Below are 72089 nucleotides of genomic sequence, written 5' to 3'. Positions count from 1 at the left end.
CCAGATACCCTTACAACTAAGAACTTGACTGAATCACACAATTATTTTAGAATCAGGGATAGAACCCAAGACTCCCATCAACTATTTTTTTTCCAACTGCCTTGAAACCAAACCTGATAATTTCAGCCTCTTAAATCCTAGTTCCAGCTGGCATTTGATTTGATAGGAAGAAAAACACTCTGAATTAGAAGGGTAAGAAAACTGTCTCCAAAATTAAACTACTTAGTGCTAACCTTGAAGCTAAGTGGTGAGGTAAAATACAATCATGGTTTCAGGGGTTCTACAAGCAGATCAGACCAATGAATGAGATGAAGACAATGTATTAAAATAGATATAATAACCCCATCTCTCCCACTTTCTAAGGAAACATTCTTTGCAGCTCTAGCTACTGGGATGGTTCAGTTTTGATTGAGATAATTGGCAGAGATGCAGAACTGAAGAAACAGGGAGAGGGGGAGAAATTTATTTACCTAATGAAGAAACAAGACACAGATTCCATCTCCTCTTCAACCCATTGCAATTAGGCACCAATCTTATCACACCACCCAAAGCACTCTACCCCAAGTCACCAGTGACCTGTGTGGCTAAAGCAAATGGTCAATTTTCGGTCTTCATCTCATGATAAATGAGATATCCTTAACTGCATTGAGGACAATTGCTATTTTCTCCACTTGGCATCTAGGACACCCCACTTTCTTGGTTTTCCCCTCCTTTGTTGGTTGGTCCTTCTCAGTTTCATTTGGTTCCTCTTTTTCTCCTTGATACTTACATATTAAAGTGTCTACAGATATGGTCCTTGTTCTTCTTTTCTATTTGTTATAGTAGAAGTGAAAAAACAAATGAGTGAGTTTCAAGCACAGTGAACTAAAGAAAACGGGAAAAAATGTGGAACTGACATAGATTTCTGGCTTGTTTGTGGAAAGTTTGAAAAAGCATGAGAGGGAAAATGAAGATTTGGAATCCAGGAAGTGTGTGAAGTTTCAATTAACAGCATTGTCTGAAACATGGTGTTTCTAATATAGAAAACATGGTCAAGTAACAACACTTCAAGTGGGAAGATGAAGCCTAAAAGAAGCATGAGGATTCTAGAAAACAAAAACTGAGCAAACAGGCAAACTGGATGAGGGTCAGTGTAGTATTATGTGAGTAAATATTCTATAGCAGAATGAAGTAAAACTTTTCCATTGGTCAAAATAGCTCAGTGAAAGAAATCTGAAGAAGTGGCTCTTTCACAGAAGATTAGACTTTAAAGTTACCAACAATTAAGTTTAGAGAGAGGGATATCTTTCAAAAAGAATCATCAGTGTACAACTGGCAAATTGTGCTAACCAGAGTTAGATACAAAACTGTTTTGAGAGAATTGTACTATGACCTACCTGAAGAAAAAGAGATTGTGGTCATTTGTTACTTAATATGTCCTTTGGACTCCTAACATTCAGATGCAGAAAGCGGGCGCTAAGAAAGCTATTCAGGGCTGGGTGCGGTGGCTCACGCCTGTAATCCCAGCACTTTGGGAGGCCGAGGCAGGCGGATCACCTGAGATCAGGAGTTTGAGACCAGCCTGGCCAACATGTGAAACCCTGTCTCTACTTAAAATACAAAAAATTAGCTGGGCATGGTGGTAAGCACCTGTAATCCCAGCTACTCAGGAGGTTGAGGCAGGAGAATCACTTGAACCCGGGAGGTGGAGGTTGCAGTGAGCCGAGATCGCGCCATTGCACTCCAGACTGTGGGACAAGAGCAAGACTTTGTCTCAAAAAAAAAAAAAAAAAAGAAAGAAAGCTACTCAGTACTCCATCTCTGATGCCCTCTTCAAGTGTGGTCATGAAGCCTGATGCAGAAGAAAACCAGAGCTAAAGATCACAGAAAACAGAAGGGAAGGGAGCTACTTTCAGGGAATAGAACTGGAGCCTAATCAAAGGACATTTCTGCATTCCTAGGCTAGGGAACTATGTAAGACGAGGTCTGAAAGAAGCAGATTCCAGGACAGAAACAAACATGAAATGATTTTATTAGGGAAAATTCCTATGTGGAAGGGAATTGAAAGGGAGCCGGATAAGGCTCTGAGAGTCTGTCAGACAATGATACAAGTCTGTCCCTGACTGAAGAAGAGAAAAGAAGTTTAGGTGGAATCATTCTAGACTGCCATTCACTAGCAAACCCACTGAGGAGTTGTCCTTGGGCCAAAGTGGGAGTCCACACTGTTGCTCCCATAAATAGCCTCTGTCTCTCCCTCTGTGGCTGCTTCATTCATGTGCCCACCATGTCAGTTCTAGGATGGCCGTCATTGGCTCATATTACTTGGTCAAGTTATTATTATTATTTTTTTTTTTGAGTCAGAGTCTCCCTCTGTAGCCCAGGCTGGAGTGCAGTGGCACGATCTCGGCTCACTGCAACCACCACCTTCCAGGTTCAAGCGATTCTCCTGCCTCAGCCTCCCAAGTAGCTGGGATTATAGGTGCTTGCCACCACTCCCGGTTAATTTTTCTATTTTTAGTAGAGACGGGGTTTCACCATGTTGGCCAGGCTGATCTCAAACTCCTGACCTCAGGTGATCCATCCACCTCAGCCTCCCAAAGTGCTGGGACTACAGACGTGAGCCGCGGTGCCCAGCCCTGGTCAAGTTATTTTCTGTGCTTGGTTTCTTAGTGCCTCTTCCATGATTGGTACCTTCTGGTGGTCATTAAAGATAAAGAACAATTTGCACTTTGTTCACACTCCCATACATTTATCCACATGCCTCTCCTGCAGGTCTCCTTATCTCCAACCTTTCAGTCATTTTCCTTCCAGAGCCCTGAAGATCACCTGGCCGCTGGCCACTCTGCTGGCTGGGAATCTATGAATATTCTCACCTCAGGCTATGTCTCCTTCCACACAAAGCAGACTACCAAATACATTATTTTGTTTTTGTTTGTTGTTTGTTTGTTTTTCCATTGGGAAGCTTTGCTGCCTCTACTGTCTGTAGAGAGACAGTAATATATTCTACTTCTGGCTGGCACTCACTACCTACCCAATACGCTGATAATTCAAACTTGAACTTTTTCTTCCTTCTTCTACAAATGAATATTGTCACCTGACCCATACAAATGCGAACTGTTTCTGATTTCCTTTTATCATTAGAATGAAAAATAAAAGATTTGCCAAATCATTGGCTACATCCATGTACCTGAGGTCTTGTTAATCTGTTTTAGCAACAGTGCCAAATCTGGCGCAGCGGCTGCAATCATGGCTACTACTTGTTTAGCCTGCATTAGTCTACAGCCGTTTTCCTGGCTCAATCTTGTTGCTGCAGGGGCCAGAGTGGCATTAAATTGATATGTGACAGAGACCTTTACCCCTGTATCATCTAGCTCTTTAATAGTGCCACTTATCTCCACCATGTCCACTGGGATAAAATATTGTTTTGATTTACTATCTTGGCTGGGGGTTAGGGAGAGGGAATTTCAAAGTTTTCTCTTTAGCCTCCCCTATTATAATAGGTTTTTCTCCACAGAACCAATGTGAGAATTCAATTGCCTGGTATATCAATTCTGACTACACACTTGGGACTGGAAAAATTACCACTGAGTGGGTCATTGGGACAAGTGGACTCACTGTGACATGGATTTTAGTTAGATCTTCATTTATTACCTGTCCTCCATAACCCCACCTCAACAGGAGGCCATGATGACACTTTGGGTCTCTGGCTATCAATGTCAATTCAGACCTTGAGTCCAATAGTCCTCAAATATTCTGCTATTCCACTTTATCCAGTGTACTATTTCCCAAGTACATGGAATTCCTTTTGGGGAAAGATGAGGGGATTTTCAAGGTATATAAATGTCATAGAGTTCAAGAGGGCCTACTCTTAGGGACCAAGTCACCTCTTCAGCCAGTGGGTTCCAGACTTGAAAATTGACTGATGGGCCGGGCACAGTGGCTCACGCCTGTAATCCCAGCACTTTGGGAGGCCGAGGTGGGCAGATCACCTGAGGTCAGGAGTTTGAGGCCAGCTGGTCAACATGGTAAAACCCTGTCTCTACTAAAAATACAAAAATTAGCCAGGTGTGGTGGTGCACGCCTGTAATCCCAGCTTCTTGGGAGGCTGAGGCAGGAGAATAGCCTGAACCTGAGAGGCGGAGGTTGCAGCAAGCTGAGATCGCACCATTGCACTCCAGTCCAGCCTGGGTGACAGAGTGAGAATCCATCTCAAAAAAAAAAAAAAAAGAAGAAAAGAAAATTGACTTATGTCTGGGGACAGAGAAAGGGATCTTTTTTTTTTTTTTTTAATTGGGCAGGACAACTTTTCAGCCTCTTTCTCCTCCATCATCTGTTTTCTCTCTCTCTCTCTGGATCTGTCTCTTGCTCTCGCTTTCTCTCTGCCCCCACCATCAATGTTAAGCAGCAGGCTTATTTGCCCCTGGGACACCATATGTAATTCATCATCTCCACAATTCCCTTTGAGCTCACCAGTTTTACAGTAATTGTGGCCTCCTGGCTTCTGCTGGTTTTCCACCACCACCAGCCTCCACTATTGATGGGCCCCATAAGGCATCAATTCATGAAATAAGCCCAGTTCTGTCTGTGCCCACCGCTCCTACTTCATCCCTGAAGTACCTCTCTCACCAGCACATTCCTAATGGCTTTAGTGAATGTATGCCCTCTGAGCCTCTCATGGGACATAATCCTTTCATGGCTTTTCTGGCTTTACTTTATATATCCAATCCAATATGCCCACTTTACTCAAGCTTTGTTTTTTTTCCTTCTTTTAATATCTGCCAAGTTAACCAAGCATATCTAATTTACTGACAATTGGCCGTTATTTTTTCCCGGTTTCTTTTTTTTTTCTTTATTTTACTTTAAGTTCCAGGATACATGTGCAGAACGTGCAGGTTTTACATAGATATAAGTGTGTCATGGTGGTTTGCTGCACCTTGTGCCAGGGGCTATTCATCTCCTACCTGCCTATCAGGGCAGTGTCCAATTTTCCATTGAGTGGTTGGTAGGCCAGTGCCAAATCTTCATCTTACTCCTATTTTCTTAAACCAAACTTACTCCCACTTCTTTTAGTTTAGATCCTCCAACAAGCAAATGCCTAGGCAAAATTAAGCATATAAGGATTTTAGTAGAGCAAACACTTGCAGGCAAAGAAATAGGGAGAGAGTTAGACAAGGGTGGGAAAGCCATTAGACTGTGAATGAAGGAAAGCAAGAGAGAGAGTGTGTTGAGGAAAGGTGCTTAAACTGCTTTACAGAGGAAGGCAGGCTCAGCAAAGCTGCTAAGGTTGGTCTAAAAAGGGGTACCAGGTCTCCCAGGAACAATTCTGTTTTAGGATTCCAACTCTCCCTCATGCAGTCTTTGGTGAAGAGCAGACCATGGCAGACATGGCCTCTACTCCAAGGCAATGAAGGATGTATCACTGGAGCTCCTCTAGGTGAAGTGTGCTCCCCTGTATTAAAACCTGCAGACACATTCTCATGGCCTTCACAGCCCCTCACATTGTTTATCTAGTAGGACTTTACAACCAGTTGCAGAAATCTATCCAAGCTTTAAGGTCTGTGTCAGTTAGCATTTGCTGCACCACAAACAACCACAAAATGTAGCCAGTGTGTAATAGATATTTATTTAGCTCAAATGTCTGCAGGTCAGTGAGGTTCAGCTGATTTGGGATGGGCTCAGCTGCACAGCTCTGCTCCAAGCCTTAGTCCAGCTGGACATGGCTATTCATTGAAGTTTGGGCTCAGGTTTGTCCACATGTGTTCATTTGGGGCCCAGCCAACAGGGAGCTCTTCTCATGATGAAGAAAGAGATATAAGACAACGTGCCCAGCTACTAACCATATGTCAATTCCCTGCTTGTGGTCACTCTTCTAGTGGTCTGTTGGCCAAGGCAAATTAACAAAGCTAAGGCCAAAGTCAAGGAGAGAGGCATGGCAGGAGGGGTGGGAGAGGGGACCTTTAAACAGTAATCTATCACAATGCTCTTTCCAGCAAAGACAGACTATCCATATGCGTTGGTAGGAAAGCCAACTTGGATACCTCCCCTGACACACAGTGTCCATCAGCATGGGCCTTACACAATTCTTTGGCATACAAGAGAGGATGATGCTCCAAAGTGTGGAGGGCACATGAGAACCAACCAGGGGGATATTCTGAAGTGTTTCCTTTCTTTATTATTATTATTATTATACTTTAAGTTCTAGGGTACATGTGCACAATGTGCAGGTTTGCTACATATGTATACATGTTTCCTTTCTTATCTCTTGCTATGTGAGAAACACTTTGTAGTGAGCCACTATTATCAATTCACTCAGCAGATACAGACTAAACAACTACATATGACAGACTCAAGGTGGGGCCCTGAGGAGACAGGGAAGATCCAGCCTCTGCCCTTATGTGGTATAGTAAAAGAGACAGACATTAGGAAAAAATAATAATAATTAAGCAAATATTTAATTATAATTGAGGTAAGTGAAATAAGAAAATAGTAACAGGGAAAACTGAGTTCACCTGGGCATTGAGGAAAGATTACTTAAGAAAGAGACACATGAACTGTGATCTGAAAAATGAGCAGAAGATGCCTCAGTGGAATGGGGTAGAAGTTGAGGTAGAAGATTCCAGAAGGGGATTTCCAAGAAGAAGGAATAGCAGGAGTGATGGTCCTAGGACAGAAAGTAGTGGGGCATTTAAAAGAAGCCCTCATAGCACCTTCTCTACAGCAGGGCTTTTTCCAAGCTACTTTGGAGGACCTCACTGTATTTCCTTCAACAACCTAAAATTATCTTTTCTTTTTACTTATCTATTTTCTATAATTAAAATAAAAGTTCCACAAAAGTGAAGAAGTTTTCCGTCTTATTCACCCAGGTTCTGTATACATGTCTATTGAATTAATTGATTAATAAACATAAAAAGGCTTACTGCCTGAAGTACAAAGAGCTAAGGTAAAATGGCTGAAATAGGAAGAGGAAGAGGCCACAGCTGATCTAACAATACCTGCGAGTCATATTCAGGATTTGGGTGTTAAATCTAAGAACAATATTGTGCCATTAAAGGTATTAGAATAGAGAAATGGCATGCTTCAAATTACCTCTCTAAAGTATCATTCTAGCTGAATTGTGTAAAATGGATAGTAGGGATGAGTTAAGAGGTCATTGTGGTACTCCAGGGGACGAAAATTGGCTTAAACTAGGAAGAGGTATAAGAGATGGAGAAAATTGTTGTATTGTAGTCCTCAAGGATTTTGGGAAATAATAGACTTGAAAGCCATATGCTTGAGTGCTCATAAGTCTCATAATAGTAGCTGACTGCTGTGTGTCAGCAGTGGTAGGAAGTTTGGATAATCAGGGGATACTGAAACTTCTAGTTGTAAAATGAATTTTTCTGGATGGATGACAGTGAGATCATGAGCAGATTCTCCAGTGATTGTATGTACCATTTTGGTAGGAATATAAGTACATACTCTTCTAGCATCTGGTCAATATCTGAGTAATGGTGAATAAACAGATGGATACTGACAAGTATGGCTAGTTTGAATCTTGCCTTCCCAACCTGGTTTGAGACTGGGAAGCTTGGAGATGGAGACGAGGGACTGTAGCTGTATGTTTTTTTAGCATCTCTTTAGCACCTAGCAGTATTTGAATAAATGGCCAACAGATCAACTGAAAGAAATTGGGAGTTGTTAGTAGTGTGGGGGAGAGGAGGAGTGTTTCAGGTAAGCACACTTCCCACCTGATGAAGTATACTAACACTAAAATGGATTGTACCAGGATTCGGAGAAACAATGATGGCAAGGTTAGGCCTGAAGTGAAATTCATCCTGATGGTATGGGAATGAAGGGGTCAGTAACATTGAATAGGAGTTCCCAGAGTTGGCATAAGGGCTGCTGTAACCTCGTCTTAGAGATGAACAGGGTTAATTAGGCCTCTTCGCAGGGTAAGAACAGTCAGGTCAATCAAGTAGGCTTTAGATTCCTGTAACATGTGACCCCAGAAGGAAAGCATCTTGACCACTTTTAGCTTCTTTGAATGCAAATGAAATCTGAGAAAATGAAGGATGATGTTTTTCCACAGAGTTGAAAAGATAATGAGATTAGCATTTTGGGAGTGTCTGATGTCCTTGCCTTGTTAATCTTCTAAGAGACAGACAGGCATATCTAGATCCAAAAGACCTCTTGCTGGCTTCCTAAAACATGAGTGCCAACCTAGCACCACCTGGAGATGTGCTGTATAAAGTCTGTTCCCCTGGCTATTGACTTGAACAAGGCGGGCGGAAGGGTCCTGAGGGCCAGGCAGATTAGCTGATCTTGAGTGACAGGCCCCAGATGCCAAAAGTGCCTGGTTAAGAGCCTGCTCTTGAGAAGTTCCTAGACTCTCAGGCTCTGATCCTGGTAATTTAGTGAGTGAATGTGTAGAGGGAGTGCATCACCATGTATGTTCTCCAGTTGCATGTCCAACATAAAAGCCACTAGACACATGTGGCTACTTGAATTTAATTCAAATTAAATCAGTTTAAACTTCAGCTTTTCAGTGGCACTAGCCATGTGTGGCTAGTGATGATTATATTAGACAGCACAGGTAAAGGACACCTCCATCTTTGCATAAAGTTCTGTTAGACAGTCCTACTCTAGACTTCCTAAGCTTTCTCAGCTGTAAAATGGAAAAAAATTCCTGCCTTTCTCATAGAGATGTGAGCATGAATAAACTAATGAGAATGAAGATACTTCAAAAAATGTTGCATGCAGTATGACGCAGGGTTGCAGTGTGATTATTGTTTGCTTTCTGGCCGCTAGATTTATCATCTACCATCAAACCAGCACAGCAATTTACTGCGGGAGTGAACCATCTCACAAGAACCCAGGCAATTCTGAGAAGGTCCCTCAGCCTGTGGAGGGTGTTTACTGAGCATGGTGTCGAGCAACTAACTGGCTTCTCCAGACTATTTTCCAAGCTACGTGGCAAGAATCCTTTGGAAGTCAATCTCACCTTGGCTTGATCACCTGTGATCACACCTAACCTTCCCAGGCCAATTCTTTCTATCTTTAGTACCATGTTTGGGGTTGACTGGAAAAATGGTGTGAGGCCAATCCAGCTTTCGATTCATCTAATGGCCCCGACTGAGCAGGTCCCACTTCAGAGATGTAGGACTTGTGTAGTCATACAGTGCCTTGCACTCAAAAGGACTCTGCTATTGCCATGTTGAAATTCCCAGTAATTTCATATTTAAACATATTCATAAGTGAAGTCCAGTGTTTCAGGGGAATATACACTGGAACAGAGGAGATACAAAGCAAAATCCAGGTATCTTGGCCTGTTCTACTCCTTAGCTCCCAATTCACACAGTATTCATGATGTCCAGGAGCACAGGATTCTGGTGGACCCATGCTAAGTGGAAGTTCATGGTTACTCAAATCAAGTATTCAAGGTCGGTGTCTTATGTCCACTACTGAGGAAGCAAAGGCACTGATGGCCCCAAAAGGCTATAATTTTTATTCAAACCAGAGCTTGCTTCAAACACAGAAAGAAAACAATAGTGTTCTAAGAAACATGAACAACCAAGGAAACTTATCATACTTTCTTTTGCATATTAGTTTCCTGTGTTAATGACCTACTTACATTGAAAATGATGACAAAGGAGGAAAGAAAAAAACAGGACAACCCATATTTCATTTTCTTTCTGTCTTTCATTACTCATCAGTAAGCTGAAGGTAGAAAATGCTGGTGGAATGTATGCATGTCAAGAAGTAAAATAAAAGCAGTTGAGTTAGTTTATGCAGTTTCCACTGTTCTGGTAAGGAAAAAAAAGATATTCATGTGCAAACTACAAAAAAATAAAATAAAATAAAGTAAAATAAAATAAAATAAAATAAAACCATGGTGGAATTTTGGTGATTCCACATGCAAATTAAATACTCCAATATTTGCATTTAAAAATAGGTATTGCACAATACAAAGATGAATGGTAAAATGTATGCTAATCATTTTAAATTTTAATTTTCCTTTTCTTAAGATGACACTAAATGGCAAACAAAAACTATCATGACAGGAGAAAGATCGTAAACTAAAGGAAAAGCTTTATATTTTAGTATGTTTAATTATACTTTTTTTCCTAATTTTTGAACAAGCAGTTTCATTATGGACTTGGCCCTGCAAATAACGTTGCCAGCTCTGACTATAAGCTAGTTATTTGACTTCTTTCCATTTCATTCATTCAATATTGAGTGATTAACTGAAAAACAGATTTTGACTGCAGGTGCTCAAGTTTAGAATGTGGCTCCAGGTCTAAATGAAGGGAGCTGAAGTGCAGACTGTATTGAGAGGATGAATAGTATAGTAATTAAAGCACTGATGCCAGGAGCAGGGTGCCTGACATTTCATTCTGGCCCTGTCAACTTTTTGATCTGGGGTAATCTATTTAATTTCTCTGTGTCTCAGTTTCTTCATCTGTAAAATGGAAATGTGGTAATAACAATGCCTACTACATGGGGTTGTTGCAAATGTAAAGTGCATTAATATTAATAAATGTAAAACACTTAGAATAGTGTGTGGCATATATTTGGTACTATTAACCATTACTATTATTTTATAGAGGGAAACAGCCTAACTTTAATCATAAATCTGAGTCACCTATAGTACATTATTATAAATTAGCATTATTTTGAAAATTATATATGACAATACTTAGAAATATTTAGCTTCGAGCCAGCTGGCGTGTGAGGGGTTTGCTAGTTCTAGGGAGATTCTTCAAGCAATCACTATGTCAACAGACACAGATGCTTCCCTTTCTTCATATGATGAAGATCAGGGATCCAAACTTATTAGAAAAGCTAAAAACGCACCATTCATCCCCACTGGAATAGCAGGTTTTGCAGCAATTGTTGCATAGGGATTATACAAATTGAAGAGCAGGGGAAATACTAAAATGTCCCTTCATCTGATCCACATGTGTGTGGCAGCCCAAGGCTTTGTTGTAGAAGCAATGACTCTTGGTATGGGCTATTCCATGTATTAGGAATTCTGGGCAATCCTAAGCCTTAGAAGAAATGAAGCTATCTTGGTCTTGTTGCAGGAGCTTGCTTTAGTTAGACATCTCATTACTGAAGTTACATATTAATGTTAAAAATAAAGTATTTGAGTGGGTTCAGATGGTAACATGGCATTTTGAATATTGGCTTCCTTTCCTACAGGCTTGATTTGCCTGGTGATTGAATTATTTGTGACTAGTTTACCAACTAGGTCATTCAGAGGAGTCAAGTTAACACAAAAGAAACATGTCACCTAAATGCACTTGATAGCGTTAAAATGTCCACCTTCTTAAACTATTGAGGTGAAATTAGTTCTAAAGAAGACAGCAGGCCAACCCTGAAGTACTCCCAGTTTGCTGCAGAATCTCGCATGTTTTGGATGTTATATAAGAGTCCTATTTGCCCCAGTTAATTTAACTTTTTTTCTACCTGTCTTGTGGACTGGCTGGCTCTTTTAGAGCTCTGTCTAGAAAGTGCATGTAATAGAACTTGTAAAGCCTCCCACAGCTGAAAGTATATATGTGTGTGTGTGTTTAAACCAAATCTAGAAAGCTTACAATAGAGCTGCATACTAGTAGTATTTATTAAAGAATCGCGGCAGGGCGCGGTGGCTCACGCCTGTAATCCCAGCACTTTGGGAGGCTGAGGCGGGCGGATCACGAGGTCAGGAGATCGAAACCAACCTGGCTGACACGATGAAACCCCGTCTCTACTAAAAATACAAAAAAATTAGCGGGGTGTGGTGGCGGGCGCCTGTAGTCCCAGCTACTCGGAAGGCTGAGGCAGGAGAATGGCGTGAACCCGGGAGGCGGAGCTTGCAGTGAGCCGAGATCATGCCACTGCACTCCAGCCTGGGCAACAGAGCAACACTCCGACTCAAAAAAAAAAAAAGTAATTATAAACATGATAATAACTTATGGATTCTAGTTTAGTTATCTTGTAATTGCAGAATTATATTTTTGCTCCTGTTGTATTAGAATAATTTTAAAATATCATCTTGAAATAGAAATGTGTATTTTAACCACTCATAGAAAGGTAAATAAACACTTTCTAAATGTGTGCGTTGCTGGCTGTGCACGGTGGCTTATGCCTGTAATCCCAGCACTTTGGGACGCCGAGGTGGGCAGATTGCTTGAGTTTAGGAGGTCGAGACCAGCCTGGGCAACATAATTAAACCCTGTCTCTACTAAGAATACAAAAATTAGCCAGGCGTGGCGGCGCACACTGGTAGTCCCAGCTACTCAGGTGGCTGAGGCAGGAGAATTGCTTGAGCCTGGGAGGCAGAGGCTGCAGTGAGCCGAGATCACACCACTGCACTCCAGCCCAGGCAACAGAATGAGACCCTGTCTCTAAATAAATAAATAAATAAATGTGTGCTTTTCTTATTTTCTCCATAAGAATTGTAAACATTAAACTAAACCAATTACCTATAATGGAATTGATTAATGTTTTATGAGCAAGCTGGTTTGGTCAGACAGTGTATACACCTTTATATACTACAGAATGCTATTACACTTGTGAAATTCTCTTGTCTAACCTGAATTTACATTCCATAGTGACAACATGGTGTATGTATTGTTATTAAATCAAGTGACCATGTCTAAAAAAAAAAAAAGAAATATTTACCTTCACTAAACAAACACTACTTAAGCACACATGTAGTTTGAGGTTCTGATAGGTGAGCAGAAATCATCATCCTCCCAAAATGAACATTTTCTGGTTGTCTTAAGCTTATGACTAAACATGCTCAGACACTGCTTCAGGTAATCTGCCCATAGACAGCTAGACTACATTAGTATTGCTTTGTGTTTGAGCTACAATAACTTGTGAAAGAGAAAGAAATTATCAAAATTTATTTTCCAAATTATATATTTAATTGGTAAGTTACTAACCACTTAGAAAAAAGCAAATCATAACAAAGCTAGCTGAAACAAACTTGCCTTCATCTATCCTAGAAACTTACAAATGTTTGGATGTTCAGGCACAGATCATACATTATATTGATGTATCACAACTTGGAAGATTCAATACCGTGGAGAATAGAGCCTGAACTTAGAACTGGAAAATAACGTTTGCAATTATAAAGACCTAAGTTCTCATTTCTCTAAATAGCTATGAAATTCTTCCATGTTCCAAATCCCCTTGGAAGTGTGTGAGTGTAAGAAGGAAATAAGTGGCCAGCCTTAATAATTAAAAATACCACTGCAACATTTATCTTTAAAGAGAGCTCTGCAGGCTGGAAAAAGAAAGATTTCAATCTGCTTCTAAGTCAAATAATCTTTAATTTTAAAAAGTACCCCCAAAATTATTTCATTAAAAAACCAAAGGATACATTCTTTCTTTTAGAATAATTCCATTCTCCTGCAAAATGTCCTGAGCATTTTGATTCTTTCATTCTTGTTCATATTTTTATTTCTTAGTGACTTTTCTCTTCTCCTAACATACAAACTAAGGGCAAGCATGCTCCCGTAAATGTTTATATCCTCCCAAAGTGACTAATATAGTGTCATACATTCAGTACAAATCTTATTTAATTGATTGCCATTGGATTAATAAACCTTCATAAGATTTTCTAACAAGGATAATTTTTAAATAATAGGATTTAAAAGGAATAAGTAAAGAAATCATAGATTTTATACTGTCTTTCTGTAATAATGGCTAAAAGTCACCTTAAATTTACTAAATCTTTGTAAACTGAATATTACAAAACACTTCAAGATGGTGTAGCAAAGACTAGCCTAGTCTTCTATTCTCAGGGCTACTCATCCCTCAGAAGTTTTTGGAAACCAAGTGAATTAAGCTTTCACCTCTACTACTCTGGATAATGTCAAAGCCTAGCTAAGTAGCACTACCCGCTGACATTCGCCTTGGTGCCTGGGTGTAATCCAAAGTATCTATAGACATTTGGCAACTTACTCTTAGAATCATATAAATTTAGAATTGGAAAAGTTCACTAAATTTATCTAGCCCATATTCTTCATTTTCACATGAGGTACTAAAGCCCTCAGATGTTCTATCATTTGCTCAAGGGCACTCAACTCAATGAGTATGTGGATGTGAGCTATCAGGTCTCCTTAACTTCAAGCCCAGTTCTTGTAACTCTACAGCATCTTCTTTATCCAACTCTCAGAGAATTTCTATGACCCAGAAGTACTTGGGAGCAATGTTTAATCATTAGATCCTTCTAAAATGAGGAGGAAAAATTCATTAATTCAGGAACTCAAGAAAAACCAGGACTTCTGGATACTTTCTGTTTGGAAATCATGTGAAACGCTAGTGTATATAATCCTTTATTCTACTCATATTTTTTGTGGGATACAAGAATATTGACCTCAGACTCGTCCTGAAACTCTGAAGTAATGAGTGTTCAAAATACCTTATCCAGAGTTCCAAAGGCTTCTTTTCAAAGAAATGTCCTGCCTCTAAGGGTGACTGCAGTCTTCCAGGGTGGGAGCGTAGGGGCTGGGGATGGAGCTAGGTATTGGATGCTGACACTGTTAAGGTTAATGATGTCAGGTCAAATAATTGCCATATATTTTTTCTCATTACCTCACTGGCTTCGTCTGTTACAGCAGTAAGATATATAGTACAAACACTTAAATACATACAGAAAAGGGAGATATTTTAAAACGAAAGGGCTTCAAGATTATTCCTCTAGGGATGGTACAGAATCTGTCTGCCTATGAGGTAGAGGGAGTAACCTCTCCTAAATTTTAAGATCAAAATTAGCAAGAAGAGGAGCCAAACTTGGGCTAGGCTAGGAATTTAGGACTTAGCCTCTCTTATGGATGTAATTATGTTATTCCTGTAAAGCTACAGACATAGAAAAGATGACTTCAAATAAAACATACAGACAGCACAAAGGCCCACATGTTTAACTGCACAATCAGGTTGAAACCACAGCCATAAAAAATTGGCCTGTAGAATCCTAATCCATTAAAACAAAAGAAAAATTTTAGAGGACATGTCAAACAGATGAGAGATTAAGAAACTGAGGGCCTTGACAGTTAAGAGACCTTCCAAAGGTCACACAACTGTCAGAGGCAAATCAGTCAGGCCTCTGCATATATTTTATATTATCAACTGCCTGCTTTGTACTGTTTTGAAGCAGAAGTCCAACCCCAAATTTAGGAATTGAAATGTAAACTGCTTTAATCTATGAATAGGAGAATTTTGAGATAAGTCAAGGTCAAAGGAGACTACAGGAAAAGATATTACATATTTTCCTTTTGTCATTATTCAATGAGCTGTCCATTGGCTAGGTATAAGCTGTGGAAAGATTTCTCCTGGATTCATCTATTCCCTGGAAAGAAAACTCAATCTGGCTTAAGAGAAAAAATTCCTCTCCATGTAATGATAAATTGTCTAAATTGAAAGCTCACACCATAATCAAAGTTGAACCGTACAGACATCCTACAAAATTAAATTTTCATCTAGTGAATCTGAATGTTTTGAGGAAAAAATACTTCTGTTTTTAAGGCCTATTCCCAGGTAACTAAAACATAATCATAATGATATTTTTTCTTCATTTCTATAAGCTCTGTTTTTAGTGGAATGCTTAATGTTCTTTGAATGTAACCACCAATAATACTATTTTTATAAGAAAAAATGCCTGTATATGTTGATATATAATGATTCATGCAGTTTTGCTGAAACTAAATATAAACTTAACATATTTTTTAATGTGTCAAGAAGTTTAACCACACAAAATGTTCAGTGTACATTCATAGTTTTCTTTTGTACTGTACTGAAACTAAATTTCATATTTTCATACAATCTATACAATCTGATTCTCTGTGTGTTTCAAATTTACCCAAATATTATCTCTATAATAGTGCCACTAAATAGTTTAAGATGTAGTTGATTTAAACTACTAGTCACAAACCTCAAGAATCAATAATTTTATAAACAATACATTCATTTTTTTTTTTTACATAACTATCTCCAGGCCCCAAACTATCTTTCTAAATTTATCTCCCACTTGTCCTCATCCTGACGCAGCTCTAGACGCTGTGAGCTGGTGTCTTCCAGCTCATGCTTCTCCAGCTGTCTTGCTCAGCTGATTATGCTCTTTCCTCTAACAGCCAGAAGCTTAAATTCTACCGAGCCTTCTAGAGCCACGTCGGATACCTTCCTAGTGCCACAGCATTTCCTAATAACTTGGTCAGGGATAATCTCATCTGCCTGACAGACTGTAACTTTCATTTCTTCCTGCTGCACCATCACCTTTTGCCTCATAGCATGGATCTTTAGGGAACAATTTATTATAGTGGTAAGAGTGAGAACTCAAGAGCCATACAACCTGAGTTCAAATCCTGCCAAACTATTGGCTCACTGTGGATCTTAGGAATATAGTTTAACCTCTCTTAAATCCAATTTCATCATTTATCAAATGAGATAATTATAGTACCTACTTTGTAAAGTTGTAATAATCTAAGATTATAACATATAAAATGCATTGAAAGGTGTCTAATACCTAGTAAGTGCTCAATAAACATAAGCAACTAGCAATACTTTAATTTTCTTACTATTATCATCATTATTTGCAGTGGAAAGAGCCTCTACTAATAATTAAGTGACCCAGGAAGTTGCCTAATCTTTCCAAGTTTTTGTTTTCCTATCCGTACTAAAGCAAAACTTCTGCACAGCAAAGGAAACAATCAATAAAGAGACAACCTGCAGAATGGGAGAAAATATTTGCAAACTATCCATCCAACAAGGGATTAACAACCAGAACATATAAGAAACTCAAACAACTCAATAGCAAAAAAACAAATAATCGGATTTACAAATGGACAAATGATCTAAATAGATGCTTCACAAAAGAATACATACAAATGGCCAACAGGTATATGAAAAAAAAAATGCCCAACATCAGTAATCATTAGAGAAATGCAAATCAAAACCACAATTATATCACTTCACTCCAGTTAAAATGACTATTATCAAAAGGACAAAAATAATAAATACTGGCAAGGATGTGAACACTCACACTGTTGGTGGGAATGTAAATTAGCACAGCCACTGTAAAAAACAGTATGAAAGTTCCTCAAAAAACTAAAAATATATCTACCATATGATCCTGCATTCTCACTGCTAGGTATACATCCAAAAGAAAGAAAATCAGTGCATCAAAGAGATTATCTACACTCCCATGTTTATTGCAGCACTATTCACAATAGCCAAGGTAAGGAAGGAACCTAAGTGTTTATCAGTGGATAAATGTATAAAAGAAAACATGCCATACATATAATTAATATATATGGCATTTATACATACATATACATATACAGCATATATTACTAATATATTAATATTATATTACATATACTTATATATATATAAATAACTTTTTGTATATTTCAAAATACCTACAAGATTTGGAATGTTCCCAATACCACTAAATAATATTTGAGGTGATGGATATTCAAATTATCCCAGTTTGATCATTACATATTGTATGCATGTATCAAAATATCACATGTACCCCATAAATATGTACAATTATATAACAGTAAAATCTTTAAACATTTTTGAAGTCAACAGCAAAAAACTGTATTTACTTATTATTCATTATCTATTGCTGCATAAGAAGTTATCCTCAAACTTAATTCTTTGAAAAACATTTATTATCTTGTAAGTCCTATGGGTAAGGCATACAAGGTCCTCTGGTTCAGAATTTCTCACAAGGCTGCAATCAAGGTGTCCACAGAGCTGCAAGCATTTCAAGGATCAACTAGGGAAGGATCTGCGTCTCAATTCATGCTCTTGTTGTAGGCAGAATTTAGTTTTGCACAAGCTGTTCGTTTTGGGGCTTCAGTTACTTTCTGGCTGTTGGTCACAGGTGATGCTCAGTTTCTTGACATGTGGGTCTCTTTCAAAGGCAGTTTACCACATTGCAGCTTGCTTCATTAAAGCAAGCAAATAAGAGGGCAAGAGAGAGACAGTGTAAGCGAGAGAAAAGTCATAGTTTTCTGGAACCCAATCTCAGAAATGATATACTATTACTATTGTCCTACTCTGTTCATTGGTAGAGTCACTGGGTCAAGCCTACATTCAAAGGAGGGAGATTACACAAGGGGGTGAGTGCTATGTGATGGAGATCATTGGGTCATCTTAGAAGGCCTCCTACCACACCTCATAAAGTTATTGTGGAAATTAAATGGGATTAATGTATGTGTAGTTCATTGTAGAGTACCTAGGACTCAGCAGATATGCAACAAATATGGATGTATTCTTCCTTCTCTAGCAGAATAAAAATCCTAGGAGACAAAGACATAATCAGTGAGCCCTGCAGTACCTAAGCATTCTACTAAGCCAACTTTGCTCTCAACAACTGGTAGAGTCATAAATAATACTGACACTACTGTTAACAATCTAGCTAACATTTATCTTTATTTTCAGAAGGTACAACCTATTACCTTTCTGCAGTGACTCATTTATAGTACAAGAGTGTGGTAGGCAGAATAATAGTCCTCCAAAGAGGTACATACTCCAATCCATAGAACTTGTGAATAAATTACATAGGGAAAGGAACTTTGCACACGTAATCAAATTAAGGTTCTTGAAATGGGAAGACTGACATGGTTTATCCAGGTGGGTCCAATTTTAACACAAGAATCCTTTAAAAGCAGAGAACCATTCCGGGCTGTGGTCAGAGAAACACTTGTGATTATGCCAGAATGATTAGAGAGATGCAACATTGCAGGCTTTGAAGGAAGAAGAAGGGCGCCAAGAGCCAATTGAATGTGGACAGCCTCCAAAACGGGAAAATGCAAAAAAACAGATTCTAGCCTGCACTCTCCAGTAAAGAGTGCTACCCTGCTGTCAACTTGATCTTAGGTTGGTGAGATTATTGTCGGACGTCTGATCTATAGAACAATAATATAATAAATTTATGTTGTTTTAAGCAACTAAGTTTGTGGTAATTTGTTATAATGGCAACAGAAAAATAATACAAAGAGAAAATATGTAAGTTTGTCCTGAGAGAGATCACACACAGGTACTCTCTAAATGTTGAAGGAATATATATGATCATTCTATAATGTACAATATTAAAAATCATTGAGAAAAAACTTCTAGTTCAAAACACCATTACAAAGCACGGGACTATTTTTTCTAAATCATTGTATTTCAAGACCATTACCTATCATCAAAAGCAATGAGAATAAAAACTATTATGTTTTTATTTAACAAACACTTGTAGAACATTTACTACGTAGTAGATACTATTATAGAGTCTAAAGTCATAGATACGTTATAAATATTATTCATTTAGTTCTATTAACTTGAAAGACAGTTACCATTATCATCCTTCTTCTACAGACAAAGAACAAACACAATTTTGATGAGCTTTCCCAAGCAAACTTCCCCAAGCTTGTAAGTGGCAGAGCCAGAATTCAAACTCAGGCACTCTGACTCCAGAGTACAGGAATTATGCTTCTTCTAAAATCGTAACTGAATTGTATATAATAATCATAATGAAATCATATATATTCCCAATACATCGTTTCATATATTTATTTAGACTGAAGCAGACTAAAAAATTGTATATATTCTGGATTATTTTTCCCAAATCATTCATTGACCAATTACTAAGTACCTCCTATGCCACAGGCATAGAGGAAAAAGAGAAATGAATAAAACAATGAGTCTCCCCTTAAAGAGTTCACAGATTAGTGACAAGAGACAGATGACACAATAATACAATAATTTATGTTATCATGAAATAATATAAATTCATTAAAGCAAAACCATCTCTTATGGCCCTATTCTCCATGAGTTCCTCATTTAGAAGGGAAGATACGTATTTAAATAAACAACTGTGTGATACCTTTTAAGTTACGGTAGAAGAATGTAGCTGGTACCAAGAGGCACAGAAAAAAGAATAATACTTGTAGGATCTGGCAGAGGGAACATTGAATGGTTCGAAGAAGGAGAGTAACATATAGAGTTTTGTAGTTTAGAGATCATTCCAGCAAGCAAGGATAGTAAGCCTGAAGGGCAGTGAGGCTGGAGGCCACCAATTTGTTAAGAGATGGCTTAAAGTGCAAGGATAATGAGGGTTTGAATTAAGGCAATTGCAGGAAAGATTATTAAAAGAGAGTGAATTTGGAGTGGTATTAGCATGCATTATGGAAGGGGACCCAGGATATGACATTGTCCATACTCCCCAGAATCCCTTCCACACACGTCTCCCTCAAAGAATAATAATAGCAAATGAGAGCAGTGAGAAGTTACAACTGATGGCTGTGTAAATACCCAGGAGACAAATGGCAAGAGAGAGTCTCTGGAATGTGTGAAAAGTCCTGGTGCCCTTCTAGAGAGTTTGAACTAATGTAAAGCCTGCAGATACTAGGATCTGGACAAAGTATTTAGAATGCATGATCAGATAACACTGGAGATACCATGGTTACAAAGATAGATGCTAGCCTAGAGTGAGGAGAAATCAGAGTCTGAGAAAGGAGATAGCACTGTAGTGTATTAAAGTAAAAATTTTAATTTTGTTTTTATTTTACAAGGAGATACTGATATCTAAAGCAAACATTTCTTTTTATAATAAATACTGTTTTTAAAAGTTGAACTGTCATCAATAATTACAGCTAGCAATTGCTTGCACTACATAATGATGTTTCAGTCGATGATGGCCCACATATACAACAGTGATCCGTAAGATAATACTGTATTTTTACTGCAATTTTTCTATGTTTAGACATGGTTACATACACAAATGCTCACCACTGTGTTACAACTACCTATAGTACTCAGTACAGTAACACGCTGCACGGGTTTGTAGCCTAAGAGCAAAAGGTTATCCCATATAGCCTAGGTATGTAGTAGACTACATCATCTAGGTTTGTGTAAGTACACTCTATGATGTTCACACAACAAAATAGCCTAATGACACACTTCTCAAAACGTATCCCTATTGTTATGAATGACTGTATGTAGAGGCAGTGCTCTGAGTACCTTACATATAGTATTTGTTTAATTCTCAACTATTATCATTGGTTCAGTTTATTGTTAAGTCTCAGAGAGGTCAAGTAACTTGCCCAGGGTCATTCAGTAATGGGTAGGTAGAATTTGAATCCACAATGTGATGTCAGAACCTGAATTCATAGCCACTGTATTATCAACATGTGTTTAGTTAAATCCAGGTATGTAGAAATTATTTTTACTATGTTGAGCTTCAGAGCATGCACAGGCTCTGGAACCAGACTACCTAGGTTCAGATCTCCATTTCACCATTTAATGGCTGTGAGAAATTCGACAAGTTACTTCAGCTTTCAGTACCTGTTTCCTCATCTGTGAGAACAATAACAGTGTTTTGCCTCCTAGGGTAGTTCTGAGGATTAAATGAGTGAATTTAGTAAAAGGGCTCAGAAAAGTACCTTGAGCATATTATATAACCAATAAAATATATCTATTTTCAATATTATTGTTCTAACATAAAGTATTGAGAATAGTGGTATGAAACACTGGATATACTGCACGGCCCCAGTTGAGATCTGAGATAGGTAGAAGAATGGCTCCTAAATATATCCATTCCCCAGTCCCTGTAAGCTGTGAATATGTTACATTATTACCGCAAAAGCGACTTTGCAGATGTAATTAAAGTTATGAACCTTGAGCGGGGGAGATTCTGTCTAACCAATGGATTCTTAAAAGGCTGTAATTGGAGAGATACAGCAATGGAGGAAGAGGAAAGAAAGATTTAGAAGGATGAAAGGGTCTCAATCCACTGCTGCTGGCTTTGGAGACGAAGAGGGCCATAACCAAGCAATGTGAGTGGCCTCTAGAAGCTGAAAACAGCTCTTAGCTGACAGCTATCAAAGAAACAGGGAGAACAGCTACAAGAGCAAGGGACTGAATTTGTCCAACAACCTGAATAAGCAAAAAAAAATCAGATTCTTCCCTTAGCTCTCTAGAAAGGAACACAATCCTGTGGACACCTTAATTTTAGGCCATTGAGAACCATGTTGGATTTGTGACCTACAGAACCGTAAGGCAATAAATTGGTGGTGGTTTGAGCTTCTAACTTTGTTACAGAAATAGTATTAATAGTAAACTAATATAAGATCCATACTTAACTTTTTCCTAAAAGACTCAAATATACTGATTTAGGAACTATGTAATATTCTAGAATAAATTTAACTTCTTAAAGTCAGCATTTTAAAACTATATTAGGGACATAAATCAATGTCTTATTTACATTTCTTATTTACATTTCTATTGTTAAATTCTTAGAATCTAAAAGTTGCTAAAAGACTAAAGAGGATATAAAATGCAATTATAAAATATTTTCATCTATGTAAAGGTAAAAAAGTAAAAAAAAGGTAAAAAAAGGTAAAAATCAATTCTAATTTTTCTTCTTTCTCATAGTTAATGAACAAATTAACTTTGACTTTTTCCTAATATTTTTTAAGTCCACAGCCAAGTTCTAAGACATGACTCTTAACATGTCACTAGGAATATACAAATTCTAGGTTTAAAATAACTCATGTTTTGCATTTACAGAGGTGAACATTTACTAAGAAGCAAAATATTCTATGTCTTGGTTATTATTTACTTATTCACTGCCTCTGAATTGATATGAATTAGCTCTGAAAGAGTAAGAGCCGTGTCTGTTTTCTGTCTTCACATTTTTATCAACACTGCCTAGCAAAACTCCCGGGCCTCAGAAAGCTTTTGTTAAATAAATGAATGAAAAATAAATACATCTTTCAAAAACTGGAAACAAAGCTTCCCTGGAACCTCAGCTCACTAGCTCATGGGAGAATTAACAAGGTATACTGTATCTACAGCTTAAACATTAAAATCTAGAACTTATTTTAAACATTTTCAACAGAATTTTAAGTGTTGTATGTTTCCCCGCATTCTTGAGATTCATTAAATATGATTCAAGTTTCTTGATATCTTTATTATTTTCATTCGCTACTGTGTGATGTTCACATGACATACATAAGGCTCTATGAACCAGAATTTGCTTTCTGAAAATGTCCTCTATGTCAATCAAGTCTTTGTGTGTACTTTCCCCCGTCCCTCTCAAAAATTAAGTGAAGCACAGCACATCTGTAGGCTACCTGAGAGGTGCAGCGTGGTTGGTTTTCTTCACAATTGCTAAACGAAAGGCCTACTCTTCTTCAGTGAGATTTTTTTACTCTCTAGAACAGCAGTATCCATAGAAATATAATGGAAACCACGTAATTTAAAATTTTCCAAAACATTCTCATTTTGACATGTAAGCAATATAAAATTAAATACTTTACATTCTTTTTCTTTTCAGACCACGCTTTAGAAATCTGATGCATATTCTACACTTAGAGCAGACCTCAGTTCAGACTAGCCACTTTTCAGGTGGCCAGTGACTACTATACTGGACAGTTGCAGCTCTAGAAAATCCACTCCCAAACCCCGAAGTGAACTACATACCCTATCAACTTATAGCTTCTACTCTATCTCATTTGTACCATTGTTTCACAATTTGGATAGCATTAGAGTTAATAAATTTTATTTTAGCAAGTCTGCGCCATGGGTAGTTTCTGAAATAAAAATACAAGCAAAAAAAAAAAAAAAAAAAAACTTTTCTAACAACACCGGTTCTACAGTATAAGCTCTCCCTCGAATGTCTAATAGAGCTTTCGTTGAAGTGAGTGCTCCTTGTAGGGACGGTGCGTCGAGACTGGAAGCAAGAACTAAGACGTTCTTAAACCCTACTACGTGCTGGAACCCTGAAGTGCCTGCCATCATTCAAACCTTAGCACTAACTCTCTAGAGAGACACTGCTATTCATACCACAGAACGAGAAGGCAGTGGCGATCCTCAACGGCTACATGTCACTGTCTGGTGAGCACTCTTCCCTCAGACTCCATTCCCAGAAGCTCTGCCTCGATTCCCCAGGGGTAGGCGAGCTGGCTGCCCGAATTCCCAAGCGTTACCGGGGAGATCTGAGGGCCTCCGGGGGCGGGAAACCTGAGGCCAGGACCGCGCTGCCCCGAAGGCGAGCGCGCGTCCGGTCCGCTCCACGGAGTCTCCCGGGAGCGCTTTGCAGGGCGGATGACTGATGGGCCAGCTACCTGCCTTCCTGAGCCTGCAGAGATAAACAACCTATCCTCCCAGTGCACACAGACCCCGAGAGCGGGCAGGTCTCCAAGCGCCGCAGAACTGCCCCAGGCCCGACGCGGCCACCTGCCCGAGGGCTCCCTCCCCACCAGGTCATCCCTCAGCCGGTCCTTCTCCGACAGCGAACAAGGAACCCTAGAGGCGCGGAGGCGTCTCGCCGCCACCCGGCGGCGCCTGCCAGAGGCCCTTCGCGACGTCCGCAAGCAGAGAAAGCCCTGCCCTCCCGAGCCCCAGCTTCCTCTAGGCCCCTTGACACTTGCAGCGTCCTCACTTGCGGCCCCTGACCCGGGGCTGACCGGTTAGTGACTCTCCTGCCAATCAGAGACAGATTTCATCCGGCCAACCGACCAATCACCGCGGGCGGGTGTCCGCTTCGGCTTTTCGGCCCTTCGGCTCTTCGGCTTGTCGGCGTTCACGGTTGTTTGGCCATCCCGGGCCTTCCGCAGCGCCGCTAAAGCGCAGTTCTCGTTGGTGTAGTTTTTTTTTTTTTTTTTTTTTCAGCCACTTCCGGCTCCTGCGTCGCTCCGGAAGCCTGCGAGTTCCGGAAACCTTGGCAATCCAGATTCGGCTAGGAAAAGACAAGCTTTCCAGAGAATGTTTCAGAGAAAGTTACGTGGAGCGTGGGCGTTTCGCAGACTCCCAAGGTCAGTGTCTGCCCTAGAGAGCCGGAGTGCAAACCCGAGGTCTTGTTTTCAGCTGGGAGGTCGTGGAGTTTCACGACCTTGTAATTGTCGCCGTTTGCTTTTTTTCCCCCTGTTTATTGGCTTCCTGTCTCCCTGGAAAAGGCAAATCAAAGCTTCTGAATTTTGGGAAAGGCAGTTAAGCAAACCTAAACTCCTAAAGATGTTTTTAGGATCGCGGCATTAAAAATAAACACACACACAGCTGCAGTTGAGCCCCTCTGCATTCCACGTAGCGACTTAAGAGACGAACTTCGACATCTTTTTCTCTCATTTGACGGTCGTGAAGATATTTACCTCTTAGAAACGGCTTTATAAAGAATTGAGGATCCAAGCTTTACTTAATATCTGAAAGTTAATGTAAAGTGTTATATGTAGTACAAAAAATTTGAGTATGCTTAGTTTTCTAACGTTGAAAGCGCACGTAAAAGCAGTTTGGTTTTATGGAGGAAGAGATAATGAAAAGTTTCTGATAAAATTGCTTGCGATAAATTAGTTATTTCATATTGACTTTTGATAAGAAATGTGAATATGAGAATTGTTAACTTTTTTCTGGGTTCTTAAATTAAAAATCGTTGTTTATTTATTGAGGTACCATTTTCCAAATTTTCCACATTTAGTGAAAGGGCTTTTGGCAAAATGAGCAAGCTGTTGAACGTTCAAGTCTAACACATTCTGTTAAACTTCCATGATGCCCCTCGGAAATATTTTATCTTGACGTTTCGGACAATTAAATGATACTTGGGCGCTCTCAACACCACAGCTTGTAGTCTAAACACCTTCCCCTAAAGTGTTACCTTTACTTAATCCTGAACAGAATGAACTTTTAACTTACCTGATCTCGCCAATATTATCAGTTACTTATTTCCGGAAAGATTACAGTTGAGTGATCTTGAGCCAGAAAGAGATTTGAAAGAATTATTTACAGAGTCAAAACAAAAAAAAAACTCTTCATATTTTTTTCTTAAAAAAAATAGAAGTAACAGGACATAGAGCGAATACTAGACTATTAAAGAGTATTAGACTAAATCAAGACAATTGGGTTCTAGTCCTGACTCTGGTTGCCTTTGTACAATTTTACCTCTTGGCCGTATTCTCCTTATTTTTAGAAATTAGTGTTAGTACTCAAGCTGGGGTTTTAAAACTGTTCCATAGGAGAACTTGTGTACAGATTTTCTGGAGCCATGCAGGGAGAGACAAAGCAAGCCCACCCTCAGGTTTATTTTAACAAGAGCAGCTATTTGTGTGTTCCGCTTGAATAACAACGTTCTTGTTAAGAAGATTATATCTTAAACGAGATGATCTGCCTTTTCTTCTAGCATTAAAATTCTGGTTTTTTTGGATAGTTATTCATTTGTACTCAATGTACATTTATTAGTTTTTAAAAATAATATATTCACAGCTAATTTATTTCTAAAAGCTACAAATATGTCCCTATTCTGTTTCAATTTATTTTATAAATACAAATTTGAGATGGTTTTCTTTATGATCAGAATTAGAATTCATTATTCTCTCTTCTCCATATCCTCTTATTTTAGCCATAAAAGTTTTGCTTGTATTTGATGCACATGATGATTCTTGCCATAGGGAGGACAGGTATTTTTCATTTTACGTATCTGGTACCTGAACATTAAAGGTATTAGCAGGCTTGCTCATCATCACATCGATTAAAAGATCTCAGTCCTAGTCCCATGTTTTTCTCACAACATCAAATAATTGTAAGTTTCTTTCCCTCTTGCACACCATCCACATGCTCAGGTTCCTATAGCACAAGGAAAATGTGTGAATGTGCACAATCTTTATTTCTGGCCAGAAGTTCTCTCCTGAATTATTTCATTTTTCCTCTTTTGATGATCTGAGTTGGACAACCTAGAAGGAAGTTGGATGTTCTCTGTACTTCTTTTCTGTGAAGTGATAACAGTTTGTAAATGTTTCATGTTCCTTTTCCATTCCTTTGCAATGTACAAGAAACCTCAGAAGAAAAGCCCTGAATTGCTCCATTCGCCCTGTGTCTGTAATCCTGCTCTTTTAAACCCAGCCCTGTGGTTTCTTTACATGGAAGTGGAGGCAAGGCAGGGATGTCCAGTATCCTCTGCCTTTTTCCGTGTGGGATATTAATCTTCCTAACATATTCCCATCTATACAATAAAAATACCTTGTTCTGTGTTGCTTCTTACTCAATTTATTTCCTTTTTATCAGACATCTCTCTTATTACTGCCTGTCAATAAGATGAGATAAAATTCCATCCAAGTTATCTTTTCTTTCTTCTTACTACTAAAACAAAAACCAAGAACTTAAGTGTAATGGCATTTTGATTATGCCTAACCACTGTCTTTTCTTTTTTTTTGAGACGGAGTCTCGCTCTGTTGCCCAGGCTGGAGTACAGTGGCATGGTCTCAGCTCACTGTAACCTCCGCCTCCGGAGTTCAAGCAGTTCTCCTGCCTCAGCCTCCCGAGTAGCTGGGATTACAGGCGCGCGCCACCACACCTGGCTAATTTTTGCAATTTTAGTAGAGACAGGGTTTCACCGTGTTGGCCAGACTGGTCTTGAACTCCTGACCTCAGGCGATCTGCCCACCTCGGCCCACTTGTCTTTTAGTGTTAGATGAATGAGTTGACATTGCCTCTACCTTGCATGTATGTGTTCGTAATAGTTAATGTTCACACCTTGAGTTTTTCACTCATCTATTCCCTTTGTTCAGATTTGACATGGTCCTTTGGATGGTCCTTTGAGCCATGTATAGAGAGGCAGGGAAAGGGAATATAGACAAGATATATCCCAAGCAACAAGGAAAACTTTACCTCATTCCTTTAATTTCTTTCCCCATCTACAGTCCTGACAGCTTGACTGGCAGTCTGGTCTTTTGAATGATCTTGAAGGAGAAAAAGATTTCTTTTGCGTTCTGTGGGATTAAATTTGATCCAAGCTTAGCAAATATCCATTCTACTAAGCGTATTTTGTATGTTCTACAGTTTTTCTAATGTTTACCATAAATTTACTTATTACCAGCTTGACTTTAGATGGGTTGTTAATCTTCTCAAGCCTTAGTTTTTGTCTTCTTAAAATGGAGATGATAATACTGTACTTACTGTATTGTGAGGATTAAATGAAATAAAGAATGTAAAGAAAAGTTACGGTGCCTTGTACATCACATGTATCACATGGGAGTTCCTCCTATTCCATTGCTAATGGCTCTCTGTTCCTTTGGGGGTATTTCCATGTTCTCTTGTACCATCAAATGTGCAATTAAATGTTTGTTCCAGTTATTTTCAAGTCATTTAGAATTCTTAAGCAATTAGATTCTAAAGCCCATTTTTAAATTTATAGAGTATTTAAAGATCTAGGTGCTCATACATTTCATGTGTGTCCTGTTTGTTCATACTCGCACTAGTATTTTTCCCATAGTTTATGCCTGTAGTCTTAGTACTTGGCCTCTTTAAGGTAGCCTCATCTATGTGACCTGTGGTACCATCCCAAAGTGTTTATGTTTAACTTTTGGGTCCATCACCACGTTGTCAGTATAGGACACTGGTTTAGAGCCGGTTCTGCCCCTTCTGGTCATAGGATTTTACATCAGTCATCTAATCTCTTTGCGCCTCAATTTCCTTGTTTTAGAACAGAAGTAATAACAGAACCTCTTTATTAGTATTATAAGGATTAAGTGATTTAATATTTAAATTTGTACCTGGTAATTAGCTATAGTAGTCACTTGTTAGCACTCAGTAACTGGTAAGTGTTATGTGTTTTCTCTGGTTGTAAACTAACAAGTTCATTGGGATTGTCTTCCTTAGTGGTTCACTGTTACTCTGCATGAATACTGTCTCTGTCTCCTGTGTCCTGCTCTGATTTCTCTATTTTCCTCATGTCCTATATTGCTCTTTTGCAATTGGAGATAGCTGTTCTTTTATTTTTTTCCCTTTCCCTTCCAAGATTTCCTAAAACAGTTTCTATAAGGATTCTAGATAGGTAGGTAAACTTACAGTTGCTTTCTTTTGGTTGTTTGTTTTTTTAACCAATGAAGAGTATAGCATAATAAAATGACTTGTCTAGAGTCACACAATCTGTTAGTGAACCTGGGCTAGAATACAGAGCTAATCAGAGGCAGTTTAACTCTGCTTTCCCCAATACTTGCTCCAACATCTGTTCTTTATTTTCACAATAAGCATTCTCAGACTCAGAAGTATCAGGTTTCTGAAAGAAAAAAATATGAGTGCCATGCTGTTATCTTAAAAATATACTTACAAAGCTAGGCCCAAGTATTGGAAATTCTTTTCTAAGGTTTAAAAAAAAGTATTTTGTGCTAGTTTTAGATACTTGAATAACTATATTGTATGTGAGATAAGTAAGGCACTCAGTTGATTGTATAAGACTCAGTATAGTCTTGAGTTGTGTTGAGTTTCCTCTTCTCCCTAAATGGGGAAAAAAAAGATATTTTCCCCTCTTCTAGGGCAGGTTACTTACGATTGTCCATATTTTTGAGAAATCTGTGCAACTTTGAAGTTTATCTTTCAGATACGTTTTAGAAATGTTTTGTCATGTATCCACTACCACTTCAAAAAGAAAAATCCTATTTGGATTTTGATGAGGCAATGTTCATTGAAGTTAAAAGTAATTTAGAGGTCTGTTGGACATAACAGTTTTAAAATTTCACATATCTTGGCTATACCCAAATGAGCACAACTGGGATTTACAACATCAGGTGTCTATAAACTATTAAAACGTAGTTTATGTATGGTGAAAGAGAGGAACAAGAAAGTAGTGACAAGGCACTTAGCAAGTCTGTGGCAGAAGTGGGATTTGAACTTAGAGTTGTTAGGCCTGTTCACAGTGCCAGAGGTCACAGTGTTCTAATGGGCTTCAGCCATAGCCTTTTTTGTTTTGCCCGTATTTGAAACGTGTTCTGGGAATCAGTGTCCAGTTAAATCCCTCTTTGATGCATGTCCCATTTATTAGTATTGATTTCAATACAATGGACAGTGAATCCATCTGACTACACAAAGGAAATAAAATAGTAGGTTATAGGTTCAAAACTTAAGATGTCTAGTCATAGAATTTTATTCATATAACCTCATAATATGAAATGCTAGTTTAACATTTTCAGAAAGAGAAAACAATGAACGTGGTCTCATCCACTTTGATTGCTGGAGCATTTAAGATAGTGTGGCAGTGACATTTTCATTCTAAAACTTAGTTTATTATTGTGGAGACGGAAAAGAACAGCCTGGCAGGGGGTGCATGAATGGGTATGACACAGTAGAGATTACTTGAGAATCACATGTTTCTGCTGACAAAGTTTACAGGACTGTAAATTTAAATGCAGAATTTTTGTAGGCAGTATGCATTGACAAATATGCCTAATGGTAATACATCTAATACTGAGAGTCTTGGAACAGGTCAATAATAATGTGTATATTGATAGCAGCGATGTAGGAGATGTTACATGGTATTATAGCTAAAATCCATGTTACCCCTTAATCATAATTAGGTTAATATTGACAGGCTCTTGACAATACCCACATTATTATTGATAGATTTCTGTCAATAACATGTTTTTAAAGAAAATATATTCATGCATAATATGTACTATACTCAATAAAACTATAAAATACATCCTGAAAAATTCCTTCTTCCTCAGTGAGATACAGTCATTTGTTTAGTTTTTGGAATGTGATATAGATGGCAAAGTTTTTATTTTAGGATATGAAAAACATAAAAGGAAAGCATGAGTTATTTAAGTTATTTAAGGGATAAGGTTATATATTGCTGCTCTTAGTAAATAATTTTTGTCTTTTCCTGTGAAAGAAAAGCAGTGTGACATGTTTAGTGATAAAATGTCAGCAGGAGACCCTTTTAATAGTTAGTACTAGATCATTTTGTCTTAAACATATTTATGTGACAAGTTAATCACACTAACCCTAGTAGATGCTATACTTTTTATCTGGTCTTGATTTTGCCTTAAGCGTCTTTTTCACATATCCTTAACATGGTAGAATCCTTCACTAAACACTAAGATTATCTAGTGCCAATTATAATTTTAGTTACATATTTTATATATCTCTTTGCATAGCCAATAAATGTATCTCTCCCCACCCCTGGGTTAGCATTTTGGAATCTTAAAGTTAGTATAGTTCGAGAATTACGGGAGTGGGTGGCTGGTAGGATTGTGTATGAAAAGGTAGAATAGAAAAAAGCATTATTTGTTTTGGCATTTTGGAAAAATCAATTAGAATTAAATTTAATGGTGGTTTCAATTCAAAGCAATTCTTTTTTAAAAAAGGAGTTAGCTTGTAATTTTTAAAAATATTCAAGTTTGAGCTTACATTTATGAAACTAAATACTAATTTACAATGACCAATAATATAGAAATTGTTAAAGCTTACTTAAATTATTGAACGTAAAGTCAAAATAGACTTACCAGTGGTTGGGCATGGGTGTTGGCAGTCCTTGTAACAGAAGTCAAGAAAGTACTAGTTTACCAAAAGCATTGGGAATTTTTGACCCAAAAATGTGAAGGGATAGTATAGTCTTCCTCTTGATTTCCACGGTTCTTAAGTAAGTTAAATTACTTTGACTTTTCCGGGAAGTTGTTAGCATCATAGGTAGGCCCCTGAATTGTTGCAGGAATCCTATAAATCTGGTCTCCCAGAACGGCAGTTTTTCTTTTCTTCAGTTTTATTGAACTCTGCCATCAGATTAATCTTTTGAAATTTATATCCCGTTATGTCTCTTCTCTTCAATGATTATTCATGCCTACAGAATCAATACAATTTCCTTGACACAGGTTATTTTTGCAATGTGACTAGGTTGACACTTCAGCCAATCTCTCCCGCCAGCCTGCTTTGGTCATGGCAGATGACTTGTCTGCTTCCAGATAACAGGTGCAGCCACATTGACGGGTTAAATAACCAAGGATGCAGCTCATGCTGCAACCCGTCTCCGTATGTCCCAGCTAGGCTATGGTCAGGAGCTTGCACATTTCTGGGCTTTCACACAACCTGTTCCCTTGCCTTACATACCATTTTCCTCTTTTCTGCCTGGTAAGTTTTGTGATCCATTATAATATTTTTACGTTTTGGGATCCTTTCTTCACTTCAGAGATCAATGGCCAGTCCTGATTTCCTATGTCTTTTAAAATGCTTGAATAAAAGGAAGTTAGCTGACAGTTAAATATTTAGATTGAATCTCTGGTACCTAGGAGAATGCCTTGTATTTGGTAGGTGTCCAATACATATTTGTTACATTGAGTACCCATTTGTCAGAGAATTAGAATTCACTAAAACACAAACTGCTTACACTATATTGGGAATAATTTTATGTGATAGAAAGTCATTTATTGCATTTGTGCTTCATACTTATTATAACAAATCTTATTGTACTGCTGTAGAGGGAAGAAGATTCCATAATTGGGTTAACTGAACTTCTAGTTATTTTGATTTCATCATTTTCATCTACTCCTTGGCTGCCCTTTTCTAAAGAGAGTATTCTAGAATAGCTGTACCTGCCAGAAAGAGAGGGGTGGGGTGGGAGTATGTGTGATGAGGAAGAACTGAATGTGATATGCTGGTGATGAACACAAGTTTGTTGCTTGTCTTGGACTGCCTGTGCCATGTTGTGTGCAGCAAAGCACCCTAGAGTCAAATGTTGTAAGTGTGCATTCATGAGGTTTCTTTACTTCAAGATAACAGGCACAACTATGTTGATAGGGGCTAAATAATCACGGGAGCAGGTCATGTGGGAACCCATCTCTTTTTCTCAATCCACACTGTGTCATATCCGTTCAGACAAGGTGCAAGTTAACTGGGCAATGAGTTCCACTGAACCATCATATCTCTGCCCACTCCTGCCTGGCCCCTCCCACATGCACACATAAGGGTGACATCATGTTCGTGGTTTAACTGCCACAGTTTATGTCTTGATGTCAATATTGCCTGGAAAAACATTTTGATACAGGTTGATTGAGGCATTACTGTAACTAATAGTGAAGGTTTCAGTCTTTTGAAATGAGATTTGCCAAAATTAGTTTGGGGCCTGTTACTTTTCATGCTCATCCCTAGCCAAAGCAACAATAATGTAATAAAGAATACTGCTTTATGGCTTCCAAACCACTTTCGTAACATTATCTGGTTTCATCTCAACAACTTTGTGAGGTAGCTGTTATTTCCAACTTTTAGCAGAAGAATCTGAGGCTAATGAATTTTTTTAAGATCTCATAGCAATTAAGTGACAGAGCTAGAACTTGAGCCCAGGCCTGTTTGATTTTAAATCTGCTTTTTCCACCCTATGACAGACGCCTAAAGAAGAATGTAGAGCATGGGAGAAGTATTCCACTTTAATGAACTGTGGTGTGTAATAGACAGTGTCTGTTCTATGTTTACAACTAAAAGAAGTCACAAAAATGACTAAAATGTTGGAAAATAAAACCTAAAACAAAAAATAGAGAAATTATTCATCTGGAGGAGCAAAGGCTGAAGAACAGTTTAATAATAGTCTTTTGGTCTATTAAAGAGTCTTACATAGGGAAGAGAGCAAGCCCAGCTGTTCCTAATCTACACTGAGGCCACGCCTGGGGAGAAAAAGAAGAAACAAAAAAATGTTAAACTGTAACAGAAGGGATAAGAAAGAATTTTTTGATAATAAGTATTGTTAAATATTGTATTGGTTAAAGACTGTTTTAGGTCTCCTTTCCTGGCAGTCATTAAAAATTCCTATTTTTACCGAATGTTTTTATGTGTGATTCCTCCAAAAACAAGAAACTTGAAATAGATGATTCTTCTGAGAAACCACTCCCTCTGACCAGTTTCTCACTAAATATCACTAAGGAACCTGAAGAAGAGATGCAGTTATGCGTTGCTTATCAAGGGGGTACATTCTGAGAAATGCATAGTTTGATGATTTCATCATTGTGTGAACATCATAGAGTGTACTCACACAAACCTACTTGGTATAGCCTAGTTCACACCTCATTATATTTTTCTGTGCTTTCTTCTGGTTTGCAGATACTGCTTTTACAAATTAAAGGTTTGTAGCAAACCTGAGTCAATCAAGTCTATCTGCACAATTTTTTTCCAACAGCATGTACTCAACTTGGTGTCTCTGTGTAACATTTAGGTAATTCTTGGAATATTTCAGACTTTTTTTTATTATGATATTCTTAATGGTGACCTGTGATCAGTGATCTTTGTTATTACTATTGTAACAGTTCTGGGGTACCATGAACTGTATCCATGTAAGATGGTGAACTTAATAAATATTCTGGGGCACCAAGAACTGTATCCATATAAGATGGTGAATTTATATTCTGGGGCACATGGTAGAATCCTTCACTAAACACTAAGAACTGTAGCCATGTAAGATGGTGAACTTAATAAGTATTGTGTGTTCTGACTGTTCTGCCAACTTGCCTATTCCCTGAGACACAACAATGTTGAAATTAGGCCAATTAAGATAAGCCTACAATGGCCTGTAAGTGTTCAAGTGAAAGGAAGGGTTGTACATTTCTCACTTTAAATCAAAATCTAGCAATGATTTTGCTAGATTTTGCTAAGCTTAGTGAGGAAGCCATGTCAGAAGCCAACGCAGGCCAAAAGGTAGACCTTTTATACCAAACAGCCAAGTTGTGAATGCAGAGGAAAAGTTCTTGAAGGAAATTAAAAATGCTCCTCCAGGGAACACATGAATTAAAGAAAGTGAACAGCCTTATTGCTGATGATGTGGGAAAAGTTTTAGTGGTCTAGATAGAAGATCAAACCAGCCACAAAATTCCCTTAAGCCAAAACCTAATCCAGAGCAAATTCCTAACTCTCTTCAATTCTTTAAGACAGAGAGGTGAGGAATCTGCAGAAGAAAAGGTGGAAGCTAGCAGAGGTTGGTTCGTAAGATTTAAGGAAATAACCATTTATAATATAAACATGAAAGCTGAAGCAGCAAATGCTGACATCAGAGCTGCAGCAAGTTATCCAGAAGCTTTAGCTAAATAATTGATGAAGGTGACTACGCTAGACAATATATTTTCAAGGTAGACAAAAGGCTTATATTGGAAGAAAATGCCATGTAACACTTTGATAGCTAGAGAGGAGAAGCCAATATGTGGCTTCAAAGCTTCAAAGGACAGGCTGACTCTCCTGTTGGGGGCTAATGTGGCTGGTGGCTTTTAAGTTGAAGCCAGTGCTTACTTACCATTTTAAAATTCGAAGACCCTTAAGAATTACACTAGAACTACTCTGCCTGTACTTTATAAATGAGAAAAACAAAGCCTGGATGACAGCACATCTGTTTACAGCATGTTTACTGAATATTTTAAGCACACAGGTGAGACTTGCTCAAAAAAAATTATTTCAAAATATTACTGCTCATTGATGTGCACCTTAGTCACCCAAGAGCTCTGACGAAGATGTACAAGGAGATTAATGTTTTCATGCCTGCTATCACAACATTCATTCTGCACCCTGTGGATCAAGGAGTATTTTGACTTTTATATCTTATTTTTTAAGAACTACATTTCATAAGGCTATAGTTGCCAATAGCAATTTCTCAGATGGATCTGGGCAAAGTAAATTGAAAACCTTCTGGAAAAGATTCGCCATTCTGTGTACCATTAAGAACATGATTCATGAGGGAAGGTCAACATATCAACATGAACAGGAGTTTGTAAGAAGTTGATTCTAACCATTGTGGATGACTTTGAGGAGTTCAAGACTTCAGTGGAGGAAGTAACTACAGATGTGATGGAAATAGAGAGCTAGAATTAGAGTGGAGCCTAAAGGTGTGACTGATTTGCTACAATCTCATAATAGAACTTGAATCAATAAAGAGTTGCTTCCCCTCTTTTTTTTTTTTGAAACGAAGGTCATGCTCTGTCACTCAGGCTGGTGAGCAATAGCACAGTCAGCTCACTGCAGCCTCTCAATTTCCTGGGCTCAAGCAACTCTCCTGCCTCAGCCTCCCCTTAGTAGCTAGGACTACAGGTGCATGCCAGCACGCCTGGCTAATTTTTTTTTTTTTTTTAATTTTTGTAGAGACACTGTCTCCCTGTGTTGCCCAGCAATCCTTCCTTGGCCTCCCAAAGGGCTGGAATTATAGGCATGAGCCACTACACCTAGTGAGTTGCTTCTTATGGATAAGCAAAGAAAGTGGTTTCTTGAGATGGAGTCTGTACCTGGGGAAATGCTGTAAACATTGTTGAAAAGATAGCAAAGGATTTAGAATATCCCATAAACTTAGTTGATAAAGCAGTGGCAGGGTTTGAGACTATTGACTCCAGTTTTGAAAGAAGGTTTACTCTTGGTAAAATGCTATCAGAAAGCTTCGCATGCTACAGAGAAATCTTTCATGAGATGAAGAGTCAATCCATGCAGCAAACTTTGTTGTTGTCGTAAGATATCGCCACAGCCACCCCAGGCTTCAGCAGTCGTCACCCTGATCAGTCAGCAGGCATCAACATCAAGGCAGGACCCTCCACTATCAAAAAGATTATAACTCACTGAAGGCTCAGATGGTTGTTAGCATTTTTTAGCAATCAAGTAATTTTTAATTAAGGTATGTACATTGTTTTTAAGGCACAGTGCTATTGCACACTTAGACTGCAGTATAGTGAAAATATAAGTTTTATATGCATTGGAAAATCAAAAAAGTTGTGTAACTTACTTTATTGTGATATTTGCTTTATTGCAGTGGTCTGGAACCTCACCTGCAGGGTCTCTGAGGTATGCCTGTTTTCTTATGTGATTCTGATGAACTTGCAAGTTTGAAAACCACTAGACTAGAGGAGCAGAGACCACAGGACTGTGATGGTGAAGACCACAGTTTAGAAGGATTAAAAGCCCAGAGATACATGTATCTTTATCGTAGACACATATATCTGTTAGCAGTTAAAAACTACCAGAATAAGATAATGTTGTTACAAAGAAAGTTGAATGTGTTACAAATGGACAGGATCTGCCTTGTTTTAAATCACTGCCTTCTTGATTTTAGCACTTATGTAGATCAAGTAGATTTAAAATAGATTATAGTTTTACCAGAGGGGCATCAGACTTCTACAATTCTACCCAGATTTTTTCTGTCGTATTTACATAACTGCCTACTGAACTTTTCCACTTAGATGTCTCATAGGAGCCTCAGATCTTTAAAATTGCATGTATTTGTTATCTTTCTGTTCAAACCTGTATTGCCTCATGTGTTTCTTGTTTCAGGGACTTGGATCACTATCACTCAATTACTTAAGTCAGTTTTTCTTGGCTTATTTCTCTCCAGGTAGTGTCACTTATACCACCTCACTGCTGTCAAAGAAACACTTTTCTCTCTGTCCCCATTGATACTTTTCTAATTTAGGCCATCATTAGTTTCTCACTAGATCATTTTAACCTGTTAACTCGTCTCTATGCTTCCAGTCTTTCTCTCAGCCTCTAATCCATTCTTGCTCAGGGTGGCCAGAACAAGTAGTCTAAAATGTAAATCTTACTAGTTCTTTGCGTACCACTGTTGAGGGCTTCCCATTATCTTCTTCATAAAATACAGCCTCTTCAGCTTGGCTTCTAGGGCCTTTAGGACCTGTCTCCTGCTTCTTTCCAGCCTTATCTCATCTGTGCACCTCTAGTCCTTAGTACCTACTCTTACCACCATTGGCAATAATATTCTTACCCTCCTTTACCAGGCTGACATGCTAATACTTCAGGTGGCTGCTTAGGTATTGCCTCTCCCAGGAAGCCTTCTCTGACCTTCTGAAGTTTGGTTGTAACCATAGTGCCCTGAATTTTCCCTTGCATATCACTGATCGCACCTTATTGTAATGACCTGTTTATTTTATATAGCACACCTTTACTTTTCTCTCTCGTTCCACAACCCTCCACAAGGGTTGAGACAGTGTTGTATCACTACATCACTAGCTCTCACATTAACAGGTAAATAACAGATGCACAATAAACATGTTGAAATTAGTGAAATTAGTAATAATCATCTTTCTGGATATGGTAATTTGAAATAGTTTTAAAGGGTAATGGATGGGAATTTATATTTTCTATCCTTCATACATCCCAGACTTCGATCCTATTCATTTATTCATTTATCTAGTGCTTGTAGAGTGCCTTCTGTGTACCAGGAACTGAGATAGTTGTTCTGATTCAACTGCAATAAGGCTCAAATAATCTTTACAACAGGCTTATCCTCTAGTGAAGGAAATAAACAATTTAAAAGTAGTTTATGTATAGTACATAAAGGCCAAGAAAGAGAAAGAATAGAGTGCCAAGGGAACAACTAGATGGGCAGCAACCCAAATTTGGAGTCAGAAGGAGGTGATGTCTGAGCCAGTGCTTAAAATCTTAGTATGAGTTTTCAGTTAAAAGATTGGAAACAGACTGTTCCACACAAAGGGAACAGACAGTGAAGTCTACTGGTGAACAAGAGAAGGGGGTACTTTTTGACTGGATGTGATGCGTAAGGAAGGAAAGCAAGCTGGGAGTGGATTTGGGGAGGTTTGTGTTTTAGAACACTGGCAGTGTGGGGAATGCACTGAAGGAGGCAGAAGGTAAGATAGACCAGTTTGATGGAATCCATGAGAGAGGAGAGCAGCCAGAATTCAGGAAAAGGCTTGCGGGGGATAGGAAGTGACAGATGGGTTAGGAAAAATTTTGGACCATGTACCAACAGTCCTTGGCAATGGATTTGATTTGTAGAGTGAGGAAAGGGAACTCCCTTTTTAACTTTATTCTTTTTTGTGTGTAGCTTCTGGCAAGTATGAGGCAAGGATTTCACAGAAGAACTTGGATCAAAAATTCCCACTGCCATAGCTATAGGCTGTCCGGTCTTGAGGGAGCTGCAGGAACGGGAAAAAGGTGAGATCTCCCCAGAAGATCATTGGCATTTATGATGAGAAGCATTCCTGTTGTATATCTGGTTTGAGAGAAAAATAGCACCAAACAACCTGTTATTCAGTGATCATTTTTGTTTCCTGGACTTGAACTTGTTAAACATGTAGTCTTCTGCCACTAAGTCTTCTAGGATGCATGGGTAAATTTAGAACTTCCCTCTTGAAAACATCTTCGGTTGTCAAAGATACTCCCAATTTCAAGAAGTACAAGTTTACTTTACCTTCTAATAAATTGTGTTTATCATCTTTTTACTAAAAATCATAACAGAATAGAATTTGAAAGGACTTTGAAGGTCATTTTATCTCCAGCCCTTTGTTTTATAAGTGAAGAACCAAGGCATAGGTCAGGGTCAGGGGAAATGACTTGTTGAAGAATACGTGACCAGACCGTGGCAGTGAGCTCTGGCAGGATCCATGCCTCCCTCAGTAACTGTTCTTTCTGTTAGTGTATTGGCCTTTTAAAGGCTTAGACATGATAATCAAGCCCAGTGTGGTGATAACCCATTTTAATTTTTTTGTTTTTTTTTTCCCCTAGCTTTATTGGAGTATAATTGGCAAGTAAAAATGGTATATATTCAAAGTGTGCAATGTAATGATTTCATATGTGTATCCATTGTGAAATGACTGCCACAATCAAGTTAATTATCACATCAATCACCACCCATAGTTACTTACCACCTGTGTGTATGTGTGTGATGAGGACACTTCAGATTTGCTCTTGGCAGATTTCAAAGAAACAATAGAGCATATTAAACAATAGAATTCCCCAGAACTTACTCATCTTATAACTGAAAATTTGTACCCTTTGACTAACATCTCCCATTTCCCTCACCCTCCCAGCCCCTATCACCCACCATTTTACTCTCTGTTTCAATGAGTTTGACTTTTTTAGAATCCATATATAAATGAGATCATACTGAGGTCCATTTTAGCAACTAAATTTAAGCCTGATTTTTTTTTTTTTTTTGTCATGGGTGGATTTGCCAGTTAATAATATTTGAAATATCTGAACTGGTCTGTATACTGGATTATAGCAGTGACTTGGTGTTTTAATTATATCAGTTTGCACATAATACACATTTATAATAATATATGTGTATTGAATCAGTAAGCTGTACCTAGCTAACCATTAATCAGCTTCTTATATTTCATTTAAATTTTTTTCCCTTTAGCACCAATTTGTTTCCTTAGTCTGTTTATGGCATTATTGTGGCATATATTTTTATATCATAGTTTTCTTAGAGTACTGTGTGATGTATACATTTTTAGTACCTTAATAACGATATTTCTGCATTCTTGTTCCTTCATACTAAGATTTAGTACTATTTATTTTTGGCAATAGTGTGATTGTTCATTTATTTTTCTTTTTAAGTTCCTTTACACATATAAAATGTATTTGAGAAAGATTAAATGACTTGCTGAAAAATAACACCTTTGGAGTCAGTAGAAGTGTTGGAAAATAAACTGAGGTCTTGACTTAACCATCTATTGCAATGTTCTATATAGTTGTTGTGTTTATTACCTTCCTATATCTCTTCATTGGTGGTGTTATTCAGCCTCCTTTCTGTTAGCATCAGGATTTTAATAGCTCCCTGCTAGAATATCTGACCAAAGTATATTGCTTAGAAGTATATTTGTGGAAAGAGGGTACAGGTTTTGTTTTGTTTTGTTGTTGTTTCTTTGAGGAAGAGGGCCAAGGAAAAAGAATAAGAAATTAAGAAAAAAGGCAGGGGGAGAAAGAAAGGCTCTGAGAGACAAGACAGAAGTTTCAAGTAAGAAGTGATTATTCGCTATACTTGTTAGACTACTGAAAGGCTCATCTCTTATGTGTCCTGTGTAATTTGTGTGTGACAGTTTCCAGGCATAAGTTGAGGAGGTTGTACAAGATTGCAACTCTTTGCTAATGTTCTTCAATTGTATTTTTTTCTAGAGACCTTCAGAGAAGACATGGCTTCCAGAAAAGAGAATGCAAAGAGTGCAAACAGAGTGCTAAGAATAAGCCAGTTGGATGCACTCGAACTAAACAAGGCCTTGGAGCAGCTAGTTTGGTCCCAGTTTACTCAGTGCTTTCATGGATTTAAACCTGGGCTGTTAGCTCGCTTTGAGCCAGAGGTGAAAGCATGCTTATGGCTTTTCTTGTGGAGATTCACCATCTACTCCAAAAATGCCACAGTGGGACAGTCAGTTTTGAATATTAAGTACAAAAATGATTTTTCCCCTAACCTGAGATATCAGCCACCCAGTAAAAATCAAAAAATCTGGTATGCTGTTTGTACAATTGGTGGGAGGTGGTTAGAAGAACGATGCTATGATTTGTTTCGAAACCATCATTTAGCATCATTTGGGAAAGTCAAGCAGTGTGTGAATTTTGTGGTTGGACTTTTGAAATTAGGTGGGCTGATTAATTTTTTGGTTTTCCTTCAGAGGGGAAAGTTTGCAACTTTGACAGAACGTCTCCTAGGTATTCATTCTGTATTTTGCAAGCCTCAGAACATACGTGAAGTTGGCTTTGAATACATGAATAGGGAACTTCTCTGGCATGGTTTTGCTGAATTTCTGATTTTTCTCTTACCACTTATCAATGTCCAGAAGTTGAAAGCCAAGCTGTCTTCATGGTGTATTCCTCTTACTGGTGCACCTAATAGTGACAATACATTAGCCACAAGTGGCAAAGAATGCTCTCTATGTGGAGAGTGGCCCACCATGCCTCACACCATAGGATGTGAGCATATTTTCTGTTATTTCTGTGCTAAGAGTAGTTTCTTATTTGACATGTACTTTACTTGTCCTAAGTGTGGCTCAGAAGTACACAGTCTGCAACCACTGAAATCAGGATTCGAGATGTCAGAAGTAAATGCTCTTTAGAAACTAAAATTGCTTCCTTTGAGGAAAAAAATGCACTGTGTTTAAATTCTTAATATTAGTCATCCTAAGTATACCATTTATGTATCCTTTATAAGGAATGTGCTGCCTAGCCACTGTCTTCTCCTTTCCAGGCATGACTGAATTCTAATCACTGGAAACCATGTGACTCTAAATATATTATGTAAATATTAATGTATTATGTTTTTTAAATCATTGCATTCAATTAGTGTCAAGAATAATGGACAGCTTTTGTCAGGTGACTACTAACAATGCTCCTTCATTTTACTACTTCTTAAAACGAGGTTGGATTCTAAAGATAAAGATTTTGGAGACTGTGGGATGAGTGTGCATTTATTTTCAGAGTTGACATAATATGGTAATGTGACAACTATAAGACTGTTTTAAACCTTAAGACCTGATGCCTCAGTTGTAATTTTTTTTTTTTTTTTTGAGATGGAGTCTCTCTCTGTCACCCAGGCTGGAGTGCAGTGGCGCGATCTCTGCTCACTGCAACCTCCGCCTCCCGGGTTCAAGCAATTCTTCTGCCTCAGCCTCCTGAGTAGCTGGGACTACAGGTGCATGCCCACCACGCCCGGCTAATTTTTGTATTTTTAGTAGAGACAGGGTTCACCATGTTAGCCAGGATGGTCTCTATCTCCTGACCTCGTGATCCACCTGCCTCAGCTTCCCAAAGTGCTGAGATTACAGGCGTGAGCCACTGTGCTCAGCCACCTCAGTTGTAATGTTATGCTTTTCTCTGAAGCCAGTTTTTAAGAAGTTCAGTACTCAGCTGTCTGACCCCTCCACAGTTGGCTTTATATTCAGAAGGTAAAAATTAAGGCAGCTTGGAAGTGAGGCCTGGGAACCAGTTACTGGGGCAACTAGTATGAACAGCACTATTTACAGGTCTCTTTCTCTTGCCTTTGATTCAGAGCTCTCATTCTCAGTAAATATTGATAGTTTTATTGAAACAAAAGAGGTATTTAGCATGGGAATAATAATAGCAGTGCATAATCAAGGTAATTCTGTATCCTTCACTCTTTTTCTCCGCATTTTTTTACTTAAAAATAAATTCAGACTCTTAAAATGGTATAGAATTATTAGCTTGAACATTGAATTATCTCAAGTCTTAACTAGAATGTTTTTTAAAAAACAGTTTTTAAATGTTTTTAAATAAACATCTTGCTAATATGGTGGAAATACACTGCCAGTTCATTCTCTTCACCTTTCATTGAACAAGCACTCAGGTGCCAGGTACTGATGTAGCCATTGGAGGCACAACAGTACATGAAGCAGGAAAAAGAAAGTTACCTTCATGGAGTTTACATGCTGTGATTGAATGAACTGTAAGTTTAATTTAGGTTCAATTTAGTGTAAGATACTGAAGAAGTTTTGTAGTTTGAGTTAAGAGTATTTTACATCTTAAGAATTTGCCTTCTTTTGTCTTCTGTAATTTTAAAACATTATTGTAGAAAACACCAACAATTCAGGAAAAAAAATAAAATCAACTTTCCCACAATTTTTTGAGAGATATAATCACTATATTTTGCTATATTTATAGATTTGTTGCACATACATTTCTTATTTACAAAATTATAATGAATTAAAAAAATAAAATAGCATTTTTTCATATGCATAAATATTCTTCAAAAATATTTTAGGGCTGAGCACAGTGGCTCATGCCTGTAATCCCAGGCTCCCTACATAGGGAGGCTGAGCCCAGGAGTTTGAGGTTGTTTCTAAAAAAAATAAAAATATATACAGACATCTTTGTCTTTTGTTTGTTTTTGGTGAGAAAGGGCCTCACCCAGTCACCCAGGTTGGAGTGCAGTGGTGAAATCATGGCTAACTGCAGCCTTTCCCTCCTGGGGCTCAAGCGATCCTCCCATCTGAGCCTCCCAAGTTGCTGGGGCCACAGGCCCATGCCACCATGCCTGGCTAATTTTTGTAGAGATGAGGTCTCACTTTGTTCTCCAGGCTGGTCTTGAATTTCTGGGCTCAAGCAGTCCTCCTACCCTGGCCTCCCAAAGTTGTGGGATTACAGGCACGAGCCACTGCACCCAACCATAATATGTTTTTAAAAGGCTATGTATATGCCATCATATTCCTATTCCTATTATTATTTAACCACCATCATAGAGCATTTATGTTCTTTTCACTTTCTGTTGTGAATAATGCAATGATGAATCTGAGTTCATTAAGTGAAGAGTCCAGCTGCACACTGCAGGCCCAATCTGGATGTAGGTGCTCAGATGGTTCTCTTTGAGACAGGCTTTATCCTTTGGCTCTCATTTTTTGATGAGTGTACATGGCATGAGGGACACAGATCCCACTAGAATTCACATCCCACTTGTGTATAACCTAGGGCAATGTGCCACATCTCTGCACGTCTGTACATCGTAAGGATTACATGTTTAGTGGATATAAAGCTCTTAAAACAATGCCTGACACATAGTAAATAGGATATAACAGTAGTGCTTTCCTTTGCTGTTGTCAGTATTATACTGAGTCGCTTTCATTCTCACACAGAATGATGGCCGCTAGAAGCTCAAGGCTTATAGTCTGCTAGCTTTCTGATCCCACTGGCATGAGATACTCTTGCCTAATAGTTCCAGCTAAAGCCCAGGAGCTCACTGTTAACTGGTCTGCCTTGGATTATGTGCACATTCCTGAACCAGCCACTATAGCTAGGGGATGGAAAATACTGTTCCTGGTTACTTAAATGTAGGTGAGGCTCCTCCCATATACCACATGAACTTAAAGGAGTCCTGGAGGAGGCTGTTGACCACAGGAAACTGAGGTGTTCTTAGAAGGGTGGATGCTGGCAGATAGATCTCTGTTAGTTAGAGTCTACATTTGCCTTACTCATTCAAAAGTCCACATGCAGTCTCATTTTACCAGTGATGTAGTTTGATAAGGACATTCATAAGCAACTGGATGATTCTTTAACATTGCAGATTTGAAAGGATTAAATAAAGTCAACAAAATTTTGTTATATCAACAATTGTTACATTATTTTGATAGAGTAACTTCTAAGTAGTTGTCTATATTGTCAAAACCTTAAGAAAACAGTACTTCACATATATGCCAGCTGATAGACTTGTCAGTATGGGAGGGGGGCGGATTTTTTCCACAGACCCTAATGGCACTTAGTAAAAATAGGTTTTTGTTATTTTTCATTTTTATTTAACATCTGCCACCCCTACTAGGTGATAACCCCCATGAGTTCAGATACGATGACTATTTTGTTCATCACTAGATAGCCAGAGCCTTTTAGTTCTAGTGTAGCAATAGAAACATTTTATTAGCTGAATAAACCTAAGGTCACAGATAGGGTTCTGCAGAAGCTGTCATTGAAAGGGGTTTGAAGTACAAGAGATTTTTATGTATAACTCTCAGGGATCCATGCCTGTGGAGGGAAAGAGCAAAGCAGGAATAGGCAGAAGAAATGAGAGTACTCTAATGCAGGCCTGAAAAAAGTTGGCCAACCCAGAGGGGAGCTCTGAGCTAGTGTCATCTGTCAGAATGTCCTAAATTAGGCCAAAGTAAATAGGCCTTTTTACCTACACTTCTATCGGTCACTGGTTGTGGGCAGCTCTGGAAAGGTGATCTCAAGCATGGCAGCTCTGTAGCGGAAGCAGATCCTGTGGGAGCCAACAGCTGGAGGCAGTCCACTGACCACACTCCACAGCTGGGCACCATGTCCATCCTTGCAGGAGGAGCCGGGTGGCATATCTTGGTGTGTACCACATCTAATACTGTCCATTTTTTCCTTTATGGTTTCCTTTTTTCTGTTTTTCTTGCATATAGCACTTGACAACACACTAATGCCAGGTAGTGTTCAGTTTATAAACAATAGATTTATGACTGACTGACATACCCAAGTGTCTCTTGAGTATCTCTGCCCCACTGCAAATACCAGACTTCCTGGCCAAGTTGCTATGACAGCCCCTAGGAACTCCATTCAGTCTCTGCCTCTCTGGGCACTACCAGAAGAGTTGCTTTACCTCTAGTGCAACTGTTTCTACTCCCTAGCAGCCTCCAGGCTCAAGCTCTAGGAAAACACATGGGATGATGTGTTTCCATGTTAGCCTCAAGTACATAACCATCAGTTACAAATGTTCTTCCTTAGGAAAATAAAAACATTTACACGTAACATTTTTCTTTTCTCTCCCATGCACTTGCTCTCAAATCAAGTTTGCTACTTTTGTATTTAAAGTACCCAAGTGACTTCAGTGATCATATCTAAATTACTCAGATATCAATCAGAGCTCACACAAGGCGTGTCCTACTCCTTAGCTCTCAGCTCCCCTGCTTTCAGTGTTTAGTGACTGCATCTGGGACAAGTTTATTTAACTTCTCTAATATTCAATTTGTTCACCTATGAAATGGACATTCAATAATGTCTACCTCTTAGAATTCTAATGGGAATTAAATGAAGCATTCTCTCAAAAATTATCTGTTGAGCCCCTGCAGACATTCCTTTTCTGTACTCAGGGAATGCATTCATGAATACCACAAAACACCTGCTCTCATGGAGTTTACATTCTTAGAGGGGTGATAAATAATAAAGATAATTTCAACTGTTAGTAGTACTCTGAAGAAAATAAAACAGGCCAAGAAATGGGAAGTGATAGGGGTTTACTGTATTGAATTTTGTGCTTGTGGAAGGCCTTTCTGAGGTGAAATTTAAAAAGAGATCTGAAGGAAACGGAGAAAGCCAAGCAGAAAAGGGGTGCTAGGATAAGGAAATGGCTGGCGTCCAATCTCTGAGATGAGTCTTTTACCTCTTTGAGGAACAGCAAGAAATCCCAGTGAACCAGAGGAAGAGGTGGGAAATGAGGTAGGCGAGGTGAGGTCATGCAAGCCAAGGGGAAAATACCTGGATTTATTCCAGGTCTGAGGAGGCCAGAGAAAGATTTTAAGCAGAGATGTGACATGATCAGATTTACATTTTTAAGGGATCAGTCTGGATAATTTGTGCAGAGGTATGAGTCAAAGCAAGAAAACCAGGTCAAAGGCTATTGCCAAATAGTCAACATGAGCCATGATTGTTATTTCCATTAACAACGTCGCTGAAATGGTCGGCAATCTGAAATAAAGCCTGGAGAAACCTAAATAGATTTTAATAGATTCTATCACCAAAGCTATACTCATGGGACAGTTTCTCAAGTCTCCAGTAAGAGGCTGCTTTATTTTGAATAGAATTCTAATCAACTTGCACCAACAGATTAAAAATAACAGACTAAAGAGAAGAGGAAAACTGGTAAAAGCAAGCATGGTTTACCATAACAAGCAATAATGAACAACTTGGTATCAAAGAAGGAAAACTTAAAAACAGACTTTAGTCTGGTATCATTTAGAGTAGGGACACACAGGCTCTGAGGACTAACTGAATAGTAATTGTGGTTTTAAAAAATGACCTTGGATCATCAACGAAATCTACCCTATATTCTGTATGATTTGGTTGAGAAGGCAGAGAAATTAGTATTGCTCTGAGAAGCCTTCAAAATGGGATGGTACTTAGAGGCAAAAATTTGATTTATTTGAAACACTCAATTTTAGCGAAAAACATTCAGTAAGTGTTGTTACTGTTTAAGACAAGATCTTTTCAGCAAGAAAACAGTTCTAAACATGCTTTTTAGCCAAACCAATTGGCCATATTGTATATACAACTGATGATCCATGGTCCTCTGCAGCTAGAACTACTATGTAGTGTACGTTTATACTCATCACCACAAATAAGTTAGCAAATATTTTTCTTTGGTAAAAAAATAATTTCAGTCTGGGCACAGTGGCTCACACCTGTAATCCCAGCACTTTGGGAGGCCAAGGCAGGTGGATCACTTCAGGCCAGGAGTTGAAGACCAACCTGGCCAACATAGCAAAACCTCATCTCCACAAAAATAAAAAAAAAAAGCCAGGTTTGGTGATGCATGCCTGTACTCCCAGCTACTCGGGAGGCTGAGGCAGGAGAATCACATAAACACGGGAGGTGGAGGCTGCAGTGAGCTGAGATCACGCCACTACACTCTGTTGCCATCCTCGGCAACAGAGCGAGACTCTGTCTAAAAAAAAAAAAAAAAAAAAAAATTCAACTTTTATTTTATGTTTAGGGGGTACCATGTGCAGATTTGTTACCTGCATATATTACATGATGCTGAGGTTAGTGGATCCTGTCACCCAGGTAACTGAGTATAGTACCCAATAGTTTTTTTTCCAACTTGTACCCTCTTTGTCTCTGCCCACCTAGTAGTCCCCAGTGTCTATTATTGCCATCTTTATGTCTATGAATACCCATTGTTTAGCTCCCACTTGTAAGTGAGAACATGTGGTATTTGGTTTCTTGTTCCTGCACTCACTCACTTAGGATAACAGCCTACAGCTGCATCCGTGTTGCAAATAACATGATTTTGTTCCTTTTTATGGCTGCATGTGTTCCATGGTGTATATGTGCCACATTTTCTTTATCCAGTCCACTGTTGCTGAGCACCTAAGTTGATTCCATGTCTCTGCTATTGTGAATAGTGCTGCAATGAACATGGGAGTGCATGTGTCTTTTTGGTAGAACGACTTATTTTCTTTTGCACATATACCCACTAATGAGCTTGCTTTGTCAAATGGGAGTTCAGTTTTAAGTTCTTTGAGAAATCTCAAACTGCTTTCCACAGGGTCTGAACTAATGTGCATTTCCATCAACAATGTTTGATAAGCATTCCCATTTCTCCATAGCCTCGCCAGCACCTGTTATTTTTTGACTTTTTAGTAATAGTCATTCAGACTGGTGTGAGATGGTATCTCGTTGTGGTTTTGATTTGTATTTCTCTGATTAGTGATTTGGAAAATTTTTTCATATGTGTGTTGGCTGCTTGTGTAGTTTCTTTTGAGAAGTATCTGTTTATATATTTTGCCCATTTTTAATAGGTTTTTTAACATGTTGATGTATTTAAGTTCCTTATAGATTCTGGATATTAGACATTTGTTGAATGCATAGTTTACAAATATCTTCTCTCATTCTGTAGGTTTTCTGTGTACTCTGTTAATAGTTTCTTTTGCTGTGCAGAAGCTCTTTGGTTTAATTAGGTCCCACTTGTCAATTTCTGTTTTTGTTACAATTGCTTTTGAGGACTTAGTCATAAATTCTTGCCCAAAGCTGATGTCCAGAATGGTGTTTCCTCGGTTTTCTTATAGGATTCTTAAGAGTTTGAGGTCTTGCATTTAAATCTTTAATACATATTGAGTTAATTTTTGTATGTGGTGAAAGGTAGGGGCTCAGTTTCATTTTTCTACACATGGCTAGACAGCTTTCTCAGCACCATTTATTGAATAGGAAGTCCTTTCCCCATTGTTTATTGTTGCCAACTTTGTCAAAGAATGGGTGTAGGTGTGTGACTTTATTTCTCGGCTGTCTGTTCTGTAACATTGGTCTTTGTGTCTGATTTTGTACCAGTACCATGCTCTTTTGGTTACCATCACCTTATAATATAGTTTGACGTGAAGTAACATGATGCCTCCAGCTTTGTTCATTTTGCTCAGAATTGCTTTGGCTATTTGGGCTCTTTTGTTGTTGTTGTTCCCTATGAATTTTAGAATACCTTTTTCTAGTTCTATTAAAAAATGACATTGGTAGCTCAATAGGAATAGTACTGAATCTGTAGATTGCTTTGGGCAGTATGGCCTTTTTAGCAATATTGATTCTTCTTATCCAGGAGCATGGAATGTTTTTTCATTTATTTGTATCACCTGTGATTTCTTTCAGCAGTGTTTTGTAGTTCTTGTAGAGCTCTTTCACCTCCTTGGTTAGATGTATTCCTAGTTTTTTTATTTTTATTTTTGCATCTATTATAAATGGGATCGTAGTCTTGATTTGGTGCTCAGCTTGAATGTTATGGTGTATAGAAATGCTACTGATTTTTGTACATTGATTTTGTATCCTGAAACTTTGCTGAAGTCTGTTATCAGTTCCAGGAACCTTTTGGCAGAGACTTTTGGGTTTTCTAGATGTAGAATTGTATCATCAGCAAAGAGATAATAGTTTCACTCTTCTTTTCCTATTTAGATGCCTTTTCTTTCTCTTGCCTGATTGCTCTGGCAAGGACTTCCAATACTATATTGAATAGGAGTGGTGAGAATAGGCATCCTTGGCTTGTTCCAGTTCTCAGGGGAATGCTTCCAGGTTTTGTCTATTCAGTATGATGTTGACTGTGGCTTTGTCATAATGGCTATTACTATTTTGAGGTATTTTCCTTTGATGTCTAGTTTCTTGAGGATTTTTATATGAAAGGGTATTGAATTTTACCAAATGCTTTTTATTTGTCTATTGAGTTAGTCAGATGGTTTTTATTTTTAATTCTGTTTAGGTGATGAATCACGTTTACTGATTTGCATAGGTTTAAACAACCTTGCATCTCAAGAATGAAGCCTACTTGATCATCATGAATTAACTTTTTGATATGCTCCTGTATTCAGATTGCTAATAATTTTGTTGGGGATTTTTGCATCTGTGTTCAACCTTGTCTTAGATCTTGGTGAGCTTCCTTGCAATTCATGCTTTGAATTTTTTATCTGTCATTACTGAGTTTCTATTTTGGTTAGGGACTATTGCAGGAGAGATAATGTTGGTGATGTCACTACATTCAGATTTTTTATGGTGCCACAATTCTTGTGCTGGTTCCTTCTCGTCTGGAGACGCTAGTGTTTCTAATTTTTGTAGTTATTTTAGTGTAGGTAGGATTTTTTCTTTTTCTTTCTTGCCCTATAATTTTTTTTATTATACTTTAAGTTCTAAGATACATGTGCACAATGTGCAGGTTACTTACATGTGTGTACATGTGCCATGGTGGTGTGCTGCACCCATTAACTCGTCATTTACATTAGGTATTTCTCCTAATGCTTTCCCTACCCCCTACCCCCACCCCACCACAGGCCCTGGTATGTGATGTTCCCCTTCCTGTGTCAAAGTGTTCTCATTGTTCAGTTCCCACCTATGAGTGAGAACATGCGGTATTTGGTTTTTTGTCCTTGCGATACTTTGCTCAGAATGATGTTTTCCAGCTTCATTCATGTCCCTACAAAGGACATGAACTCATCCTTTTTTATGGCTGCAGAGTATTCCATGGTGTATATGTGCCACATTTTCTTAATCCAGTCTATCACTGATGGACATTTGGATTGGTTCCAAGTCTTTGCTATTGTGAATAGTGCTGCAGTAAACATACTTGTGCATGTGTCTTTATAGCAGCATGATTTATAATCCTTTGGGTATATACCCAGTGATGGGATGGCTGGGTCAAATGGTTATTTCTAGTTCTAGATCCTTGAGGAATCGCCACACTGTCTTCCACAATGGTTGAACTAGTTTACAGTCCCACCAACAGTGTAAAAGTGTTCCTATTTCTCCACATCCTCTCCAGCACCTATTGTTTCCTGACTTTTTAATGATCGCCATTCTAACTGGTGTGAGGTGGTATCTCGTTGTGGTTTTGATTTGCATTTCTCTGATGGCCGGTGATGATGAGCATTTTTTCTTGTGTCTTTTGGCTGCATAAATGTCTTCTTTTGAGAAGAGTCTGTTCATAGCCTTTGCCCACTTTTTGATGGGGTTGTTTGTTTTTTTCTTGTAAATTTGTTTGAGTTCTTTGTAGATTCTGGATATTAGCCCTTTGTCAGATGAGTAGATTGCAAAAATTTTCTCCCATTCTGTAGGTTGCCTGTTTGCTTTGATGGTAGTTTCTTTTGCTGTGCAGAAGCTCTTTAGTTGAATTAGATCTCATTGTCTATTTTGGCTTTTGTTGCCATTGCTTTTGGTGTTTTAGTTATGAAGTCCTTGCCCATGCCTATGTCCTGAATGGTATTGCCTAGGTTTTCTTCTAGGGCTTTTATGGTTTTAGGTCTAACATTTAAGTCTTTAATCCACCTTGAATTAATTTTTGTATAAGGTGTAAGGAAGGGATCCAGTTTCAGCTTTCTACATAGGGCTAGCCAGTTTTCCCAGCACCGTTTATTAAATAGGGAATCCTTTCCCCATTTATTGTTTTTGTCAGGTTTGTCAAAGATCAGATGGTTGTAGATGTGTGGTATTATTTCTGAGAACTCTGTTCTGTTCCATTGGTCTATATCTCTGTTTTGGTACCAGTACCATGCTGTTTTGGTTACTGTAGCCTTGTAATATAGTTTGAAGTCAGATAGCATGATGCCTCCAGCTTTGTTCCTTTGGCTTAGGATTGTCTTGGCAATGCAGGCTCTTTTTTGGTTCCATATCAACTTTAAAGTAGTTTTTTCCAATTCTGTGAAGAAAGTCATTGGTAGCTTGATGGGGATGGCGTTGAATCTACAAATTACCTTGGGCAGTATGGCCATTTTCACAATATTGATTTTCCTATCCATGAGCATGGAATGTTCTTCCATTTGTTGGTGTCCTCTTTTATTTCGTTGAGCAGTGGTTTGTAGTTCTCTTTGGAGAGGTCCTTCACATCCCTTGTAAGTTGGATTCCTAGGTATTTTATTCTCTTTGAAGCAATTCTGGATGGGAGTTCACTCATGATTTGCCTCTCTGTTTGCCTGTTATTGTTGTATAAGACTGCTTGTGATTTTTGCACATTGATTTTGTATCCTGAGAGTTTGCTGAAGTTGCTTATCAGCTTAAGGAGATTTTGGACTGAGACGATGGGGTTTTCTAAATATACAATCATGTCATCTGCAAAGAGGGACAATTTGACTTCCTCTTTTCCTAATTGAATACCCTTTCTTTCTCCTGACTGCCAAACTGAATCCAGCAGCACATCAAAAAGCTTATCCACCATGATCAAGTGGGCCTCATCCCTGGGATGCAAGACTGGTTCAACATACGCAAATCAATAAACATAATCCAGCATATAAACAGAACCAAAGACAAAAACCACATGATTATCTCAATAGATGCAGATAAGGCCTTTGACGAAATTCAACAGCCCTTCATGCTAAAAACTCTCAATAAATTAGGTATTGATGGGACGTATCTCAAAATAATAAGAGCTATTTGTGACAAACCCACAGCCAATATCATACTGAATGGGCAAAAACTGGAAGCATTCCCTTTGAAAACTGGCACAAGACAGGGATGCCCTCTCTCACCACTCCTATTCAACATAATTTTTTTTTTCCCACTTTCCCTTTCCCGCTCTCCCTAAGTGGTATCACTGTAGAGAATGCTGTGTAGGATCTTCTGGCTTTGCTTCTGTTGCCCCAATAGGCACTTCTGTTGTCGGATTTTATATTGGGCTGTGCATTTCAACCTAAGAACCAATGGATGGTGCTTATGGGTAAGAGCCACTTTGGGCCAACACAGCTGGATATATACTTGATCATTGTATGCTGGGAGAAGCTCTGTTGCCTCTGGCAATGGGCTTATTCACAGAGTACACAGGGATCTGAGCTCCCTCCTTAGCCCCAGTGGGGTGGGGGCCAAGATGGTCAGGGCTTGACTAGACAGGTCTGCCTGCAGGCCCCTTGATGGTATGCACATGCAACAGTGCCAAGGGAGAATCCATTGGGAAGTCACCAAGTGCCCAGAGGCATGCCTAGGCATGGAGCTGGGAAACTTCCTCAGTCCCAGGTTCTCTGCACAGGGGATAGGGGCAGCCTAAACTCCCTGTCCATGAGAGTGGGTGCTCCAGATGCCTGGAGATCTGCCTGGGTAGGGAGCAGAGAGGGCCTCACTGTACCAGAATCTCTGCCCAGGAGGATTTGGCTAGCCCAGGCTGCTGGTTCTGGTGAGCAGGTACTCCACATGCCTGGGGATCTGCCTACACGTGGAGCAGAGAGGGCCCCACTGTACCATGATCTATGCCTAGAAAGCATGAGGCAATTTAAGCTGCTGAACCAGGGGAGCATGTGCTCCTAATCTCTGGCAATCTGCCTGTGTATAAACAGCCCCCTTCCCCTGCACCTGCACCATCGCACCATGATCTATGCGTTGGAAGGGTGGGACAGCTCAGGCTGTTGATTCAGGCAAGGGAGTGCTCTGAATAGCTGGAGATCTGCCTGGGCATGGAGCAGAAAGGGCCCTATTCTACCACAATCTACGTCAGTGAAGGATAGGGTAGCCAAGCTACTGGTCCAGGCATGTAGGTGCTCCAGATGCCTAGATTTTTGCCTGGGGGTGGAGTGGAACAGGCCCCACTGCACCACAATCTCAGGAGAGAAGGGAAGGGCGCCCAGCAGTAACACATGCAGACCAGTTCCAGGTTGCCAAGCTGACACTGGCTGCAAGTCTTGTCATCCAGTAGAAACTGCAGCTGTACCAGATCTCCTCCTACCTCAGGCCTGCAACAGGGGAGACCACAATTCTGGTACCTACTGCTGAGACACTTTCCACAATTCTGGCTGTGGAGTCCCTACTCTGCTCCAGAGCAGGTGCTCCAGTCTCTGGCCTGATACAATGCCTGCATGGCTGTGCTGCTAGGTCACCAAATAATGGCTGTGACTTTGTATGCACCCTGATCAAAAATGGCATTCTGCTCTCAGTCCTGGATGTGGGAAAATGCTTGCAGCTTTTCCCAAGGTCTCTTACTCACAAAGTCTCCAAGCCTCTCCCCAAGTTAGCTCTTGGCTTTGGGAGAAACAAAGTGCTCTCCCTTGGCCTGGGTTTCTTGAATCTGCAGTGAAAAGGTCAGTTACAGAGGGAGGCCCTTGCCTCTTTCACGTACTGGAGGTCACTCATTTTTATCAGCCAGAATCTGAGGTGTCCTTCACAATTGTGATGGATTCCTATTTTCCTTTTTGAATTAAAGCTGACAGAGTTGGTCTTTATGCACTGTCTTGCTATTTCCAAGTGGTGGAGGTGTACTAAAAGTCTCTAATCTTCTGTCTTGGGGGGAACAAAATCAACTTTTTTTAATGTCTATTTCTTTTATCTTTCAAAGAGTACATAAATCATGAAACAAGACAATATGAGAATATGCCTTCATGTTTTCAGGTAGTCTCTTATTTCCCCTCTTTTCCAAAAAAAAGCTTATAGTTTTAAAATGTTGGGAAAAAATAAAGTAAGCACCATTTTGTATAATGTCTTTTACCTAATCCAAAATTGAGTTGTTATTCTGGAAACTATAAAAAGTCAAACAAGGTTGAGAGCAGTTACTCTTAAGGCCAGGAGATCCATAAGTGTAGTATTCTGTAGGTAGTTCACTTCCCTTGTCATTAGCAGCAGAATAATATATTCTCATTGACAGGTTCAACTTATGTCTATGCTGAAACCTCAGAACCAATAAATTATATATCTACTTAGTTAAGTAAAACTGATTTTCAAAATCAAGTGGATGTGGACATGTTTATATTTATTAACTTCAAGAGATCTATCTGAAGGAAATGATAATGTTTAGTGCCAGACTATTCATAATAAAGAAAGATGTGAAACAACATAAATGCTCAACAATAGGGAAATAAATAAAATAGTATAGCAATTTAGTTGACTAAAATAATGTAATATAAATACAACAGGAAAGAATTTCATGCAGAAATATTTATGAATATTTTCAATTACATGAGAAAGTCCTCATAATGTAATACAAAATTAAAGAAATAGGATACTAAATTAAGTATAATATGACCTCGCCAATGAGATAAATAGGCACATAGTATGTCTTGCTAACAACAAATACCTCTCAGTCATCAAATTTTGATTTTCTTCTTTATGTTTTTCTGCATTTCCCAAATTTTCTACAATGAGCATATAATTATTTTTAATAAGACCCAAACAGGTTATTACTTTAAAATCTCATGACCAGTTTTGTTTCAGTTAATCCAAAGATAAAACATCTTCACAACTTGTAAACAAGTTATTTGATGTGAGATAATTTAGGAGGTAAAAGATTCTAAATTACTATAGTACAGATTTTTACATTAAATAAAGCCTGCCTTTACAGCCAATCACAACTGTAGAAAGTCTGAATTATTTCATATGTCAAATTACATATTAAATATTTGACTCCATACAATATATGCATTTTAATCACTTAGAAGTATGTAGGAAAGTCTAGAGCTAATACACCAGATCTGAACAATTGACATGAATATTGAATATTGTCAACTGCCTAAGCTTATAAAGTCACTATATTTCCACAACTAAGAATCTAACAGGGTTTGACCTAGGATTTTGTATTTCTTCCAGATATCAACACAAATGCTGACATTTCTGAGTATTGTTATGGTTTGGCTGCCAATAAGAGACAATGCAAACTTGAATCTCAACTGAGACCTAATCTAAATAATCACAGTTGGCCAGGCACGGTAGCTCACGCCTGTAATCCCAGCGCTCTGGGAGGCCAAGGTGGGTGGATCACCTGAGGTCAGGAGTTCAAGACCAGCCTGGCCAACATGGCAAAACCCCGTCTCTACTAAAAATGCAAAAAATTAGCTGGGCGTGGTGGTGCACACATACATTCCCAGCTACTTGGGAGGCTGAGGCAGGAAAAGCACTTGAACTTGAGAGGTGGAGGTTGCAGTGAGCCGAGATCACGTCAATGCACTCCAGCCTGGGCAACAGAGCAAGACTCTGTGTCAAGAAAATATATAAAATAAATAGTCACAATTCTGAATTATTGGAGCTGAAGTCTTTACTGTTCTTGAGGTCTTCAGAATGATTCCTTGGTAAATATATCTCACTATGCACTCAGAAAATATCATCCTCTCCTGACAGCCTCTATTTTAAATCCACACCAATTTGTAAGAGTGCCTTTCTAGTTACCAAAAATAATAAAATACTACATTTTTTTCACTACTTGAAATTATAATTACTTGCTTTAAAAATACTTAGTTCTAGACTAAATATAGAGGGCAAAAAAAAATTTAAGAGCAAGGATCCTCATCCAATATTGTGAGCATTATTTCTTAGTTTTCCTTCTCAGACCTAGTGGAATATTTCTCAGTTTCAACTTGATGACTCTCTCAAACAGCAAAATAGCCTTTGAGCTCAGTGAGGACAGAGACTGTATCTTTCTCATTTTTGTGGCACTACAGCCAAAAACTGACTGACACAATACAGATGCTCTGTAAATGTCTATAGAAACCAAGAGAGTTTGCAGTTTGATCATCAAGCCCTTCACAAAGATTGAGCAGAGCAGCCGATGGTATTAGCGTAGAGAGAATTCTATACGCATGTCTATAATGTTGTAGAAAGGCCACACCTCAGGTTTGTAGTGTATCTTAGTATTGCCATTTTCAATTTAAAATATCCTGTGGCATTCTTGCTTTGAGAAAAAACCGTTGGAATTCAAGAGCACAATAAGAGAATTAATAATTTTGCTTTGAAAATGCATGCAATTTCAGAGCTATCAATTTTAGCTATGTCTCTTTAAATACTTTTTTCTTCTAGAATCCAACTGGGTAGATTAAGTTTGTTTTTTTTTTAATTCCATTATAGAAGTAATAGCCCTGTTTTGGTGTTTTGTAAGCAGATAATATTCTGCTGGTGACTTTGCAATAATGCATTGCTATGAATTCTGAATTCTATTATTTTACATCTACAGCAGCGTAAAGTGTATTTTTTATAAACAACAAACTTCACCTCATAAAAATTCATTACATAAGGGCATAAGCAAGTGTTTTTCCTTCTAGTCATTGGCAGTAAGTGATTCATCAGTTTTCCACAGAAAACCAATTTCATTGCAGATGTTCTGTAATTTCCAGTCCTCCTGAATTGTGGAGCCATATCACACAATCCCAATGCAAAGAACATAAGGACTTTTTAAAAGGTCTGTGCTTAGTCTCTTTAATAGGATTGAATATCACTTGCTGTCTCATTGGTTTTATTTTTTAAAAATTAAGAAATCAGACTCCTTTTCTTTCCTATGTATGTTGATTCCACACAGGGTGGATAACTGGTAGCAAATTCAAAACCAACAGATTTCTTCGTATTTGAAACAATGACATTCATTCTTTTCCCTGGAATCAAAGCAGAAATATTAAGAGAAACAAAAGTTTTCCCAAACCTAAATTCTTTTTCTTCAATCATGCTTAATTTCACTCTTTTTTTTACCCCAGGGTAAGGAAGTCAGGCAGAGGGCTGGGGGAAATTCAGGAAGTGTCCATCTGTCAATTAATGGAGCTCTTGAGAATTTTCCTCAGGTAAATTTCTTCCACTGATAACTTGAGTGTGGTTTTGTCTGATGTTTCAAGGTTGAGAAGTGGAAGATGGGTATTCAGTATAAAATATGGAGATAAGAGTGGGGGAAAGCCTGCAGACTCAATGATGGTCTAAGGCCATATATGATAAATGAAAATTTCTCAGAAGTACAGAAGATTTCTCTCAGAAGATTAAACATCTCCTAGAAGGCTTATGAAATTAAAGTCCAAATTTTTTAAGAACATCATCCTTGGATTGAAAGGTTGAATCAAAAGCATGATAATTAAATTTACTTATAATACAAAGTTATGAGCTATTGCAAGGGTGAAGTGATAGATTTTCAAGATAACCAATATGGTTCTGAAGCTGGTCCTTATTTACTCCTCTGCCTTCCATTGCAGCTCTGGTTACCCACATATTTCCTTTAATGAGTTAAATAAGTAATGCCCATGGACTTGGTCTCTGCAGGGCCACTATTATGCAGAGGTCTCCGCGTGTGTTTTAGAGGTATAAATATCTGCCCTTAGCTCTGCCATGGTTCCTGGCATTTAATCATCAATTAAAAGTAGTATGTCTATAAGGGCAGAGCATTATCTATAACATAAATTCCATGCAATGTGCTGCCGTCTTTTGTGGATTTCCTGCCAGCACCAGTCAGACGTTAGAGGCAGCTGGAGTGGGAGAAAGGTGGCTCGTATACATACATCTATAAACTATAGAACCACCACTCAAAGTCTATTCTATTTCCTCATCTCCCTAACCATTAATTATTTTTTACACATTACCTCTTTTTACTTACTATCCTCTAAATTCATGTTCATTTTATTTGTATTATTTTTTTTAGAGGCAGGGGTCTTGCCATGTTACACAGGCTGGTCTTGAAATCCTGGCCTTAAGCAATCTGCCTCAGCCTCCCAAAGTGCTGGGACTATAGGTGTGAGCCACTGCATCTGGCCCTCTAAGTTCATGGTAAACTGGCTTCTCCTTTATACAAGCTAAAACTTAAGGCCACATGAATGATTAAGCCTAGCCTCCCTCCTCATTCAGCCAAATGATTACTGAACACTTTTTCCAATATGTTTTTTTCAATATGTTAGGCATTGAGAATCCAAAGATAAATAGGAGATTAGAGTCTACCAAAGGAGAAGGCAATGGGAGTAAATAGACAAAGTGCTTGGAGAGCATTGAGAAATGAGTGATTTATTTCATCAGAGACCTGTAGAGGCCTTCCAGGGACAAAGACATTTCGGTTTAGTCTTGAGGTATGTAGATGATATCTTCAGGTAAAGAAATTTAAAAAGGACATCAAAATGGGATATACATACATGTACACACACATGTCACCCACACACACACACACATATATATATTATATGTTTGTATGGATATGTGTATGTGTGTGTATACACAGAACCGACAGATTTCCTCATGTCTGAAAACAATAACATTTAAGAATATCTTAAGAGTATATAAGTTCTTGAGATTTAACACCTGAGCCCCTAACATCCAAGTTTAGATGAGTAGTCATTCATTCAACAGATAATCATCAAGGACTCACAGTCTGCCAGACGCTGTGCTAGGTAAGCATCAAGGATGCAAAGACAGTAAATACAGGACATGTTTTCTGCCCTTAAGAAACTCACAGTTTCCCTGAAAACTAGTTAATTACTATGGAAAACAGGGTCCCGTGAGAACAGAATTTTACGCAAGAACAAGGTGAAGATGGAATCATAACATAAGACATCCTTTAGGAAAGAAAGCACAGGCTGGTAATCCCAAATTGAGATTTTTCCAGGACCACTAGGAAAGGCTAAGGATGCCTTCGAAGAGAAAGGGAAACAAAACTAGAGAAAAGGCTGTTGAAGGAGGACAGACCAAGTAGCAAACAAATTTTGGCCGAAATGAACCAAAAATTCATCATTCTACCAGGTGGCTGGTACCCTTTTAGAACTTTTTATTCTGTGAGATGTGTTATAAGCCACTCTTTACAAAAAGAGGCAACTAAGTAATTTTCCCAAAGTTATACAGCAACGGTGAGAACTAAGGTCTTTCTGATGCAAAATCTACCCTCTTTCTACAACACCCAGTCGCCCTTCAATTTTATCTCACAATTGCCACCAGACGCTCATTGTTTAACTGGCTTGTCCATACCTTCTGCAAGACACTGCTTTCAACAAAAATCAGAAATGTGTCAAAAAAATTTAAAAAAAGGTCATGCAGATGGAACTACCACTTAAAGTAGGGGCGATATGAGAATAGAAACCAACTAGAATGTCCTGTGTAGATATAATTGAGAAATAGGAGAGATACAGTATATTCTTGAGATACTTGGATACTTGAGAGGAAAAGCCCTTGTCAAGACTTTCTTTGACTCAAGAAAGGGAGAATAATGATTCAGAAAGGGAAGAGTTATTATTGTTTTCTCAGAATTCAACATTGTGCCTCGTCCATGGTTGTACTCAATAATTACTTGTTGAATGACTAGAAGAATGAATATCAAGGGAAAACACTGGAGATGCTAATTTTAACTTACGTATTGGCAAAGCTATTTTCTGGTGGTGATGTTTTTAATAAAAACACCAAGTATTGTTGGGAGTATAGAGAAGCTAGCATCTTCTTAAACTACTGTATCAGTGTAAATTTTTTTGGAGAGCAGATTGGTTATATGAATCGGCAGCTTTAGAAAATGCCTCCTTTTTCACAAGAAATTATAGTTCCATAATTTAATACTGCTAATAGAGGGATTTATTTACCAGGATGTGCATCTCTACTTACTATGGTGAAAATTGCCAACAACCAAAAATCTCCCAAAGGAGATATACTAAATAAACCATCCTGTAAAAGCATGTAGTTTTTCTTTTCTATTATTTAGTAAAAAGTAAAAGTTGGTTTTAAACAGAATGTACAATATCATCCCATTTTCCTAAATACAGAATATGTATATTTTTATATTTATATAAGTCTATTACAAAAGGCTACATGAATTTGTAGTAAAAATGTTGGCAATAGCCATCTATGGGAGATTTAGGTAATTATTATTCCCTTCTATGTGATTGTATGTATTCTCCAAATTTTCTACAATAGATACATCATTGTTTTATAAAAGGAGAAAAATAGGATCAGGCTGATGGCTCAGGACTATAATCACAGCATTTGGAGAGACCAAGGTGATAGGAATGCTTGAGGCCAGGAGTTCCAGGCCTGCCTGGACAACATAGTCAGACCATGTCTCTACAAAAAAATAAAAATAATTACCTGGGTATGGTGGTGAATGCTTATAGTCCAAGTTACTTGGGAGGCTGAGGCAGGAAGATTGCTTGAGCCTGAGAATTTGAGCAAGACCCTGCCTCAAAAACAAAACAAAACAAAACAAAAACAAAAATACAAAAACAAAAATTAAAAAAAAACATAAAAATGTAAAAGCAAGCAACAAAATGAGAAAAATATTTTCAAATTATATAAAAGGTACAGAGTTAATGTTCTTAATTCCCACCTATCTACTAAAAAATAATGAGCACAAATACAAGAAAAAACAATCCTCAGAAAAAAAGAGATGAAAATGGCTAATGGACTTATAAAAATATGTTCTACTTGGCCAGCAATGAAAGAAATGGTGATTAGAACAAATTAGAATAACAATGTACTATATGAATATGAATATTTATTGTTGTTGAAAGCCCAGTAATTATATACTTGGGGAAAGCAGTTTTCCAGTGTGAATGAAGAGCCTGAAACAACTCATAGCTTTTGACCCAAGATTTCTACTTCTCAGAATCGATCATAGTAAAGCATTCAGAAATGGGGACAATGAATTATGCAAAATATGTATATTACAAAGTGATATGCACTCCTAGGGTTTACATATGTATATGTTAGAGGAATTTATGGAATAAATCCTAGGAAAGCTTACGTTGAGTCACTTGAGGTGTTTTGACTGAGACTGAAAATTAAGGAAGATAACTTCTGCATGTTAACATACAATATTTTCAATTGAGTAACAATGATAGTATCCTAAATTCAAGTATGGTTGGTGTACCATAAAGATGTACATTTCTAGTCATTTAAAAACTGTTACTTGAATTGAAATATTGTTTTTTTTAGTTAGCTTGTTAGATCAAGCCAACAAGGAAATAAAAAAAAAATGAAGAAAAGGGTATTGTGTTTGTTGTTATTGCTGTTGCTGCTACAGTTTTTATCTTAAGTGCCTGTCACATGGTAACATTCTATAAATGAATATCGATGAATGGACTTTCTACAAATTAAATGTGAGTCCTTCTTTTTAAATAGTAAGGTGTTTGAGTTTCACTGAGTTCACTGTACCACCGATTTTTCCAGTGTTTATTTTCCTCTATTTCTTACAATTCTAATTAAACTACTATCACCAGAAATAGGTATTTGTATACATAATTGCTAGACCCAATGTTCTACTTGGCTAAAAACACCAACTCTTAGATATTCTGATCTGTCAGAAACTGTTTCTAATCTTCAGTGAGGGCTATGGTTTGGAAGGTAGAGTGTGTTCCAAGATGCTCAGCAACCTCTTGAACCAGGAAACAGGATCTTTATCTTCCTGACCTTCTATTTATCTTTTGAAAAGACAGAAGCAATAACATTAGCTATGTAACTAACCTGCTAGCTCAGGTTCCTCTTTGTCCTTCTTAGTGGGCTCTTTCCATTTTTCTGTTTTCTTTCAGCATTCTCTATTGCTGAAGTATTTGGGGGAAAAAAACTGTTCTATTAGCTTACATTGTTTACGGAAGAAAGTTTATTTTCTTTAAATTAGTTGGCCAAGTTAACATTCAGTGAAAACAAGGTATTTGATGTTTATTATTCTTACTTTCTTGTTTCAGTGAAATATAGATACTTTATACTTGTACACTTATTAACAAAGTCAGGTCCTGACTAAAGACCTCCGTTTTGAAATAAAAATGATGTCCTAGCTCTAAAGTACATCCAATCAAAGCAATTGAGTTCGAAGCACAAAACAACACTAGCGATCTCATTATCTACGTTAGAAAATATGGGAAATGCAGGCACATAATCTAGCCAAAGACTAATCAGGATTTCATCTACAACTCTTCATACTAAAATAATCTATCAAGTAGGATGTTTAGGCTAAAGCTATCTGATACCTATGTAAAATCACAGTCAACTGTAGTAAACATTATACTGGTATGCAAATCTAAAAAACTAAGTGTTTCCCGAGGTTCTTCTATTCTTTTCCTGAATCTTTGTAGTTCAGGGATTGTTCCTTTTACAAAAACTAAATGAACTTCTTCTTCTTCTGTTCCATAGTCAGCTCTTATCTGTGATCATACATTTACTGGCCACAGTGCTTATTTGGTAAGTAATCATAAAATCACAGGCTTGAAAGTACTTTTTTAAAGAATACCTCTATAAAACTTTTATCAATTGGGTATTCAGACTCCATTTTATTACTTTCAGTAACTGAATTCACAGTCTCCCAAGAAAAAATCAGTCATGCTTTTGAGATGTTTTATTTACTTAAAGTACTTAAAGTGTTTACCTGTCATTTCAAAATAGTTGTCTACTGGTTATAATTCTGTCCTGTAAAGCCATTAGAAAAAGTAGAACATTCCTTCCTCAAGAGAGTTTTTTTATATATTTGAAGTAAGATGCAGCATGATTGTCTTCCTTTACTCATGTCCAGTCAGTCACCTCTAGCACTAACCATACACCCACGCTGCAATGGAAGTTGGGTCAAGGAGTGGCATGGGAGCTGAAATTCAGGCTGCACTCTATGTGCTAAGTGTTGGACCCCAATACTGGGACTGTATCCACCCATAGAAGAAGGTGTCTTTTTATAATTTTCATGAAGGTACTTCCATTTGGTCCACTTGTCATGCTTTTTATCTATGCGATTTAGTTTATCTCAAGAAGGAACCTTCTGCTTATTGAGACAAAGTTGTCATCTGAGTTTAGGGTACCTGTGTTCTTTACATGACATGATTTCTACTCTCCCCTCTCTGGTTGCTTCCTAAATTTTTCCATTGTTATCAATATGCCAACATCACTTTCTTCTCAACGATAGATTTTTTCCTAATCTAGTTGTTCCTAAAAGGTATTTATTATTATGCAATAAATTATACTGTAGCACCATTTTTATTATCCTGTGATTCTACCCTTCGATAGCTCTTGTCTAATTACTTTATCAAAGCTGAACTTTTGGATCTGGCTTTCAATGACTTACAGATTGGATCTATCTTACTTGAAAATGTAACCCAAAAGGTTCAAAACAACTGATTATCATTATCCCCAAACCGCCTCTTTAGTATGTTCTTTTAATTGTCCCACCATCTATTTAGTTACAATGAAAGAAAAGCTGTAATTATTTCTTGACTTCCCCTCCTCCCTCACCCTTGAATTCAGTTGGTACCCCAGCTCTGCAATTCTACATTTGCATTGCCTTACATACCCTTTCTACTCACTACTCTTCATTTTTACCTCCCTGACCTAGTTTGGATTATAATACTCTGTAACTTCTTTGCCTCCTATCTAGACACCCAATGCATCTCTAGCAATGCTGCTTGCTATTTAAATTTTAAATTAATCAGGCCTTGTATTAGTCTGTTTTCATCCTGCTAATAAAGACATGCCTGAGACTGGGTAATTTATAAAGAAAGAGGTTTCATTCACTCACAGTTCCACATGGCTGGGGAGGCATCACAATCATGGTGGAAGGCAAAGGCGGAACAAAGTCAGGTCTTACATGGTGGCAGGGAAGACAGCATGTGTAGGGGAGGGAACTCCCCTTTATAAAACCATCAGATATCATTAGACTTATTCACTATCACAAGAACAGTGTAGGAAAGACCCACCCCTATGATTCAATTACCTTCCACTGGGTCTCTCCCATGACACGTGAGAATTATGGGAGCTACAATTCAAGATGAGATTTGGGTGGGGACACAGCAAAAACCATATCAGGCCTCTACACTGTTTTAAAGGTTCTTTGATGGTTTCCTACTTAAGTAAAAGGAAAAATGCCTAATTCGTTTGGCATGGCTTCAAGAACCTTTGATTCTTTCCCCCATTTGCTCTCCACAAAGGAAACACTATAGACTTCTGGGTTTGTGTGTGTGTGTGTGTGCTTCAGATGATTCCTACTTCTTTATAACCCTGATGCTTCCCACTTCTTTGCAAATGTCAGGAGCTAACATGGCTCCAACAACCTATTATCTTTGTTTCTAGTTCATGTCAATTTTCTGTGGTCTTAAATACTAATCATTCTTCATAATCAAGGTAGAAACTAGTAGTTCAGATTTATTTATTGTGAATCAAATACATTCCCTAAACATGGCACTTTAAATTTCACCATGATTTCTGATAGTTTTTCTGTTCTTAAAAGTGTGATATAAATTTATCATTTCCACTCTTAGTAGACTCTGCCTTGTTGTAAATTACAGCAGCACATTTGATTACAATATTATTTGTACCTTTTGCTCATTGTCTGGCACTTAGTGAATTTAATATACTTTCAAACTGTAAGAACTTTAATATTCCTGCTCTGCAAGTCCACAGATTATGGAATCTTCATATAAGAGCATGACCACATTTACTGAAACATTTACTAATCATTTTCCCCCATACTAAGTAACATGAGAGGATTTGAACCTATGAAGAAGCTAGTTCTAAATGTGACTTACATTTTCTTTTGCTATGTTATGTTGAAACATCCAGATGTTTTAATGCAAAAAAAGATTTTAATGTAACTTCTTATCAGCAGAAAGCTTGCTTGGCTCCTTATGATCAAGCGTTTCTGATTGTTCAAGTAGAGACAGGGTAGATAAAAAGCCTCCTAAAGGTTTAAAGTAATTTGAAACCCAAAGATGGAAGGTTGGGCTGAGACAGATCTAAACCTAAAATGCACTAAGATATCCAGACTTCCTACATTTTCAAAAGTGGTAGAGATCTGCTGTCTCTCTTTAAGCTCCATACCTTCTTGCTTGAGTAACATATTACTTAAAAATAAATAATAAAGAACAACCTCTCTTACAAAGAGCTTAAGTATATGAGTTAATTGAAAGGTCAATATCTAACTGGCTTCGAGTTTATGCCAAAAGAATCAAACCTCAAGGAGGAAGAGCAACTGGACAGATCATAGTTCCTGGGGATGCACCACAGCCATGCTGCTCCAGGAGGCCACAGATAAGAATTGAAAGGTAGGGAACCTAGGCTAAGAAGACAGTGCATGAAAATAAAACAGGACAAGGCAGTCTGTGACATCACAGATCCAGAAGAAAAGAAACAGTCATTTTAAAATTAGTATTTCATTTCTTTGTTCTTTCTATGAAGTGAATTATTAATATTAACGTTGTTTGAATAGTATTTGCTGCATTTTGAAAAAGACAAGTCTCTAGAGTTGGTGCCCATTGTTACCAATCAATGAGGAGAAGGGTGAGATATTAGCTGTCTAAGAAGAGAGTGGAACCATCTCATTGTGATTAGTCTGAACCACAGCCCCAAAGTCTTTAGGAATATGATTCAGTCCATCTGTTTTCATGGCAAGCATTTCATTACCTTATCTGAACTCTAGCAGTCTCTAAAGTGTGTTGTTCAAACTACAGATCATAGCCCCCTAGGATTCATTAATCAATTTAGTAGGTTGAGACAAGCTATTTTGAAAACAAATAAAATAAAATAAAATAAAAGATAAAATTAATGTCTTCACTCATGTAAAGGGTAATGTATTAGTCAGAATAGGCTAACCTATACTTGATATCTAAATGTCTTTAACACAATAAAAATTTCTTTCTCATATGTGCAAAGCCAATGCAGGTTAGATGAGCCCCCTCAGTCTTGCAACTTTTTTTTTTTTTTTTTTTTTTTGAGACGGAGTCTCGCGCTCTCACCCAGGCTGGAGTGCAGTGGCGCGATCTCGGCTCACTACAAGCTCCGCCTCCCGGGTTCACGCCATTCTCCTGCGTCACCCTCTCCGAGTAGCTGGGACTACAGGCGCCCGCCACCACGCCCGGCTAATTTTTTGTATTTTTAGTAGAGACAGGGTTTCACCGTGGTCTCCATCTGACCTCGTGATCCGCCCGCCTCGGCCTCCCAAAGTGCTGGGATTACAAGCGTGAGCCACCACGCCCGGCCCAGTCTTGCAACTTTACAACATGGAATGAGTGGTCTCCAAGACAGCATGCTACCTGCAGCAGTGAAGAGAGAGGTTCAGAGCCACACAAGCTGTATTTAAGAGGCAGGCCTGGAAGTGGCTTGTATCATTGCTGCCCATATCCCTTTAGCCAGTACTTGGTTGTGTGGATCCAATCTAACTGTAAGGAAGGCTGCACAATGCAGTCCTCTTGTGCATACGGAAGAGGAAGTGGAAATGGAATTTAGACCAAGGCACTGTCATTACACCCATTCTTCAATGAGTTGAACATATATAAGCTTCTCTAGAAGAGGTAAGTCAGCTATTTTAACAAATGCCTAACCTTTCCTGAAACAGTAAGCAGAAATTTTAGTTTTTTTTTTTTTTTTTTTCTGAAAAGAAGATACTATCTGTCACCAATGGAGCAAAAACTAAAGTTTATTTTTAGGTATTTGGATTTTCCTATCAAGTTGATTAAACTGACATGTATTGAACACCTGCTGAGTGTACCAGGCCCCATGGAAAAATCAAAGATGGATGAGATAGCAGTTCTACCTGTTTCTCTATCATCCCTTTCTATACCATCATTATTTATCCAACTGTGTGCTCCCTCTGAGCTATCCCACAAGGCCCCAGATAGCCACACTTGGAGACAATTTCCAAAAAATTGGAAATATGCAAAATTTCCCCAGTCTAAGAAAAATTGCTACCTTATTGTGAAGAATTCCAATTCTAGTAAAGAATAACCAGTGGACAAGACTACTTGTCCAGGCTTCTGACTTATTTTGCTCAGACTCCCTCCATGGATTCTGCATCCGTTGTTCCTTAATCCTAAAGTCTTGGTGGCTGCCACTGACTAGATGATGTTATGAACTGAATTGTGCCCCCTCCCATTCATATATTGAAGCCCAAGTTCCCAATGGGACTTTATTTGGAGACAGGGATTGTAGGCAGTAATTACAGTTAAATGAGGTCATAAGGGTGAAGTCCTAACCTGATGGGATTGGTGGCTTTCTAAGAAGAAGAGAGCTTTCTTTCTCTCCACTCTCTATGAACTGAGGGAATACCATGTGAGGACACTGTGAGAAGGTGTCCATCTGCAAGCCAGAAAGAGCCCTCTCACTAGGACCTGAGGTTGCAGGCACTCTGATATCAGATTTCCAGCCTCTAGAAATATGAGAAAAATGTCTGGTACTTAACACCACCTAGTCCGTGGTATTTTGTTTAATGGCAGCCTGAGCAGACTAAGACAGATGCTTACCTTAGGCAGTCAATAATAGGATATAGAAGGATTAAGTGTCTCCTTCACTGTGCAGTTTCTTTTGCCTATCCAAGCTGAGTTCATTATTCCTATTTTTCATGCTATAGTCATTGTTTGTTTACAACATTCTCTTGTGTATTAAAATGTAAGTTCCTGAAGAGTGGGAACTAATTCAAAGATAATCCTTCAAGGTAAGAACACATGAAATAAATATGGAATGCTGTATCAAGGTCACAAAAAAGTGTCATTTAGTAAGTATTGTGTTGGTGTTTTATGCAAGTTATCTATCTTAATACCTAAACTAACCGTAAGAGGCAAACATTATTATCCACATTTCACAAATGAGAAAACAGGCTCAGTAGGTCTCTGATGGCATATTGTAAGTAATCAGTGGAACTGAGATTTGAACCAATCCATGTTGGACTCCAAAGCACATTTTCTTTTAATATTGTATTATAAACCTCCCCTCTTTTCTTTCCCTCTATCTTACCTACCTTTTGGACTTGCTTTCAGAACCCTAGCTCAGCCTTAACCACTGAATCATCTCTACCCTTTACCTACTTCTATGCTTTCCACTATCTCTATCCACTAAACCTATTTGACTTTCCTTGTCCCAAGTCCTTAGCACATTGGTATCTACATTATTGGAGCTGATACTTTGATTAAAACAATGCAATATTGTACTACTGAGTACCTCTATATTTAATTATTTAACAATTACTTTCCTTAGTGTGCTAGTCATGATAATATACTAATGAATCAACTTAATTAAATAAAAATATGTTTGTTCTGTTTCTTTTGAAAAATATAATCTGATTCTCTTCTTCATTATAGTTATTGCTAAAAAAATTACAAGCTAAATTATTTGTTAAATTGCTTAAATCCATTGGGTTTATTCTATCAGTAGTGGAAATATTTGTCATCACAAGTCTTTAATTACTTTTCCCACTCATAGTAGGCATTTACAAGTGACATATGATATGAATTTCTTAAATTAAATTATTGCAAACAAAAGAACAGCAAAACATTAGGTTCCTTAAAAGCCATAAATATTTTGATGATTCAGACAATAAGCAGCAATATAAATAGATTAATAAAATTAAGCATGGTTCATATTCATTCTCTGGTGCAATTGATCCACTAAAACATGATGCCATTCTGAAGTTTAAAGAGCCCTTGTAGCTGAAGGCTTAAATATGTCATTTTAAAACAAGTGTATCATTTAGATTTAATCGACTGTCCTCAAAGTATATGGCTTTAAAATATTTATGAGTGATTTTTGGTTATGTGCAACCCACAGCAATCCAGATTAAAAATAATAACAAAAATAACCCATAATATTGTTTTCAAAACAATTACTTTCCTAATCACTGGTAATGTTTATCTTATTCTTTAGGTTACTATCTTCATTAAATAAAAGATCTCCAAGTTTTAGGTCAAAGATAGTCCCACTACAGGGTTTTAAATAAGTGAAAGCCTGTTATGAAAACCATGGGCGCTAGACATTATAAATTGAAGCTGCCATTGCAATTAATTTTTGCTCAATTCTGGATTTTGGGGTTCTTTTCATACTCTGAGATTAAAGATTTTGTGGAGAAAAGAATCAAAATCCCAAAGTGGGCCAAAATGCCCTATAAGATACAAATTATTTGAATATGCCAAAAGAAAAGCTCTAACTACAGTATAATATTACATAGGTGTTAGCCTGGATCCATTGATTCTAGTGTTAAAAATTAAAAAAAGAGAATGCATATAAAAGGATTGGCATTATTATTGACTTCTATTTAGTTTTTATAAGGGTTGTTAGTCCTGCGCCAGTTGCCCCTTAATTGTTCAGCAAGGTCTCGAGTGGCCTTCTGCTCCACCTCTGTATTCCCAAGCAGTGCAATCTAATTGCAAATAATGGCTAGCCATGAATCATGTAAATTTCATTCCATGGAAAGCCACATGGAAACTTCCACCACTAGGAATACCATTCACTCCAGTTATCAGATATTCTAGGTTATTTGCACCACCGCTCTTGTTCAGTCATTCATTGCGTATCTTTTTCATGTCTGCCAGTGGCTGCTGTGTTTAGCATGGGAAAAACAAAGTGAGAAGACATAGTTCCCCCACTTAATGCACATAAAGGATAGTAAACAGTTGTTCAGTGTGTCAGGAATTATTGTGTTTTAATTCTCACAACAACTGCCTTATAATGTAGATATCACCATTTTAGAGATGGGGACAATTGCAACAATAAACCTGAGACTCTGAGAGGTTAAGTGTTAAGCCTAAGGTCACAGAGCTAATAGGTTATGGAACTTATGTTCACATGAAAGGTAGTTCGATCTCATTTCAAACCTATGGTCCTTTTATGATTGACTTCTGTGTTCTCCATCAATTTAAATATACAAAGCTTAATGCATTTATTTTGTTTGTAAGTCTTCCCTAAATCATCCTCATTCTTTATTCTTAAAGTTGACATTCTCCTGTCTAGAATGCTGTTTTTAATACATTTGATTTCCTTAACAAAAATAATATTTAAAATATTTTAGGTACTAAAATATCATACAGGGACTTGTGCAATAAGTAAGTTTTTACTTCCCCGATATGCAGAGAGAATAGGTCCACAGGGAATGCCTCTGCAGGAGCCCATTCTCTAGGCCAGTCATGACAATGAAGCAGCCTTTGATGAGAAAGAGTGTGGTCAGGAAGAAGCATGGCTTGAAAAAGAGCCAGAGAGGACTCTCAGTCATTCTAGGATTTGAGGAGTGATTTTTAACACGCCAGGAAGAAGTGAGTCAAAAAGGAAGAATGTAAATCAAAAGGGTACGTGTAAAAGGAAAAACACAGTCACTTTTATGTAAATTGAAAGATCTGCTTTTGCCAGGAGGAAATTCTGGGAAAGATCTCTTCTGCACCTCAGCAAAATGCAGGCAAGTTCCCATCTGTTTTCTTCCCTGTGTCAGGAACAATTTTCCCAAACCAGTGGGGCATACAGGACTAGAATGGAAATGGGATGGATTGGAACTCATCTGTGCTATGCAATCACAGAAGGTTCAGAGAGGCAGGGGTTTTCTTCTTGTCTGGTTTCTGTTTCTGTCTTTTTTCCTTTCTTTTGAGCAGTTTTCAAGCGGTCATATGAGCTGGGCTGTACCCTGAGGCTAAGACTAAGTCATTTCTAGAATATTTCTAGATTAAAAAAGTAGACTGGAAGCCAAGAAGTTAATCGTTTTTATTTTGTCAATCTCCTATGGCAATAAAAATAAACTTCATTTTGTTATTTTTAAATTTTTTTAATTACAAAAAGCAATGGTTTTGTGGAATTTTATTAATATAAAAATACAGTGTTAATTTTAGTTTACAAAAATTTTAAGGACTAATTGTCAAACTGATGTTTCATATTTTTCATATTACATCATTTCTATTTTAATACATACAATTTGGAGTCTTATATTGCCATGTAAGTTTATGAGAGAAGGTATGACACTTAAAAAATAAATCATGCATACATTTTCAGAAATTCAAGAAGCCTTTGTCAGTATCTCCCTAGACGTTTTTAATCTTTTCCCTAAAATCCCCATTCTTTGGTCAGTAAATTACTTTAATGCCTTAATTTATTCCCACAGTGGTCCCAGTGTTAGTTTTATCTTGCTGGTCTAACAAATTACCACAAATGTAGTGGCTTAAAACCACATAAATCTATTATCTTACAGTTTTTAAGTCAGAAGTCCTGTATGAGTCTCACCAGGCTAAAATCAAAGTATTGGCAGGTTTTGTTCCTGTCTGGAGATTCTAGGGAGATCTGTGTCCTCCTCATTTGTCTGTGAGCAGAATTCAGTTTTTCACAGTTGCAGGATTAGAGCTCTGTTTTCTTGCTGACTGGCAATGGGGACCTTTAGCTCCTAGGAGCTTCTTTCTGGTCCTTGCTCATGGTCGTATGTCTCAGAATCAGGGTGTTAGATCCTTCTCACATTGCCATCTCTCACTGACCACAGCTATAAAAAGCTCTCATGTTTTAAGGCCTCGATATGATTAGATTGGGTCCACCAAGATAATCCAGGATAATTTCCCTGCTTTAAAATCCTTAAACATAATCACATC

General features: G+C 38.1%; 2 protein-coding genes and 1 pseudogene across 2 annotated transcripts; 2 read left to right on the top strand and 1 right to left on the bottom strand.

Annotated features, from left to right (window-relative positions):
• Positions 1 to 10730: 10730 nt before the first annotated feature.
• On the top strand, positions 10731 to 11087 carry LOC129485752 (HIG1 domain family member 1A, mitochondrial-like; annotated as a pseudogene).
• A 6298-nt stretch (positions 11088 to 17385) lies between these two features.
• On the bottom strand, positions 17386 to 26459 carry LOC129485751 (uncharacterized). The gene is made up of 4 exons (XM_055284796.2): positions 26413 to 26459; positions 24476 to 24688; positions 23794 to 24411; positions 17386 to 17904 (listed from the first exon to the last, which is right to left on the bottom strand). The coding sequence occupies exons 1-3, from the start codon at positions 26457 to 26459 to the stop codon at positions 23835 to 23837; spliced, it is 837 nt and encodes a 278-aa protein (XP_055140771.1). The 3' UTR covers positions 17386 to 17904; positions 23794 to 23834.
• Positions 24625 to 43047, top strand: PEX2 (peroxisomal biogenesis factor 2). Its single transcript, XM_055286568.2, has 3 exons — positions 24625 to 24764; positions 38519 to 38628; positions 40594 to 43047. Exon 3 carries the CDS (start codon positions 40611 to 40613, stop codon positions 41526 to 41528), a length of 918 nt encoding a protein of 305 aa, XP_055142543.1. The 5' UTR covers positions 24625 to 24764; positions 38519 to 38628; positions 40594 to 40610; the 3' UTR covers positions 41529 to 43047.
• The last annotated feature ends 29042 nt before the right edge of the window (positions 43048 to 72089 follow it).

This window comes from Symphalangus syndactylus, chromosome 7 (assembly GCF_028878055.3).
Source record: "Symphalangus syndactylus isolate Jambi chromosome 7, NHGRI_mSymSyn1-v2.1_pri, whole genome shotgun sequence".
Taxonomy (NCBI): domain Eukaryota; kingdom Metazoa; phylum Chordata; class Mammalia; order Primates; family Hylobatidae; genus Symphalangus; species Symphalangus syndactylus.
Note: the sequence above shows the minus strand (reverse complement) of the source record. Positions and strands in the feature narration are given on the sequence as shown.

Bases quoted from the DNA above. Each gene is read 5' to 3' on its own strand.
- PEX2 (XM_055286568.2), top strand. From the start codon at position 40,611: ATGGCTTCCAGAAAAGAGAATGCAAAGAGTGCAAACAGAGTGCTAAGA.
- LOC129485751 (XM_055284796.2), bottom strand. From the start codon at position 26,459: ATGATGAGCAAGCCTGCTAATACCTTTAATGTTCAGGTACCAGATAC. The intron at 24,689-26,412 runs GTAAAATGAAAA...GTCTTTTCCTAG, and splicing joins AATGTTCAGGTACCAGATAC to CCGAATCTGGATTGCCAAGG. The intron at 24,412-24,475 runs GTGATTGGTCGG...CTAACCGGTCAG, and splicing joins GAAGCGGACACCCGCCCGCG to CCCCGGGTCAGGGGCCGCAA.